The following is a 72,089-nucleotide window of genomic DNA, read 5'->3' as shown; positions in this document are numbered from 1 at the left end:
AATTTTGAACCATCAGCTCTACATCGTTGCATCATTAAAATTACATACTGTCCGTATTCCTTTAAAATTAATGTTGAAAACATGTCAGAATTACACTCACCACATTTCATGCTATGATTAGCATCTTTAACTAATTTTGCAAAAGTGACTGTTTTACTCTCTGGCAATGTCAAATAAATAAACCTTTCATTATCAACAATAGAGCCACATATATTATAACAATTATCACAACTATGTTCCCATTTATAAGAGAGACCAAAAAAAATGTCAATGGGAACTCCTTCTTCTTCCACTACCTGAAGAAAATACATCAAAAATTCATGTGCATCTTGCTGTTCATTTTGAGAAAACTGTGTTCGTCCTGAACATACATCTAAAAGTTTTCTAATGTCAGTAGCACTTTCTATTTGAGTTTTTTCTTTACTCAGCTTTTGAAAAAGGAGACTCAGCTCTGAACAGAATCTTTTACCCTGATTTACTATTATCTGCTCTTGCAAACTTTCCAGATAAAATGCAACATTCAGCACTACATTTGCGTAGCAGTTGACACCAGAGCTATTTTCAAAATGACATCCTACAACCTGTTCTTCATTTTCCTTTTTCTTTTTGCTTGCAATTACATCACTCCTCTTTTTTTTCCTCTTCTCTACATCTTCACTACAGATATTCTCATTTTTTCTTTTACGAGAAACTACACGTTTCTCCAACAGAGGATACTGACCTAAATGAGGAGCATAGCTTCTTCTTAATCTATTATACTCTTTTACACAGTTTGTATCAGCACTAACTTTTGACTCATCAAAGTCTATCATGAATAAACCTGATAATGTTTTGACTCGTGACAAAGCAACATATGCCATACCTTCTTTGAACACAGTTGAACCAATGTTCACAAATGCACAATCTACAGTCAATCCTTGAGACTTGTGAATAGTTACAGCATATGCTAGAGAAAACGGAAACTGCTTCCTACGTACATATAAGTCTTTCACAAGCATAAAACAAACTGTACAACGACAAATATCTTTAACTTCATCTATCTGATCAAATTTTATTTTTAAACATTCAACTCCTTCTTTTTTCTGGTAATTAATAAAACCCACAACTCTTCCCATCGCTCCATTAACTAAACCTTTCTCAACATCCAAATTTCTCCTTAAAAACACTCTACAGTTCATGCAAACATATAGATTTTTTTCTAATCCAGCTGTTTTGGAGATGTTCTTCTCTAGTGAGTCCAATTTATTTTTCAGTTTGCCTGTTACTGTGACAGTAATTCTTCCATCCTCAATTTTGTCCACTGCTTCCAATTTCCTGATCTCTTCCTTTTCCAATTTCAAAAGCTCCTCATTGAATATTGAGCATTCACGTAGAGTTGGCATTAAGCAGATGACACTTTTGTTTTCTGCAATGTTCTTGTATATCTTCTCTGCAACTATTTCTTCCTTTGGAAATAAATTATGTAGCAGCCGACTCTGTAATGCTTTTTTGCCAACTTCTGTCAGTAGTCCAATCCTGATATCTTTCAGAATACTTCCATATTCTTCATCGTTTGCTTGCCTCATATTAGTAGTAAGTTCCTTGTACTCAAAGAAGGACCAAATATTTGTATTTCCGATGCTTCCCAATGACTTCTTCGTGTCTTCATGTGTCACAGTATTAAACACTGGTTGTCCTTTAACTGGAGTAAGTTGCAAAAGATCTCCAAAAACTATGACGTGTTTTCCACCAAATAACATGTCATAGTCTGTCTTCAAAATTTGCTGCATTCTTAAATGCACAAAGGCAAGCATTAGGTTTGATACCATGCTCACCTCATCAATAATGAGAACTTGCATCTTCTTCAATACTCTTGAAACTTCCAAGGATGCTTCTCCAGTTAGCTTGTTGAATTGTATTTTGTTCTCATGCTCCACTGGTAACATTAGCAAACGATGTAAGGTGATTCCTTTTATGTTATATGCTGCTAACCCAGTTGGAGCAGTAACCACACAAGACAAAGTAGAATCCGTTTTTTGCTGTAGGTAGCTTCTGATGACTTTTATTAGGAAACTTTTTCCAGTTCCAGCTTGTCCGCTTACATACATCCTGATTGGATGAAATGATGTGCATGAGCACTCTTTTTTTACATGTAGAAATCCGTGATCAATTTTGTTTTTGATCTCTTCATAAATTTGTTGCTGCTCTTGATTCAGTTGTCTTTCCAAATTTTCTAAGTCTATAAATTCTTCTTGAGCTTGATTCATAGCCGTTTCCACTTCATTCATGGCTATTGATGCTTCATTTTCAATGATTGGTTGTCCTAGGGGATCTTGACTGTGTGTTCCTGAACTTTGGCTGTCCTGAGAACTGTCTCTAGCTATTTCTGCTGCAATTGTAGTTTCCTGTTCAATTTCTTCATTTAACATTTGCAGATAAGTTGTGAATGTATTGCATTGTATGCTGTCTTTGCAAGCATTAAATGAATCTTCATAGCTTTGAAATTCTCCCAGTAGTTCATCCTCTGTACGCCATGGTTTAAACAACTGTAAAAGAGCCAAGTAGTAAAATTCTTTCTTGTCAGTAGTGTCGCAACTCAGCTTCCGGTGATTTATCAAACTTCCTTTTGTTTGCTTCACCAAACATCCTTCTTCACCAACGACTTTATATTTTCCATTATTGATGTCTTCTGCGGCTTTCCTTGAATAAATGTAGTTCTGCAGCACTTCATAGAGACGCATGTTCTCCAGATGTTGACTTCTCTTGGGATAATATGTGTCCAACATGTTTGTTTTCAATATATCTGTACTTTCTGGGTCATTCTCGACCAAATATTCAATTTCTCCTACAGATTTCAGTACCCGATTTCTCATTGCTGCAAGGCCTAAACTTGCCCAAATTATTCTTCTTGACTTCGAGTAGAGACTTGCAGAAAATAACCTATCTGAACATTCGTAGGATCCAATTTCTCGATGCGATAACATCTTCAAACTGAAACTGTACAGCTTCTTACTGACAGTCTTCTCGTGAGAAATCTCTTCCCACATTTCCTTCAATTCTGTTTTTTCTGATTTCGTAATGTAAGACGTTACATATCGTGCAACAGCAATGGAATTGTCAGCTACATACTGTATATCCATGTTAGCGTTCCACATGGATAAAATGACTGGGTTGTAGTCATTTATATTTTTTGATTCTTCTTTTCTTTTAAGGTTGTAGGTATTCTTAGGTGATTTTCTTGTGATAGTATGTCTCACAGCTGACATAAAACTGTTTACTCTTCCATTTGAAAGAACAGGTCTAGGAAATCCAAATCGACATTTAGTGTAGTATTTTTCTTTGCTCTTGTATTTCCGTCGACAGTATTTTCCACACCGATGACTTTGGAAACGTAAAACTTGCTCCTTTAACTTGTTCTCTTCTGTGCTTTTTGGTATAGCACATGTTGCATATTCTTGAATGTAAGATAACACTGCTTCATCAGCATCTGTTCCAAACTTTGGGGCATCCTTGATCCACAACAGCATATGAATATGAGGAGCACCTCTTGCCTGGTACTCTTTTCTCCAAAAGAAATCCACTACTTCTCCAAGGGGTGGATTTTTTTTATTGCAGATGAAGGACATCATAGCCTCAAATCTATGATTGAAATATCTGCAAACATTAACCGGATCCAATGAGCACAGTTCTCCTGCTGTCTTGTATTCGATGTTTTTAATGTTTGAATTGGCCTCTCGTAGAAAATCCAGTAAATCATCCCAAGCGTACTCGGCACAGCTTAGGGTAAGGGACCATGTTGGTGTTCCTAAATTCCGTAACATGCATTTTAGTTCACCATGGCGTCGGTACCAATATTCATTTGTCCCACGCTGACAAGCCATCAGATTGATCAGTTGTGTTTCCAAATGATCATCTCGGTGCTGCACTTTCTCCATAAAATCCTTAGCAGACACATTTTGTAAATGTACTCCACTTTTTAAAATGTGATTTACTGCATAAGACAGTGCAGACAAGTCGCTTTCAAATAAAAGATGGAACAAATAAGGAATACTTTGTCGAAATCTGGGATCTTCAGCATATAGTCTTGTAGTCCGATACTCTGAAGCTGGAATCTGTTCTGGACGTTCATCGTATCGTCCTCCTTTTCCTTTAGGAAACAGCTGAGGAAAACATCGAGCTTCCAAGCTCTCCTCCCATACACTCACAGGAGTTCCTTTTGCTTTCTTCATCTGAAAGAGATCAATATTGTCTCCCATAACTTCTTTCGAATGAAGAGGATGTATGCTAAAATGTTCATAAATTTCTTCTTCCTTTGACTTGTCCACTTTTTCAATTTGTCCAGTTGGTGTTTCTGTGTCTTCTTGAAAATCTTCTTCTTCTTCTTCTTCTATATAAATTGATTCATACCATTTGTTATTTTTTTTCAAATACAAATTTGCTCTTTGTACTTTCCGCACATCTACCAGCTCCTGCCAAATCTTCTTATTCTTTGTAGGTACACCATTAACCAGAATAATTAATGGTTCAGTTTCCAAAGTATCCGCATCAATAGTTTCCATATTTTTTTTCAAATCCAAGGGCAAATACACCACTCTACCTTTTAAACCTCTCAGTAAATCTGAAGGCGGTAATTTACCAGTTTTGGGCTCCATACATACTATGGTCTGGAACGGATGAACACATTGAATGAGTATAGACTCATATGTATTTAATTCAGAAAGTTCAGCAGGAATAGCATCCAATTCTAAATTATTATGTACAGCTCTGGTCGGCATTCTATTTTCCTCTAACTTGTTGTAACAGTATTTACAAATACGCTGATCTTCACCCAATTCAAAACAATTTTCTAGAAATATATATGTGGCAAAATCCTTCCACTTATAATTATCTTCATTTTCACTCTTTCTGTAGAGATCAACATTCCTAGTTTGTTTTCTATAATGAGTTCTGCGGCAACAAATACAAGTAACATTTGGTCTTTCATTAGAGACTATTGCAAATTTTGTTATGTGATCATTAAATGTCTTACTTACAGAAGGTTCTACATTCTCTTCCACTTCTTCCTCATTTACTGTGTCCTTCTCTGCACTGTTTTGTTCAGGAGCAAAGTAACAAAACTGAATTTCATCAACAACCTTCTCTACATCTGATACCGTTCCTCGGAACAGAGCCCTATTCAATTCATTTAACTTTATTGCTGGACTTTTGGCAAAATACAACCGTCTCACAAACTTTCTCATTCCAGTATGATGAACAGCCAGCATCCTAAAATGATGGAAAACACTATTGCACACTTTTCTAGATAGACAAGCCAGAGAATGACCCTGCAAACCAGTATTCTCTCTCACTCTGCATGGATCCAGACTTTGAAGCACCTTAATCTTCTGTTTTACACTTTTTTTACTATATTCTCTTAGAAACTCTCGAAATTTGTCAATAGATTCCTGACGCACAGTGCAAATACTACTACAATTCCAAGTGTACACTGGGGCTTTAGGACGTCTCCCCATTGCCTCATCTGCCATCACTTGTACCTCATCTCTTGGAACCATTATCTCCTTCTCCATTATGCAACCATTTGTTACTTCGTATGAACGACCTCTGGTGTCAACTGCATGCAGCAAACTATTACTTTGAAAATAGCTCTCTTCATTAAAAAAAGGTTCACTACTTGAACTATGCATCCACTTTCCTAAAAACACTTTACAAAAGTTTGTTCTGTTCACTACTCTTTTCCTTTTGCTATGTGATTTCAGTACATTAACCATTTTGTCTAATGTACGCATCCTATTCAAAATTAATATGAATAGTTTCCTTTTTAATTCTAATGCCTTTGCTGCAATGGCTTCAATTTCTTTTTTTCTCTTGTAATATTTTGCCTTTTGCTTATATTTCTTCACATCCTTTATCAAATTGGACATAACTCTTCTCTGAAACATTTTTCTACGTATCTCTTTAAACGCTGTTTTTCTGTTTATGTAAATCTTTTCAGTTGCAGAAGGTATATTTGCATTAACTAAATTCTCAATTTTTTCCTGTTCTCTTCCTTTTGTAACATTCTTTCCAGTACAGACATTTTGTACATTTTTCTTTGTTTTGAATATATTTTTAAGAAATTGTTTTTTCTGCTTACCAGAAGATTTTTTCTTTTTCCCAACATGAGCATCTTCTACTAACTTTGGTCCTCCAGTTGTCTTCAAATATAGTTTTTTTTTTTTAGCGTTTTTTGAACTCTGGATTTTGTAGGCATCTTAAATTTTGTTCACTGCTCTTCAGCAATACCTGAAAAAAACTAAAAAAAAAATCCTTTATTGTATTTAAATATATTACTACATTTCTTTTCACAATAGTCACAAAACGAAATTTCTTTGCCAATTTGAATGCACACAAACTGCTCTTTTTTTTGGGCAAGTGAAAATCACTTTTACAAACTGTCACATTATGAAACCACTTTTCAGATTTTTTAAAAAGCCCATGTCCAGAGTGCTACACTCCAGCAAGGGCAACCAGCCTTAGTGATGCTGAATGTATTTGCATTACAGACTGAAACCTGAAAACCCCACTCGCTTGTAAATACTGTGCATGACTATACATGGCAAGCACATGGGTGTGTGCTAAGACTCTACTTCTTCCCCCAAAAATTCGCTCCCCCTTTCCATCTAATGCAACTGTGAAATCACCAGAGCAATACGCTTTAAATCTCTGCCTATAATTCCTCTCTGCACACAGAGTCATGTTTTCACATTAGTCCCAAAACTAAATTTCTTTGGCAATTTGAAAGCACACTTACTGCTCTTTTTTTTTTCGGGGCAAGTGAAAATCACTTTTTACAAGTGAAAATCACTTTTACAGACTGACACATTATGAAACCACTTTTTTTCTTTTTTTTAAATGCACATGTCCAAACTGTTTTTTCAGACCACCACCATGTGTATTCTCGGTGACTGCCTACACTCCAGCAAGGGCAACCAGCCTTAGTGATGCTGAATGTATTTGCATTACAGACTGAAACCTGAAAACCCCACTCGCTTGTAAATACTGTGCATGACTATACATGGCAAGCACATGGGTGTGTGCTAAGACTCTGCTTCTTCCCCCAAAAATTCGCTCCCCCTTTCCATCTAATGTAACTGTGAAATCACCAGAGCAATACGCAATAAATCTCTGCCTATAATTCCTCTCTGCACACAGAGTCATGTTTTCACATTAGTCCCAAAACTAAATTTCTTTGCCAATTTGAAAGTACACTTACTGCTCTTTTTTTTTTCGGGGCAAGTGAAACTCACTTTTTACAAGTGAAAATCACTTTTACAGACTGACACATTATGAAACCACTTTTTTTGATTTATTTAAATGCACATGTCCAAACTGTTTTTTCAGACCACCACCATGTGTATTCTCGGTGACTGCCTACACTCCAGCAAGGGCAACCAGCCTTAGTGATGCTGAATGTATTTGCATTCCAGACTGAAACCTGAAAACCCCACTCGCTTGTAAATACTGTGCATGACTATACATGGCAAGCACATGGGTGTGTGCTAAGACTCTGCTTCTTCCCCCAAAAATTCGCTCCCCCTTTCCATCTAATGCAACTGTGAAATCACCAGAGCAAGACGCAATAAATCTGTGCCTATAATTCCTCTCTGCACACAGAGTCATGTTTTCACATTAGTCCCAAAACGAAATTTCTTTGCCAATTTGAAAGCACACTTACTGCTCTTTTTTTTTTCGGCGCAAGTGAAAATCACTTTTACAGACTGACACATTATGAAACCACTTTTTTTTTTTTTATTTAAATGCACATGTCCAAACTGTTTTTTCAGACCACCACCATGTGTATTCTCGGTGACTGCCTACACTCCAGCAAGGGCAACCAGCCTTAGTGATGCTGAATGTATTTGCATTACAGACTGAAACCTGAAAACCCCACTCGCTTGTAAATACTGTGCATGACTATACATGGCAAGCACATGGGTGTGTGCTAAGACTCTACTTCTTCCCCCAAAAATTCGCTCCCCCTTTCCATCTAATGCAACTGTGAAATCACCAGAGCAATACGCAATAAATCTCTGCCTATAATTCCTCTCTGCACACAGAGTCATGTTTTCACATTAGTCCCAAAACGAAATTTCTTTGCCAATTTGAAAGCACACTTACTGCTCTTTTTTTTTTCGGGGCAAGTGAAAATCACTTTTTACAAGTGAAAATCACTTTTACAGACTGACACATTATGAAACCACTTTTTTTGATTTATTTAAATGCACATGTCCAAACTGTTTTTTCAGACCACCACCATGTGTATTCTCGGTGACTGCCTACACTCCAGCAAGGGCAACCAGCCTTAGTGATGCTGAATGTATTTGCATTACAGACTGAAACCTGAAAACCCCACTCGCTTGTAAATACTGTGCATGACTATACATGGCAAGCACATGGGTGTGTGCTAAGACTCTGCTTCTTCCCCAAAAAATTCGCTCCCCCTTTCCATCTAATGTAACTGTGAAATCACCAGAGCAATACGCAATAAATCTCTGCCTGTAATTCCTATTTCCACACAGAGTCATGTTTTCACATTAGTCCCAAAACGAAATTTCTTTGCCAATTTGAAAGCACACTTACTGCTCTTTTTTTTTTCGGCGCAAGTGAAAATCACTTTTACAGACTGACACATTATGAAACCACTTTTTTTGATTTATTTAAATGCACATGTCCAAACTGTTTTTTCAGACCACCACCATGTGTATTCTCGGTGACTGCCTACACTCCAGCAAGGGCAACCAGCCTTAGTGATGCTGAATGTATTTGCATTACAGACTGAAACCTGAAAACCCCACTCGCTTGTAAATACTGTGCATGACTATACATGGCAAGCACATGGGTGTGTGCTAAGACTCTACTTCTTCCCCCAAAAATTCGCTCCCCCTTTCCATCTAATGCAACTGTGAAATCACCAGAGCAATACGCTTTAAATCTCTGCCTATAATTCCTCTCTGCACACAGAGTCATGTTTTCACATTAGTCCCAAAACTAAATTTCTTTGGCAATTTGAAAGCACACTTACTGCTCTTTTTTTTTTCGGGGCAAGTGAAAATCACTTTTTACAAGTGAAAATCACTTTTACAGACTGACACATTATGAAACCACTTTTTTTCTTTTTTTTAAATGCACATGTCCAAACTGTTTTTTCAGACCACCACCATGTGTATTCTCGGTGACTGCCTACACTCCAGCAAGGGCAACCAGCCTTAGTGATGCTGAATGTATTTGCATTACAGACTGAAACCTGAAAACCCCACTCGCTTGTAAATACTGTGCATGACTATACATGGCAAGCACATGGGTGTGTGCTAAGACTCTGCTTCTTCCCCAAAAAATTCGCTCCCCCTTTCCATCTAATGCAACTGTGAAATCACCAGAGCAATACGCAATAAATCTCTGCCTATAATTCCTCTCTGCACACAGAGTCATGATTTCACATTAGTCCCAAAACGAAATTTCTTTGCCAATTTGAAAGCACACTTACTGCTCTTTTTTTTTCGGGGCGAGTGAAAATCACTTTTACAGACTGACACATTATGAAACCACCATGTGTAACTACAACAAAAACAATTTCCATTTCTATTATTCATTTCTTAAGTTACCACATACATCCCCTCTCAAACTGTAAACTCACCTTTAAAATTAGTTAGTTGTGAAAGAAATGTGACACTCAAACAGCAGATTATCAGAGCCAGGATCTCTGTTGTGTTCACCTCTCTCCTCTCAGCAGAACCAGATAATGGCAAACTTTCCCTCTATTTTTCCACACATATACTTGTAAGTTTCAAATCTCAGTGCTTCCCCCTTTTTTTCAAATGTAATCACACATTTCTATTGGTTGAAAACCAACCCTTTTCCAAAAGTACCCTTCCCCCAACTTGACTTCTGCCTAGTACCCTTCCCCCAACTTGACTTCTGCCTGCTACCATAGCAACAGCTCATGGAACACTGCTGTGTTGAGTTAGGTCAGAAGTTCGCCAAACAATGTTTCAATTCCACAGAGCAAGAGTGCTTGACTTTTCAAACCTAACAGCAAATCCATAGTACTGTTCTTTGGTTACACATTTTTTTTTACCAATACAAAACATGCTTCTATTAATTTACACATACAGCCTAGTTTTTATTCTAGAATGGTATGAAACAGCCAATCAGTTCTTTTTGTTTTGAAAAAAATATGTATGCCTCCATTTCCAAACTGTCTTTCTTTTCATATTGCCATTCTACTGAAAGACACCTCCTGAGTGCATCCAGTTCTCCTTTGAAGATGTTCACAGTGTGGATTGTAGGGCACAGCTATGTCTTCTGGAGTGAAAAGTTTGCAGAGAAAACAGGTATGGTGAGAGACCTTGCTTTGCCAAATGTAGACATTAAATGGATTGGTCAGAGAGGGTTAAAGTGGCACCAATTGATGCCATTGGTGAAATCCTTCATTCAAATCCAACACCCTGACCTCATAATAGTGCACTGTGGTGGCAATGACCTAGGCACTTTGACTGGGGTAGGTCTGGAAATGCTTATGAAGGACACCTTTGCACAACTGTTTACACTTTTCCCTAAAACTGCCTTTGTGTTTTCCAACATATGCCAAAGGCAAAAATGGAACTGGTCCAATCATTTCTGTCCACAGATTGACAAAGCAAGAAAGCACGTCAACAAATCTGTTTCTGCTTTCCTCCGTGACTATGGTATGGGTGCCATTTACCACAACAACTTGCGTTATGACATGCAAGACATTTATAGAGGAGATGGTGTGCACTTCAATGATGAAGGGAACAGAGTCTTCCTCTTGAACCTTAGACTCTGCATCGGTACTTACTTGTAGGTACCACTAAAAAAATGACTTCATAAACACAACAGCTCTTTTTAGAGCTCCCTAATATCTAAACTCTTAAATCTGCTTTTCATTTATTTATTTTTATTTTTTTTTACCGTACGCTTACCGTAAGCTTACCGTACGCGTACCCCGTGATTTTTTTTAAAATCAATAAATGTTTTTTTTGTACTTTTCTGTCCTTCTTTGACCCCCTTACAAATGTTAGGGGGTCTGTAACTCTCCTCATTGCCCCCTTTCCTTGTTTTCACTCTTTTTTTTCAGAGTGAAATACACAAAATGGCGGCCGCCGCTTCCTGGTTTCGACCGATTCGAATGTTTACTAAGATCTAACAGCCAATCAGAATCGCGCTCGCGCACGCCACCGTACGCGTACCGTAAGCTTACCGTAAGCGTACGGTAAGCGTACCGTAAGCGGGCTCAGATATATATATTGATTTAAAGGCTATTTTCTCAGAATCTACTGAACAGATGTACACCAAACCTACAAAAGGCACTTCCTTGACCTAGGGACTACCTCTCTGCCAAATTTTGAGTAATTCTGTTCAGCCGTTCGGGCTGTAGCTCGTTCTAAAGGTCCTATGGAAAAATGCATGGGAAAAACGCGTTTTGGGACCCCCCTTTTATCTCAGCCCCCGCTTGACGGATCCCCCCGAGACTTTCAGGGTAGGAGCGGAGCGTAGCGCCCCACCTATTTTGAGAAATTCGCAAGGATTCATCGACCGGCGCCAAAGTTATTCAAAATAGAATGTTGCGGATTTCCTATGGAAAAGGGATCCTAACTATAACTACCTACTGGCGACCGCCAGTAGGTAATATATATATATATATATTCACTGAAAAAACCATAGGTTTCACACATGTTATAGTTAGCAGGACATTTCACTCGTGAAAAACCAATGAAATTCCCCCGTAATAGTTAGTGCAGGCAACTATAACTCACGCGACCGCAATCCTCTGCTGATGACGTCAAATATTACATCACTGTATTTAGACACTTATTTACCCATGTCTTCTTCCATTAATTTTTAGCTATACATATATTACAAATATTTTTTTTTCAGAAAGACACATATGTCATCAGTGATGTAATATTTGACGTCATCAGCAGAGGATTGCGGTCGCGTGAGTTATAGTTGCCTGCACTAACTATAACGGGGGAATTTCATTGGTTTTTCACGAGTGAAATGTCCTGCTAACTATAACATGTGTGAAACCTATGGTTTTTTCAGTGAATTTGCAAGGTTTTTTAAATGCTAATTCCTAACTATAACGTGTGTGAAACCTATGGTTTTTTCAGTGAATTTGTACGGTTTTTTAAATGCAAATTTTTTTGGGAGATTTTTGGTAAAAAATAATATCCAACCTATGTATAAAATAATATATGTACTATATCCTGCATTATGGAATGGTTCATTTTCTAAAAATTAATGTTTACATACAGTTGTACATCACAGTTATTATCTTCTACAACTCTTGAAACTTGTATTTTTTTTTTTTATGCATTTTTTGCCGTGCGCGTACGGTAAGCTGACGCTATGCGCTCCGTACGTCATAAGTATGGTGCGCCTACGTGATACGATGCGCGTACGGTAAGCTGACGCTACGCGCTCCGTACGTCATAAGTACGGTGCGCTTACGTGATACGTACGTGACGTACGCGTACACGCATGCGCGTTGCGCGGAACCAACGTCGCGGTTACGCGGGTGCGTGTAATGCGCATGCGCGAGTGCGTCCTACGTGTGCGCTCCGTAAGCGCTCCGTATGCGCATATTTACGTCACGTTTGCGCATGCGTAATTGTTTACGAGCGCGTACCGTAAGCTTACGGAGCGCGCACGGTAGGTCATGTGATCCACAAAGAACACTTTTCATTGGTTGAAACTACTTTCAGTTCCAGAAACTTCCCACACCACACCCATTCCCCTCATTACTGCTTGAGATCCCCTAGGAGAAGGAGCTGAATTGACATTGAGATACAATGGCAGAACAGCAGTCCTCTTCTGAGAGTGAGCCTAGCAGCACCATCATCAGACAGAGAAGGAGGAAACAAAAGGATTCTTTTGTGTGGGAGTATTTTACTTTTCCAGAGGGGCAAAAAAAGGTCAATGCTCCATTGGTCACTTGCAGACTTTGTGACCGTGTTTTATCTAGAGGAGATCCAAGGAAGAAGTATTCCTTTGGAAATCACTCTATGATGAGACACCTTAGGGATAAACATCCCAGGACCTCTACTCGACATACTGAAGAAAACTCTTCAGTAAGTCACCGGAGCCCAACCTCAGAAGCTCAGCCGAGTACATCATCGGCAGCTCAGCTGAGCCCTTCCTCTGAGGTGGGAGCATCACCTTCTTCAGCTCCTCTGGACATTAACCCTCGATTTCGGAGGGTTTCAATGAGGTGTACAACATGTTGTGGTCTTATTGTTTTTAGGGAGACCAGTGTTTCCCTTATTAACAATAAGATAGACCAGCACGTTTGTAGACGTTCATAATATTCCCATTCTTTCTTTCCTCTATCCCTGTATTAACACAACGGCTCTTTTAAGAGCCAACCTTACCTCACAATTTTTTGTATTTTTTTTTAAGCTTTCCTTTTTGAAAAAATTTTTTGCCGTGCGCGTACGGTACGCGTAATTGCGAAATAGCTACGCGAAGTTCGCAGAATTTTTCTCGCGGAATTTTCCCATTTACACCGTGCGCGTACGCTACGCGCATTCCGCGATTTTTCGAAAAAAAATTAAAATTAATTTTTGCCCTTGGGGGTCCTTCTGGGACCCCCTGAGAAAGGCTAGGGGGTCAGGAACTGTCCACCCTGCCCCCTTTTCACGTTCTCCACCTTTGTTTTTCACCCCCTCAGACTGCGAGAGACAAAATGGCGGCCGACACTTCCTGGTTTCGACCGATTCGAATGTTTACTAAGATCTAACAACCAATCAGAATCGCGCTCGTGCACGGCAGCGTGCGCGTACGGTAAGCTTACGGTACGCGCTCGGAGCGCGCCTATAGGTATATATATTGATTTAAATGCTATTTTCTCAGGAAATACTGAACAGATTTACACGAGACCTTCAAAAGGCACATCCCTGACCTGAGGGCTACCTCTCTGCCAAATTTCAAGTAATTCTGTTCAGCCGTTCGGGCTGTAGCTCGGACTAAAGGTCCTATGGAAAAATGCATGGGGAAAACGCGTTTTGGGACCCCCCCTTTTTCTCAGCCCCCGCTTGACGAATCCCCCCGAGACTTTCAGGGAAGGAGCAGAGCGGAGCGTCCCACCTATTTTGAGAATTTCGCGAGGATTCGTCAATTGGCGCCAAAGTTATTCCAAATAGAATGTAGCGGATTTCCTATGGAAACACGGTCCTAACTATAACTATCTACTGGCGACCGCCAGTAGATAATATATACATATATATATATATATATTCAGTTGCTGAATCTCCTCCCATCTGCATTAATGCGGCAATTTGCGGTGGGTTAGAGACCCCCTCACGTGCAATAAACTTCCAATTTTCAATCAAATTCCCCCCATCCATGGGTTAGGAAGACGACGGACTGCAAGCACCAATCGTGTTTAAATCCACCAGTGTGCTCTGTTTCAATACAACATAATTTGGCATGGTTGGTTTCCCACATCCTTTTGCTGTTGACCTCCTGTTTTTGACTGTGTGCTGAATTTGTTTTTGCTGGCTTTAGTACTCTGGACACTTTACCACTGTGGAGTATTGCTAAAGTGCAAATTCTCCCTGTCTAAACTGTTATTTGGTTTTTCCCCGATTGACCTATTTGATATACAAGTAAGTCCCTTGTACAGTGCACCAGGTGTGCCCAGTAAGTCAAATGCTACTATTGTGCCTGGAGCACTGATTGTGCCACCCACTATCAGCAGCCCTGCAATCATGTCTCAGGCCTGCAACTGTAGTGTCTGTGTGTGCAGTTTTAAATTGCCATGTTGACCTGGCAGGTGTGTCAACTTGTCAGGCCCAAACCTTCCTTTTTATTACATATAAGTGCCCCCTAAGGTAGGCCCAAGGTGAAATGTATTTAAAAGGTAAGACATATACAATTGTGTTTTACATGTCCTGGTAGTGAAAAACTGCTAAATTCTTTTTCACTACAGCAAGGCCTATCTCTCCAAATAGTTAAACATGTGGATAGCCTTGAAACATCTTTTAAGTGTAATTTCCCGTTGGTAGCAGATAGAAAACTGGAGTTTAGTGTCTCTGGACTCACAATTTAAAAATACATATTTTAGTAAAAGTGGTCTGTGCCTCTGCCTGTCTATGAATACACGTCTGGGTCAGGGTGAAAGTTGGGCTCTTGTATATTCACACTGGAGAGTCACACAAAGTGAGCTGAGGAGTGCTTTGCATACCCTGATAGCCCATCACCTGGCTGATAGGTCTTCCTGAGCTAGAGTGGTGGAAGAAGTTGACACTGAAACCTGAATAGGGCTGTGCCTATCCCCGCACAAAGAAGTCTCCACCCCATGAAGTGTGTCTGGACCCAAGGCAAGAAAGAGAGGGTCTTGCACACTTCAAAGTCCTCATTTGAAATTTGGCTACGTAAAGGCTGAAATGGGGATACATACTGGACTTCTGACACCATGCATTCAGAACACTTCTGGATTGAGGACATTCTGCCATGAAGAAGAGCTATGTAGCTGTCAGGAGGGACTATCACTGTGCTGTTTGCTTTGTTGTGTTGTGCTGGCTTGCTGCTTCTGTCCTGAGAGTGATAGGACTGGACTCTGCTTTCTACATCCTGCTTTCAAAGTTTATCCAAAGGCATAGGTTGAGCTTGCCTCCTGTTGGAAGTCTCAGGGTCTGGGCTCCTCTGCTTAGAGCCCTGCTCTGCCAAGTGGTGCCAACTCCAGTTCTCGGCCCTTGGAGTGAGTTCTGGTTCTAAAAGATGAAAACCATACATCAACTCCAGGTATCACTTCAGAATCAGTGCACCCCTACAAGAATCGCCACTTAACCTCTGCCTGCACCGAAGCTGTGGTCCCCACTCACTAAGTGCATGACGTATTAACTGCTGTTTCATCTGGCCAAAAGGACAGCGGACTCACCATCAGACCAACAGGCAGAACCAGGCAGCACACGGGACACCGACGCTGTTTGTTCCCCTCGCCGCCACTCTCCATCGTTGGCCGCAGTAGGGGGGAACTACAGCTCCCGCCATCCTCTGCTTCTAACCGGACTTCCTTCCGGCCTCCAGCGCGCCCGGAGGCGCTACTTAAACAGAGGCTCCCTCGGTGGAGCAGGGGGCATTTCATCTGGCCAAAAGGACAGCGGACTCACCATCAGACCAACAGGCAGAACCAGGCAGCACACGGGACACCAACGCTGTTTGTTCCCCTCGCCGCCACTCTCCATCGTTGGCCGCAGTAGGGGGGAACTACAGCTCCCGCCATCCTCTGCTTCTAACCGGACTTCCTTCCGGCCACCAGCGCGCCCGGAGGCGCTACTTAAACAGAGGCTCCCTCGGTGGAGCGGGGGGCATTTCATCTGGCCAAAAGGACAGCGGACTCACCATCAGACCAACAGGCAGAACCAGGCAGCACACGGGACACCGACGCTGTTTGTTCCCCTCGCCGCCACTCTCCATCGTTGGCCGCAGTAGGGGGGAACTACAGCTCCCGCCATCCTCTGCTTCTAACCGGACTTCCTTCCGGCCACCAGCGCGCCCGGAGGTGCTACTTAAACAGAGGCTCCCTCGGTGGAGCGGGGGGCATTTCATCTGGCCAAAAGGACAGCGGACTCACCATCAGACCAACAGGCAGAACCAGGCAGCACACGGGACACCGACGCTGTTTGTTCCCCTCGCCGCCACTCTCCATCGTTGGCCGCAGTAGGGGGGAACTACAGCTCCCGCCATCCTCTGCTTCTAACCGGACTTCCTTCCGGCCACCAGCGCGCCCGGAGGCGCTACTTAAACAGAGGCTCCCTCCGCGTCGCGGGACACACCGGGCTGAGCCCGGGCAGAGGGCGGGCCGTCTGTGGCCGTCCGGGGCCAGAGGAGGCCGGGACGGGCCACCCCCCTTGTCTTCCTTCACTGGTATCTGTTTGCGGAAGAAGCCGACCGTAACCTATGGGGTGCAGGTAGCAAATCGTCTTGGTATTTAAGACACTGAGATTGGGACTGTCTCTGTTGTTAGGTTCGTGTCAGGTACAAGTGGCAACAGGGCTGGTGGGGTGCAAACGGCTACCACTCAACGCGGGACGGGGTGCAGGAGTGGACTGAAGGAGGGTGCTTTATTCTCCCTACCATATCTCTAAGGGCAGGACAAATAGGCGCTAGACATATGGCAGGTAAAACTGGGACACGCTCTAAAAGGGCAAAGTTGACATCGCCATCTGCCTCTCAGGCGCAAAATTCACTCACCCGCTCACCATTTCCTGTTATTACGCAGCCTACAGCAATCGATCTCATGCTTAAAAGAGTATTAGGGGTGGTATCGAGTGAAATCGAGAGCACAGAAAGGCGTCTCTCCACACACTTAGCTCCTGACTCATCTAGAGGTTCCTTTGATGATGACCAGGAGATCATGCTAATTGCATCGCCTACACCACCAGAGATAAGCGAGCAGGATATCCCCTGTGCCCAACCGCCTATTAGCATGACCAGGGAGACCAGAGGCACAATTAAAAGCGCCACCACATTAAAGAAAAAGAAAGGCTGCCTCAGGAAGCAGAAGCCCAAAAAAACGATAGATAGCACCTCTCACCCTATGACTCACCCTTTGATTAGCAAGAACGTTGGGGTTGAGCGAGCAGTACAGACATCCCCCCCCTCAGAGCCTCCAACATGGCTGTCGCAAATTACGTCGGATTTACAGGCCCAATTAGAACTCTTTATTATAAACCAGTTAAAACCATTGATAAGCCGGTTGGATAGGATTATGAGTGAATTAAAAAATAGAGAGAAAAAAGCCGGCATTGGAGGGGATTCTAGGAGCCCGCCCACTACCCCAGCCATCAATGTATCCCCACATAGGGAGACGAATAACTGTACTAAAGGGGTTGTTCACACAACAATTGCGCAGATTTATAAAGACCCGGTCTCGCATTCGCAAGGGCAGAAGGTCACAGATTTTAGTGATAGAGGTATAGATACCACCACTGAATTAGGTGCATATCAACAGGAAAGGCCACCCCAACCGCCCGCGGCCCCCATAACGCGATCAGTACACCACACAGAGAGAGTTGTAGCACCTAACCCCAATCCTGTACTGCCCACAATAAATTTGCCACCGGAGTCATGTCCACTTGTAGTGGTGTTCGCTGGGACCCCGGAATTAAAGCCCGGTCAGAGCGAAACACACCAGGAGTTAAAAAATAAACGTACCCACTGGTTGACCCTAAACAGACCATTAGCACCCAATCTGGATGGGGAAATTTTATTGGTCAGGAGAGTGAACTGGATAGGACACAGAAATAAAAATATAGAAGGCAATTGTATTATCGCCAATTTTAGGGACAGAGGGGTGGTTGAACATATCATCAGATACGGACCATCTGACCGATCGAGTGATATAAAGCCGCTGCCTCTTAGTTACTTTTACCCAAGACAGCAGGAAACCTTTGAAGGGCAGTGGGTAACATGGAGAAGAGGGGAGGGTTTACACTCCCTCCCAAATAGGGCCCCATATGGCACTCGAAGATTGGGAGGAATCAGAGAAGGGGCATATCCAGGTTGGGCAAACAGATTTAACCCATTAAGATCCCTAGATGAAAATGATTGACTAATGCCCCTGTATACCTCGCCAAAACAAGATGCCACTAACATAGATATTGTTCGGAAGTCCCTGGTAGGGGGAGGTTTAGATAATAGAGGGAGGTCATTGGCTACTCCTCTCCTGGCCAAGGAGGCTAGGCAGGCACAACTAGAGGTGTGTAGGCGTAGGAGCTTATCATGTACCCAGGAAGCCCCTAAACACTCGCCGAGGGGATGCCCACACACACCCTCAGGATTAGGAGTTTTAGCCCCAATTCTAACACAACAGGGCAATAATCCTCAGAAGTTACTTCATAGCCCCAAAATTGGGTTACCTAACAACTCTCAAGGGGTGTCTGGGACAGGGCCTGTCAATAGAGTGGAAGAGGGATTGAGAATAATCTCATGGAACATAGCTGGCCTGGCAGGCAAATTTGAGAATGTGGACTGGCAGCAATACATGGCCCACTTCCACATAATTTGCCTGCAAGAAACTTGGGCCATAGAAAATTCCCAATTTCACATTGCAGGATACAAATGTTTTTTTATACCAGCACAAAAAACTTCCTCAGGTCGTGCCAAAGGAGGCCTGGCAATATACGTTGACCTAAAAATAGAAGGCACCTGGTCCAGTGTGGATTGGTTCGCGTGGAATATCCAAACCTTAAGGTTTAGGAATAAAGGGTCCAGGCTAGTGTTGTTCAATGTGTACAACACTGGCCCCTCAGGAAACGACAGCCCCATTGTGGGCGAACTAGATCATAGATTGAGCCAAGAGCTGGCACTCGTTAATGGCGCTGCGACCCCACTGACAATAGTAGTGGGTGATCTGAATTGCCATTTATGCCCCCTATTGTTCCCTATTAACGCTAACTGGTCAAATTGCCCAGTGGAAAAAGGCCCTCATTTTAGCCACTCATCGAAAGGTGTAGAACTAGGAAAGCTCCTCTCTTCTCACGATTTGGAGCATACGATTGACTTAATTCCACTGGGGCAAGATGGTACTCTTCCACCCACCTTTAAAGGCAGAGGGTGCTCTTCCTATATTGACTACATCTTTGTCCCCAGATGCTTAAAGCATCGTATTATCACAGTGGGAATTGAGTGGAGTCCCTTTAGCGACCATAACCCCCTGGTTATGGAGTTTTTCTATATGTCTAAACGAAAGTTGACCCCAGCTGAGGATATTGCCGAGAGAGTAACGGACCAAGGCAGAAGACTCAGGTGGGCGAAATTAGACGGCGAAAGATTTTACCGGTCCTTAATGGACAAAGGTAAATCATGTATTGATAAATGTTTAGACGTTTCAGTCGAGGGGGCCAGTCTAACTCATGCTTTTGACCAATTAACCAAACTGGTGGATGGCTTGTTGCGGACCAAGGTCCCAGTTAAGACCAACTTAAATCTCCCGAAATGGTTTGATGGGGACTGTACACGAGCCCTGAGGGAACTAAAAAAAGCCCTCAGTAGTAAACCCAGGGACCTAGCAAAAGTCCACATGTGCAGACTAAATTATAAGAAGGAACTTAAAAGAAGGAAAGCTGTGCTACAGGGGGAAGCGTGGGCGGCCTTGAGGGAGGCTTCGGAAAAAAGGGATATAACGGAATTCTGGAAAATAATAAATACCCCTTGTTTTCAAGATAAAACTTCACCCTCGGCTGCCACAAACATTCTACCGGAACAGTGGATAGTGCATTTTGAAGGCCTGTATAACCATGGGGAGGTGGTTAGTACAGAGGAGAGGAGGGTGGCCATGCAGGGACAGTCCCTAGAGTTCACTCTGGAAGAAATAGTTCTGGGCATAGAGGGATTAACTAAAAACAAAGCCCCGGGCCCTGACGGGACCCCCCCGGACCTGTGTTTGAGTAATGTGGAATTATGGGCCCCCATTTTAACCAGAGTAATAAATGCTGCTATTGTGGTGGGCTTGCCTAGGTCTTGGTCGTCGGCCATTATAGTACCTATTTTTAAAAAGGGGAACAGAGATAACCCCCAATGTTATCGCCCAATTTCCTTGATAGATGTCTCAGCTAAAATCTTAGGAAGAGTCATTCTGAACCGACTGATTGATTGGGCCGAGGATAATAATATTTTCTCGGATGCACAGTATGGCTTTCGGTCGGGTAGGTCCACTAGTGACCAATGCTTGAACCTGTATCTGTTGGTCGCCAAATATACAAAAACCAGTAAAGAAACCATTTACTTGGGATTTATGGACTTGGCTGCGGCATTTGACCACGTAAACAGGAACAAGCTATTGGCAATGTTGAGTCATTTAGGGGTCGACCCAGGCATAATTTGCACTCTGAGAGAATTGCATAGAGAGACCTCCGCCAGAGTGCGTTATAACATGGAAGGGGGGTTAACTGACTCTTTTAAATGCACCAGTGGAGTTAGGCAGGGTTGCATACTGGCCCCTTTTTTATTTTCCATATATATAAATGGTTTAGAACAGTTTTTAATTAATCTAAAAACAGATTGCCCAAGGGTAGGAACACGTAATATCCCGGTGCTGCTGTATGCAGATGACGCGGTGCTTTTAGCGCGCACCCCCAAAAGCCTGCAGATTTTAATTGACGGGTTTGTTGAATTTATGGGTGCGCTAGACCTGACTGTCAATTTAAAAAAATCTTATGTGATGACAGCAGGTCACAAACCACGGTCCAGCTTTACTTACAGAATCAGGAATCATACGCTAGACAGGGTGCAATCCTTTTCATACCTAGGCGTGCTGTTTGATGAGTCCCTGAAGTTTGCCCCACTGGTACAGGAAAGGTGCGGCAAATTGGCGGCATCAGCTGGGGCAATAGCAGGCTACGGGAGGAGAGTTGGGCGTTGGTCCCCGGAACAATCAATGAACCTGTATGGCTCCATGTGCTGTCCCAAAGTCATGTATGGTTCAGAAGTATGGAGTTTTATAAACCTTGACCCATTGCAAAGGGAAGAAAATAAAATTCTCCGCTCAATTTTAAAAATCCCCAACTGCATACCTGCTTTCATTGCACATAGAGAACTAGGACGACCCTATCTAGAGGACCTGATTAAATTTAGACCAATCCTGGCGTGGCTAAAAATTTGGTGTAATCCGGAAGCTGCTCTAAGCAGACAGATTCTAACAGATTGCCTAGGGAGGGATAAAAGTCTAAATATCCCATGGTTGAATTACGTAAAATCCAGTCTGGATAGTATGGGTCGTAATGATTTATATCTAAACCCGTTAAGGATCACCCCACAGGACAAGCAGACCCTTAAGAGAAATTTTTGGGACCAAAGATCTCTTGTCAGATCTACAGTGGAAGGGGTTAAACCTTCAGTGATCACTTATAGCAGTCTTGAAACCAATGATGGGATTGAACCTTACCTCTGTGTTCTGTATAATGCCCAAGAAAGGTTTTTAATGTCACGTTTTAGGCTCAATTTTTTACCATCCTTATTAGCTGAACCAGCTGGTTTTAGTCACTCAATTGAGCAGAAGGGTGCCTGCGGCTGCGACAATAAGTCTCCGCAGGACACCCTTCATTTTGTACTTCTATGTCCTTGGTATGCAATGCCAAGACGTAGATTTTTAAAGGAAATTTAAAAAAAGTCTAAGTTCACTCATGCTAAAGATGCACTGATTTTTTTACAGAGGGCCAGTGATCCATTAACTTTATGCTCTGTTATTAGTTTTCTGAAATTTGCACTAAGACTCAAGGTAACCAGAGGATAGCTCTACTAATTTTATAGGATTCCCCACTTGTCATCCAGATCATGCTTTTGTGATGTCTGTATAGTGAAAAATGAATTACTCTCTGTTCACAGTCTCAGTCATTGTTCTTGTATAATGATTTAATATTTTCTTAAACTGTATATAAATGTACTCTTTTATGATGGTTTTTAACCACCGAATAAAGAACTATTGATTGATTGATTGAACTGCTGTTTAGAGAGCAAGTTCCGACTTTGCTACAGATCGCGAAGAGTTGCTGCTGTGTAGTCTCTGGCACAGCATCACTGACGTTCATAACACACTGCTCCGACTCCAACACAGTGCCTGTGGTTCGACATCAATGCCATGGAATCGATGCATCATGCTGTGACATCGATGCATCATCAACATTGTGTGGCCTTCAGGAACTGAGGGATCACACCTGCAATCGTCGCATAACCTCCCCTGTGCCTCGAATCGTCACCTGGTGTTAGCGGGTCAATGACCCTTCACAACCTCCAGGAACTGATGCATCACTTACTACAAGCGACACATCACCTCATTTGTGCCACAAATTGTCTTCGATTTTTTAAGCATCGAAGGCACTTTGACCTGGTCAAGAGGAACCATTGATTTCTAAGAACTAGAACTTTATTTAACCTTGAAAATTCATATCTTGAGTTGTGTATGCTGGCTTTTGTCGGTTTGGTCTTGTTTTTAACAGATAAATATTAGCTATTCCTTTTTTGGTGGTTTCACTGTGTTAGTGTGTGTGTGTACAAATAATTCACACATTGCTTCTGGGGATAAACCTGGATGCTCTTTCCAAGCTACCAAGGGGGTGAGCACGGGCTATTCTGAGGGTGTAACTTACTTACCCTGACTAGAGTGAAGGTCCCTACTTGGACATGGTGCAAATCACTGTCAACTAGAGACCCCATTTCTACCAATACATTTCTGCCATATTGAAATGTGTTTCTGACACACATCTAGGGCTTCCCCTCCCATTGTTAAAACAATGCAGTACCCAATATGCATATATTGAACATTTCATTTACAATTGTGAATCCAACCCTAATAAAGAGCAAGTAAATCATAACAATAAGCAAGTAAACAATTTCTATTTGGATTGCATTACATAGTAGGTAGCACGTATTTATGCAGCAAGGAACAAACGTTATATGGTTATATCCCGTTGTGCATTTAAATGGCAGGTAGGACATAACTGCCTATTTAAAATCTGCAGTGAGTGATCATGTTGCGTGAAAAACTAAATAAGGACATCGGGAAACACAGACATGCTGATACCCTCTGTGGGCCACTCTTGTGTATCGAGGAGGGCCACGGCCACTGTGTCCCATCTCATATAATTTGGAAAAGTTTTAACCTTCTCACTTAACTTGCATTGCACAGGTGTGTATGGAATAAAAGTCAGCATAAACTCTGCAAACCTGGAGATACAACCATACTGATCTTGCCGAATCCTCCATGTGGCAATGGGAAACAGGTGCCACCTAACATACAGGGAACCTACCTAAAATACCAATAGGGTGGGATCCTGAAATAAACAATCAAGCCCAAATGACCAATTAAAACGGAATTTCTAACAATTGTAGTGAATCAACAGGACCCTTATATATCCATGTTACCATACATCAAAGAAAAAAGGGTACAGATCACTTATAGTTTGAAAAAGATGTAGGTCACACTCGATGTCTCATAGATATGTCAGTCACTTTTACGTTTCAGAGCCCGGTTCAAACTTTGTTAGGGGAGAGCCTGGAAAGTGCATGACAGACCAGAAAAACAAAGAGAACACCATTAAAAACATTTTAAATCACAGGTAGCTAGACCTATTACTGCTACTGATTTGATGACTAAAAAAACATGGGTGAACTCTATTGAGCAGGTACTATGCATATATGATACCTCAACATCGTATACACAGGAAATTATGCAGAAGGATCTGCCTATAGGTACCACAGTATAAAAGAGGGCATCTTACACAAGGTTCAACCCAGATGGACCGCTAAACTCTTCATCCAGGTTCAACCCTTCGGGTGTGAAGTGCTGTAGCCAATAATGAGTTTAGATTCTAGTCTTCTGAGTTCAAGAACTCTATTTCCCACTCTTTCTCTCACTGGTATTCCGTCTGAAACACAGTATATCAAAAGGCATACATTCTTGTCATGTTCTGCTTTGAAGTGATGGGCAATGGGGTACTACTTGTCTTCATTCACAATAGGCCATACATGTTCCAGTAACCTCTTCTTAGCCTTGTGTATAGTGCTCCCAATATAATATTTATTACATGGGCAGCGCAGGGCATAGATACAGTAGCAGTGTCTTTGTATAACATCTCAATTGCCCGGAGGAACGATGACGGAATATCCAACTTTAAAGCTTTGCCCACAGCCTTTGTCTTGGAACTATATAAAAGGCAGATTTTCAAGCTACAAGACAAGCAGGAATTGAACGTTTTTCAACATGAAACTTTCTATCATAAAGCAATCACATTTGAACAAGTGACACACCCATGTTTGAAGCTCATCTGATTCACTGGGATAAGAATTGAGCGATCCGCCCATGACTGTAAATCCTTCAATAAGAGTGATGCAAAAAAGTTTGCTTCTATATTTATCAAGGTGATTAGCCTATAGTTCACTGGGTTTCCTGTATGACCGGCCTTTAGAATTGGCTGCAATACATCTCCAAGGATGCAAAACCTCTCCAAGAATAAGGTATATAATTCTGAAGAAGGCAGTGATTGTAATATAAAGTCTAAACTTTTGCCCATACTGTTACATCTTGCTTCAAAAGAGCCGTTTGGGCCTAAAGGTGACAGAAATGCTGGCTTCCATAGTTCAGATGGCATCTCCCATGCAGGCTTGCCCAGATTGTCAGATTTGTTTATTGTGAAGTGCCTTTTCTAAATATTTTAACTAAATATTTTAATTGTTAATTTACATTTTGATAACAAGGATAATCAAGACATTTGTGAATCTACAACTGGATTACAGGCCTTAAGTTTGGAACAGTTAGTCCATACCCCTACACATATTAGGGGCCATACACTAGATAATATTTTCGCTAATAGTGCTCAGGTGGAAGCTATGCCACCTGTGCCTGTAGTATGGTCTGATCATTCGATTCTTTCTTTTAAGATCAAGAATCCTAGGAAGGTCTCTGGCCAACTGAAGCAGCTTTCAGAGTCTAAATTGACCCGGAAATGGTCCCTACTAACCCCTGACTCTTTCATGGCCAAACTTTCTTTGAGCACGCTGGAACTGGAGGCCTCCATCCAGATAGCTGACAAATAAGTTTTTTCTTGGTTTAAAGAGGCAGTAGACTCCTTAACACCTCCGAAACTCTGTTACAGTTGCTGCTCAAATCTCTCAGCGGAATGGTTTTCAGAGGAATTACCTAATATCAACAAGAGAGAGAGGGAAAATTATTTAAGGAACACTCTAGGTCCCCCAGTGAAAGGTAATGAAAACAACAAAAGAGTGTGCCTTCTTACGAGAAGAGCAAGCATGAAGAATCTTACTAGAGTCTTTAAAGCACTCACTCACCAACCGGGTTGGTGACATGCTTCATCATTGGGCCCCACCAGGAGAGGCCGAGTGCCTCCCCGGTGTGCTTCAACTCCAGAATTACTGCGGCGCAGGATTTGATTGGGTGACAAGTGAAACTGAAAGCGTGGTGATTTAAAAATGTGTAGATTGTGTCTAAAAAACAATTTATTAGATGGCCAATCAGACACACTAAAAACAGGGTGTGGGGTGGAAAGACTGGATACATTGTTCAGCTATATCCCATTGTGTGGGGTCGACATGTTTCTGCCTAGATGGTGCTATTTACCAGGCATTCTTCAGGACCAAAGATCTGAACCTCGGCGGTATGGGCGCGCTAAGGCCCACCCTAACCAGAGGACGTGAAATGTGAAAAAATGTGAAAAAAATGCAATCTAAAATTGTCAGTGATTGCTCTATTTAGAGAAACCTGATTGCACATGAGGTGTAACAAATTATCACACCATGGGTCTCGGGAGGGGGATGGTGGCAAATATGGCACACCGGCGTCGTTGCCAGGCACCCGCTCGGTACCTGCTACTTCCCTTGTGCACCAGACCCCGTAGATGCCATATTTGCTACCCCCCCCCCCCGAGACCCATGGTGTGATAATTTGTTGCACCTCAAGTGCAATCAGGTTTCTCTAAATAGAGCAACCACTGACAATTTCAGATTGCATTTTTTTCACAATTTTTCACATTTCACGTCCTCTGGTTAGGGTGGGCCTTAGCACGCCCATGCCGCCGAGGTTCAGATCTTTGGTCCTGAAGAATGCCTGGTAAATAGCACCATCTAGGCAGAAACATGTCGACCCCACACAATGGGATATAGATGAACAATATATCCAGTCTTTCCATCCCACACCCTGTTTTTAGTGTGTCTGATTGGCCATCTAATAAATTGTTTTTTGGACACAAACTAGACAATTTTAAATTACCACACTTTCACTTTCACTTGTCACCCGATCAAATCCTGCTCCACAGTAATTCGGGTGTTGAAGCACACCGGGGAGGCACTCGGCCTCTCCTGGAGGGGCCCAATGATGAAGCATGTCACCAAACAGGTTGGTGAGTGAGGGTTTTTTAAAGAATCTAGTAAGATTCTTCATGGTTGTTCTTCTCGTAAGAAGGTTGTTTTCATTTCAGAGGAATTAGCAATGCTTGAAAAAGAATGTAACCGTCTTGAACGTTGTTGAAGGTTGAATTATCTGCTAGAGAATAAATCCAAATATCTAGCAGCGCTAAAACACTAACACAAACAAATCACGAGAACACAGAGGAATTTCTATACCCATAGAATCAAATCTGCCAAGAACGCCCTAAAAATATATTTCGTATTGTTAAAGAACTTACTTCCATGGAGCGAGTTACAGCAGTGTTGCCAGCATCTACGGAGTACTGTAATAAAGTAGCTATCTTCTTTTTGGAAAAAATGGAGAAGATATATGCTACTTTCCAGGAAACTAGTAGGAATTATACTTTTGCTTCCCCAAAGAGTGAAACGTCTCATGAGGGAAGCTTTACTTTCCGACTACCACTCGAAAGAGATATACTTCAACTTATGTCAGTAGTAAATTTGGGCTCCCCCATGGATTTTAGCCCTCTAAATATGGTATTTCACGGGAAGGAAGCTATTGCACCGGTGCTTACAAACTTGCTGGACTCATCTTTCAGCTCGCGGCAGGTTCCTAACAATTGGAAACATGAGATGGTGGTTCCGTTATTGAAGTAACTATCCTAAGATCCTGCGCATCCAGAAAATCTGAGACCAGTATCAGATTTACCTTTCTTCGCTAAAATTGCAGAGAAATTTCTCAACTCCCAACTTACTAAGTTTATGGAAGAAAACCAGGTACTTCATGAAACCCAATCTCGTTACAGGGCTTTATATAGCACTGAATCTGCTTTACTCCTGGCCTCTAAGTACCTAAAAATAGCAGCAGATGAAGGTAGGATGACAGCACTGATCCAGTTGGATTTAAGTGCAGCTTTTGATATGGCATCCCACGGCCTTCTTTTGGAACGGTTGTGGGATACCGGTATCAGAGTCAGCACATGGGAATGGATCAAACATTTCCTACAAGACAGATCCTTTCAAGTTCTGCAATGCCCCTTTAAATTGGAGATCTGTCCTCTGTTACAAGGGTGCCACAGGGTTCTGCCCTTAGCCCAACGTTATTTAATGTGAATATGTGCTCACTAGCGGACATAGTACTAAAACAAGGGGTGAAGCAGGTGTCATATGCTGAAGGATGTAGAGGCTGCGCCTAAATTCAAAGCCTGCTTAGTTGATTTGGCTAACTGGATGAATTTCAGCTGCCTCCAATTAAATGCAGGCAAAACTGATATCATGGTAATTGGTAAACAGCCGTCCATCTGGTCGCATAGCTAGTGTCCGGACAAATTAGGACCGACTCTGGTTCGCAAACCGAAGATTAAGAATTTCGGAGTATGGTTTGACAATACCCTATCTATTACAGAACAGATATCAGGTTTGGACGGTACTTGCTTTGGCCTTTTAAGGATGCTACGGAAAATCTTAGATCTTCTACCTCTAGATGCTAAAATGACCATTATGCAGGCTCTGATTACATCTCGATTGGATTACTGCAACATTCAATACCTAGGGGTCACTAAAAGCAATATGAGAATGCTGCAGAAAGTCCAGAATGCTGCTGCCCGGATGTTATTGAACACCCCAAGGCGAACCCCGGTGGGAGCAGCCCTGAGGGAACTACATTGGCTAACGGTGCAGTACAGAGTAATTGTTAAAGCTCTGTGTTTTTGCCATAGGATTCTGAATGAGAAAGGACCTAGCTATCTTCTGCCCTTACTCACCCCTTACAGACCTACCCGGAACCTTAGGTCTGCGGGCACTGCTAAACTGACAGTGCCTAAAATCAAAAATGCACGTTTAGGAGGCAGATCCTTTCGTTTTTTTAGCAACTAAAGCCTGCCATTGGAGGTGAGGATGCAGCCCTCAGAAGTGCTGTTCCGTGGAAAACTTAAAACATGGTTATTTCAGTCACCTTAGGGGGATTGGTGCTAATTTTGCTGTTTTTGGATGGGGCTCCTTTTTCACAGACTGGGATGTCCTAGCACAGTGACGCTCCATTGGGGTAACCAAGCGCTTTAGAAGCTTTTAATCTAATCTAATCTAATAATTTTAATTAGTTGCAAAAATTTAACTCTGAGCAGCTGTTTCAATAAGCTCGCTGGCCGGTACACCTCAGCCAGGCCGTTAAGATCCTCCTCCTCTGACCTTGCCCACATGCGCAAAGTACGCTTGGCCCATATGGGGAGCAGATCTTTTGGTTATCTAGGCGCCCAAGTGTGGAACTAACTACCTGCCCCCCTGAGAGCTACAACTGATCTAACAGCTTTCAAGAAACATCTCAAAACCTGGCTTTTTAAGAACTAGTCGTGCCTCAGGATCCTGTCATATATGTTACTCTAGCACCGGGACACTCTTGTTTAAGTAGCTGTGAGTTTTACAAGTTCCTTTCATTCATTCATTCTTTCATTTAAAACACTGACATGCAGATGAGATTGCAGCATCTTCTCTCTTCCACACACTCTTTCTGTCTCTGTCTCTTCCATAAATCAGTCCTTTTCTGTCTGCTTTTTAGGTCTCGCCTGCGTTGCAGCGCATGCCCTGCTCGCTTGCGAGATCTATAGTTGTTAGTTTTCTGTCGGGTTTCTTTGGAAGTGGGGTTGGTAACCGCCCTGTCTTTCTTAGGCCCTGCCCACTCACCTAGTATTTCAGCTCATGTGTGCTGCGTCTCTTCACGTTGTGTCCTTGCCTCACACTCGAGCCCCTCTTCTCTGAGAGGCTTGCGTTGTGTCGGTTTTATTTTGGTTTCGTTCAATGCAGTTTGGTTCTGCAAACGTCACTTCGGGTTTCAATCTTTCCCATAATTTAATCAATTTGTGACGGGGAGGCTTGTTTATGTTGACCCGAGTCTCGTGTACGGTTGCCACGGTAATAGCTGTAAACCTCAGACTCCGACTCAAAAATAGAGGACCAGTTTGTCCCCCGGTTCCGAGCGACACTTGGCAAGATAGCTCCCCGCAACAATAGGCTTTTGCACAGCAGAGGTCCACATTTCCAGGCAATAACCCGATGTGCAGCTGGAAGAGACTTCTTCTTCAACAGACTCGCTATGGATGAATCCACATTACAGATACAGTACTCCGACTACTCCCACTGCAGAGATAGCCACAGTCAGTGACCCCAGACAAATAGACCAACCACACAAATACTACACCCCACATATAGAGACCCCCTACAACAACAGGGCTGTTTTACTAAAAGAGGCACCCCCACACCCAGACAGCCAGCAATAAGAAAATCCTCCACCTTCTCTATTAATCACCCACTAGGGGAGCAAAAGATCAACCGACGGCCACTGCCCCCTTCTTCCGAACAGCAAGACACTTACTTATCCAAGACACACAGTAGGGACCACCGAAACACCCACTTGTACTTCACAACAAGAGATTCACCACCAAAATAGTGCAGAGGACGCTAACCCTCACCCTTCCCAGCAGACCCCAAAGCAACAGACCTACCCCATGCATAGCAGCACCAACTACACCTTTCTAAATCACAAGTGACTCACCGTCGAGATAGTGCAGTAGCCATCACACTGAACTCTCCTTACCCAAAGTGGCATTTTTTGGGATTACAGCCCTTGGCTACCAAGAGCCTTTTCAAGCCAGAAGACTGGCCTCGACAACCGGTGAGGGTTGGCTACTGACTAGGGCCATTAATGTGGAGCTGTGTGCAAGTGGTGGTGCTCTATGTAGGTGAGTGCACCCTAAATGTGCATTCAGGGGTCACGTGTAAGGTTCTCCGGTGCTCTGGGTGCTTTATGAGTCTGAAGGGAGTCATGGGTCATTGTGTGCTGTGCCTGCCTGCCCACGAGAGTGGCACTTTAGAGAAGAGGGGGAAACAAGTGTGGTGTTCCATTGTGTGGCGGTATATCAAAAGGGAGTAATGCCTCTCATGGATGTTAAGTCTATGCAGAGGTAGTTCTTAGATAGAGGCACTTGAATTATGCGACAGGAGAAGAACAAATTATGCAGCAGGGTTGACTAAATTATATAGCGTAATGCAGGACATGTTGTATTGTATTGTGTGTTGTGACATTACTACTGCATTATTTTGTCTATTTTCACATTAACACTGTCTGGGAAAAGGTTCCACCTTGTTAGTAACAGTTTAACACTGAAATACAGCAATAAGGAACTGAAAGGTAACGAGTCTACTTTTGCTAAAGGCCTGCCACTACACTGCAATACACTTTGCTGCATTTTTTATAATTTTTGATCCGTATGAGCTAAACCAAAAAAAAATCTTCAAATGATGCTGCAGTTGATAGATTATGTGGCAAATGCAGCAAATCCATAATCAGGCGAAAAACACCACAGGCGCAAAATCATAATTCCAGTGGTCCTGCTCATAGATATCGAGAAACCAATGAGGGTGGGTGAGAGTTTCAGGGTATGAAATGTGGCAACTGAAATCCAATTGACAGTTTAACCACTGGGACAGCCCCCATAGCTCCTCTCACATTTGGCTCAGTTCATAAAAGTATTTGCTCATCTGCACCAAATGCTCAAATACCATTATTTACTTGTGCACATTCAAGTCAACAATAAAAACAAGCATTTGCAATGCAATAGGTCTCGCATTTACACAAGTTTGAGCTATTGGCATTGTAAATAACAATGTCTTTTTTTATGTTTTGGTTTATAAATAGGGCTCCCGGTTTTATGGTATTTATTTTTTTGCCATTTCCGTCTGTATTTATCCATATTTATTTTTCGGGCATTTTTTCTGTATTTATCCACATTTACTTTTGCCACAAGCAAAAGACGACGCTACAGCTAGTATTTTTCCACATTTATTTAAATTGACAATGCACACATGCGCTCAGTTGTTATTGGTCAACATTATACATTCACCTGAAAACTTTGCCATTTGCAAAATGTCCCAAATATGCTTAAAAGTGCTATCACAAGCCATTTGTCTCAGAGCCTTGCAGTTTCTGTCATCGGCAGAGTGCCACATCCTTTCCCCCACTGAACATCATACTGCCCCACAGAGAGAAACTCACACTGACTTCAACTGCAACCCTATTGTGCCCCACTAGCGCTAAAAGCTGTCCCTGGCCATCACTATGAGGATTGATGTTTTGTGTGTGCAGAAGAGAACAAGCATTTGCAATGCAATAGGTCTCGCAGTTACGCTAGTTTAAGCTATTGGCATTGTAAATGACAATGCCTTTTATTTATCTGTTTTAAAAACCAAAACATAAATAAAGGGCATTGTCATTTACAATGCCAATAGCTCAAACTCAAGTAAATGCGAGACCTATTGCATTGCAAATGCTTGTTTTTTTAAGTGAGTGCTTGAAGTAGGAGGACAGAAAAACAGACGCAACAAAGAACAAGCATTTGCAATGCAATAGGTCTCGCATTTACGCGAGTTTGAGCTATTGACATTGCAAATAATAATGTCTTTTATTTTTGTTTTCGTTTTTAAAACATAAATAAAAGGCATTATCATTTACAATGCCTTGGGTAAATGCGAGACTTATTGCATTCAAAATGCTTGTTTATTACTCCTTTGTCTGCCCATAGCATGTTCCAGGGAGACTTGCAAGCTTCTTGTAACACTACTTGAATAGAATAGAAAATGTGGTGCGTCTTGGCTGTTCCAAGTCTGTTGCTAAAGATTTGCCATGCCCTGTGACGTAAGAAGAGGCACCTTATAAGACAGCATTGTGCCCTATGTCCGAAATGATTAATGCCACCCTGGAAAATTAACAAAGAGTCCATTTAAACTGCTTCCATGCTGCTGCAGGGGCTCCTAATGCAACAGCAGCGAGACCCCCCCAAGGATGTTGTGATGTATTAATGTGTAGAAAAGTAAGCTTTAAAAAAGATGCACAATTGGCGCTTCTGTGTAAATCCTGTGTTGCTTTTTACCCCAAGCAATATACACGAGTTTGTGAAGCCTGAATTTTAGTAGGCGAGGGGGGAGGCAGGGTGTGTAAAGATTTGCAGATAGTGTCATGAGGTTTGGTTTTACAACGGAAGTGAAGGCCTGGTGACCTGGGGTGGAAAGTGGGGATGAATTGAATGGGAGGCGGTTGCATTGAGTTGGGGCGAGTGCAGGGTGGTAGCCACGCTCAGTAGGATTTGGAGGAATGTATGGGGTGGGGGGATTGTTTGTAGTGTTGAGAAAGGGGGAGCCATGGTTTGAATGGAAGGCTGAATGTACTAGTATTTTCCCGTTTTTTATATATAAATACAGATAAAGGAAAACTTGTTTTCCGTCTGTATTTATATGTAAAAATCCGTAAAAACGGAAAACCGGGAGCCCTATTTATAAAACATAAATAAAAAGCATTGCGAGAACTATTGCATTGCAAATGCTTGTTTATTTCTGTCGGTGGACCAATCTCTCTAAGTATCTGCCGCTGTCTCCCTCTCATTTTCTATCTCATATCATGAACTCCTACTAATGAACCCCATAAACCCTTTTTAGATCTCGCCTTGGCAGCGCATGCGCATGCGCTGTCTCAGCGAGACATAAAGTAATCAGTATATTGGCTTAAACTTCGTGTAATCTGTTTTTCCGCTTGCTATTGGCTTACTTGTGGTACTGTTCTCGTTATCTCTCTTTCTGTTGGCTGTTGGTCATTTGCTAACTTCCGTGTAGTCCCGATTCAGCGGCGCCCAACTACAGTTTAAGTCCGCTCTGTTTGCACTTCTTTTAATTGAAGTGCAGTGTGCCATCTGTTTTTCACGTTGTTCCTGCCTTCTCTTCTACCCCCCTCCCGTTGTCCGCACCTTCTCTACCCCGCAGCCTCTTGTTGTTTTTGCCTTTTCTACCATGCCCCCATCCCGTTGTCCGCGCCTTCTCTACCCCGTCTCCCTCCCGTTGTCCTTGCCTTCTCATTGGCAACTCCTCTTTCACTATCTTGCGCACATTTATAGTTATGTAGAAAGTATTCACATTTTGCGGTGAAAATAACTGATCCCTAACCCGCTTTCTTGAAAGGATATTGCATTATTAAGAGGGGTCGAGCTGCACTAGCAAAGCCTCGGCTCACAGATACTTAGCCTGGTGTCATTATACTGGAGTCGTCCACTCTGGCAAGCGGCACCCTCGAACAGCAGGAAACTAACTTGGCGCCTACAGAGAAAGCGTTGTTTGTGTGAGCCACATTTGTTCACATCCTGTTGGACTGCTACCAGCCCTCTCCTCACTTACAGCCAGCTGAGGGCCTTATAATGTTCTTAGTCATCTTGTAATGTCCATCCATGTCCTCAGGATCGCGTAATACAGCTGTTGTGTTCCACCAGCAAGCATGCAGTGTACTGTGTGTCAGCGTGTGTTTATGGTGAAGAACAGCCCTGCATATCCCACATGTATCACGCTGTTACTGCCTTCTCTACCCCCCTCCCGTTGTCCGCGCCTTCTCTACCCCCCCTCCCATTGTCTTCGCCTTCTCTAGCCCCGCCCCCTCCCGTTGCTCGCGCCTTCTCTACCCTGTCCCCCTCTCGTTGTCCGTGCCTTCACATTGGCAACTCATCTTCGACTATCTTGCGCGCGTTTATAGTTATGTAGAAAGTATTCACATTTTGCGATGAAAATAACTGATCCCAAACCCGCTTTCTAGAAAGGATAATGCATTATTAATAAGGGACGAGCTGCACTAGCAAAGCCTCGGCTCACAGATACTTAGCCTGGTATCATTATACTGGAGTCGTCCAATCTGGCAAGCGGCACCCTCGAGCAGCGGGAAACTAACTTGGCGCCTACAGAGAAAGCGTTGTTTGTGTGAGCCACATTTGTTCACATCCTGTTGGACTGCCACTAGCCCTCTCCTCGCTCACAGTGTGCACCTCAGCCAGCTGAGGGCCTTATAATGTTCTTAGTCATCTTCTAATGTCCATCCATGTCCTCAGGATCGCATAATACAGCTGTTGTGTTCCACCAGCAAGCATGCAGTGTGCTGTATGTCAGCGTGTGCTTATGACGAAGAACAGCCCTGTATATCCCACACGTATCCCCCTTGCTATTTACGTGCAGCATATTGCCCGTTGATGTCTCTCTCTTCCACTAATTATTCTGCCCTCTCCTGGTCTCTCTGTCTCTCTCTCGCCTTCTCCCTTTCTCGTCTTCAGACTTTTTCTTTTTCTCTCCCTCCCTCTTTCACACATTCAAACAGACACTCTCTCTGCATCTCATTCTTTTCTCTCAGCATATCTCTATTCCTTCCCTGTCTCTTTAGCTCTCCATTTATTTCTCACACCCTCTTTCATAGCTACGTTTATTTTGTATTGCACCAAAATAGGGGCATATTATCAACGGTCAGTGATAATTATCGCTGGCCGTGCTTAGCGATAATTTTATTATCGCAAGCTATCTCTGGAATTTATCGCCCTGGTAGCTCGTTATTAACAACGTGTTTCTTCAGGGCGATAAAAATTCCAGAGATAGCGAGGTTATCGCCCTTTTGCATGGAACATCGCTGGTTTTCTAGCGATGTTCCCTGCAAAACGGCAATAACCTTGCTGATACGACCCACAGGGTCGTATCAGCATAATCCACCCCAATGTTGGGGATAGGTAAGTCTGCATTTTGGCAGACGTTAGTTTTTGGAGAAAACAGCTGTTTTCTCCAAAAACTAAGGTGTGCTAAAATGCTGGGGCAACCTTGTAAATATCGTGATGTAAACATCAGCGATATTTGCAAGGTTGTCCATCCGGGGTACACCCAGTGACGTCCACTTTGCATCTCATTAGAGATGCAAAGGGAGGCATTGGGAAAAAGGGTGCTAACATGCGATTATGCATGTTAGCACCCTCTTGTAAATAGGGTGATAGTTTTATCTCCGCTTCTTTGGCATTTTAAGCCAAAAAAGCGGAGATAAAGCCCTTGTAAATATGCCCCATATTTCGTTATCTGCCTTTTCAGGTCGCAATATCTATAATAAATATAAACACCACAATGTTTGTAAACGACGCTATGCCATGAACGCTAAAAAAAGGGCAAGTGATGGTCCATTGCTGAATAAGTAATGCATGCAGGCACCAGCGGGCAGTGTAAATTCATGGCGATTGTCACAGCTAACGTCTGTGATAAGTGAACCTTGGACTTGCACCATGGAAAAGATAAACAGGTGGCAGCACTTAAATAGCCCGGGGCAACTCCGGGCACTGTTCATACCAAGAGGGCAAACAAAGAGCTGGCGACCAAGCACAGCCTGTGGTGATCAGCAGGCCGTGGGACACTGGTTAATCTCACCTGCTGTCAGTAGGTACGTGTGCACGATGGCTCAGTGGACTAATGCATCGGTTTCAGACACATTAGACCTAATGGTCAAAGGTTCGAATCCCGGTGGGCCCCTTTACCCTTCCGAAGTCGATACACGAGTGCCCTGTATTTGTGTAATAATTATCAAGTGCTACACAGGCGCCGCAACGTGTGAAAGCGTGCTTTACAGGTGTTATGCCAGACATCTGTACATGCTGTAGAACAGCCCATTCATCTTTGTTCTCGGTCTGCCGGTACTGCTGCAGCCCTATCTGTATTTAAACTTGCCGACACATGAAGTTGTAGGGAACACAGTCATGTGGGGCCTGGGGCATAGGCATGTGCCTAATATGTCAATCTGGGCCACGCACAACCATAAGTGTGCTAGGGGGTATCAAACACTGTGTACCCATGCCAGTCAAACGTCAATGCCAAGAAGTCTTTGATTTGCTCCAGAGACAGCTCTCCCCCACCAGATACACACACGTGTCTACCAGCACAGGGACTCCCTCTTTTCTGAAAGAGGCAGCCCCTGCCAAAGGTCGTGGCCACAGCTTCAAAGTGCTTGCACCTGATGTCAGAGATGTCAATTTTGTTTATCGCACACCGCTGAGCTGGCTAACTTGTAATAAAACAGCTTCACGGCTGTGTCACTGGTGGTGTAAAGCAGATGAGGAATAGTTCGGGAACATAAAATATCAGTTAAAAATGTCAGGGTGAGTGGAGATCAGGCAGGTTATTGGGTATACTCCCGGTAATAATAATACAGGGAAATGTTGTCAAAGCTGTATAACCATCTTTATAAAAGCATTCATGATTATGGCGTTTGGCAGCATCATCTGGACTAGAGCAGGTATTTACAGCGGTGTGAAATGGCCCCATTGAGGTAGTACCCACTAAATGAATCACGCATGGTTGTTTTTTTTGTATGTATTGTGTCGGGTTTGTATCTGTTTGGTTAAATGCCTTTCAATGTGCTTGGCCTTATCTTCGTCTTTATTTCTGAGTGTCAGGTGTATTCAGGTATGTCAAGAAGTTATATAAACAAAACGACTGATATGACAACTTAAAAGTTGCAGGATTGAACAAAGTTAAAACAAAAATGGGTGTTTTGCACCCTTGTTGCAAAGCCACCTCTAACAGTACAGGGCAGGCATGCTACTGTCCAGTACCTCCCTGTTTTGATAACCACCAACAGAAAGACAGAGTATGTTTTTTAATGTTCAAATGTTTCTTCAGGAAGCTGAAGACCACGCACTGTCCTCGTCGACCACTTTGAATGTCAGGGTTGCATAATTGTGTCCAGGGTTTTGAAACTTTGCCTTGAATTGTGCACTGAAAGTGCCCAATGAACTCCTTTGTTTAGAAGTGATGTAGGAGTGAATGTGTCTTTACAACCTGTGTGCAGACATAGCAGCAACACCGGAAGCGCTTGCATTAAATGCTACATAGCCAAATTTGACAGACCACATCCTGAAACAGTAAAATTGTATCGAGGTGCTTAATAAAGCCTCAGTGTATTGACACCGCCATCAAAAACCCATAAGTCTGCCACCAGATAAGAGGTGCCTCATTTGTCAATGCCCAGACACCAATGCCAGAGAGATGCACATTTTACCAGATACATCACCTCCACCCTGGTCAGGCAGGCACCTCGGGACCAGCCTAGCAATGATACCCATGGGCATCAGTGGGCAGAAGTGAGCAGTGTTAGAAGGGGCGGGGACTGCCTTTCCCACAATGAGGGGGCTGGTCATAGCACAAGCGGCTGTGTGGTAAGAAATGATGAGCCTAGCTGCGACACTAAGAGAGGACAGGGAACAGAACAGCACTGATACTGCTGAGTAGCAGTGAAGGAGAGGGCTGGGCATTGCACTGAGTGATAGTTTTTGAGTACATTATATAAACACGAGTTGGTAGATCCGTCTTGTCTCTTTGCCAAGCACACGTCTGAACCAACATGACCATTCTGAACAGCAGGAACAGACACATCTTGACACATATATCCCGACTCAGCTTACCTGGAGATATTGCTTATCGAGCACATAACAATGACAGACTATCAGACATATTATTTTATTGTTGTGGTAAGTTTTAGCAGCCTTTCACTACAAGGGTGCACGCAAGAAATCCACAATTACATTTTTAAAAGGCTTTTTTTCAAGCCATGTTTAGTGCAGGACAGGGCTTTTAGTGCTTAGCACCAGCAGTTGTAAAAAGCAGGTGCTGAGACGGGTCCCTATCAGGCCCTTTACTGCCTTTGATGTAACTCCAAAGAGACTCGTTATAGTTATTTTATAGTCTCATCATTCTCAGAACTGGCAGTAACTGTGCCTCTTTTACTGCCAGCCTTGCTTCTCGTAAGCAAGGACTATAAGTACAAAGTGCGTGTTTAAACACCGCTTGCAGGTTTTCAAAACACATAAATAAAAGGCATTGTTATTTATCCCAAATGCGAGATCTATTGCATTGCAGATGCTTGTTCTTGTTCCAACTCTTCAATTGAGCCTCCAAATATCACGATGATTTAACGTGTCATGCTTTGTCTTTGAACCAAGAACGCACTTCCTTAAACAGGAGCGCTACTGCAACTACGAGTTTAGGGGCATATTATCAAGCCAGGCGATAAAATTATCGCTGCTTCAGCGGCAGAAAACTGCCACTAAAGCGGCGATAATGGGCTTGATAATATGCCCTACGGAATTCCAATTGAAGCCCATGTTAGATGTGAAGGACATTTAACATGGGCTTCAATTGGAATTCCATAGAGCATATTATCAAGCCCATTATCGCCGTTTTAGCGGCAGTTTTCTGCCGCTGAAGCGGCGATAATTTTATCGCCTCGCTTGATAATATGCCCCCCAATTGGCAAAGATTTCCTTATGGGTGTAACTGAAAGATTTATGGGCACTGGAAGTGAAAGGAATTGGGACTTGTCAACGGTATTGCATTTTGCTTGTCTCACTGCATTCCAGGTGTTAATGAGTATGCTCATTTACCTCTGTGTTCTTGAAAGCTTTGTTTGCTGTGAAAAGTTGTTTAGTTTCTTCTGTTCACCGAATGGCTGCCTCTACTATTTGCAAAAATCTGTATTGCAAAATGTTTATAATCTTGAAATCTGCACATCCGTTTTTATGCATACGATTTCCGTAGACTTGTGACTTTTTAGTGTTTCAAAATAAATGATTCCCTTGACAGATGTTGTTTTTCCTTGATGAGTACGCCTGTATATTTTCAAAATTGTGGGTTGTACACTTGAGTATGCCTGGCAGAAATGAGCGTTTGCCTTTTTATTTTCTTTCTCCAATGGGGAATATTCTTCCTATTTTAACCTGTGCAGTAAACCTTTCCCCTTGTAACTCCCTCAAATATATACCATTTCTTTCCACATCCTAGAAAAGCACAAGCTCTTTCCTATTTGATTAGTAGGTTTATGTACATTTCAAGATTGGGAAACAACTTCCAAAAAGTTCATAAATACTCCTAATGCTGTTATTGTTCACTGCTCCTTACCTGTCCAATCCCGTAATGCCCATTTCGCATCTCACCCACAAGCCATACGTATAAATGCCCTTGGATCCTGATGCTATGAACTGGAATTTATGAATAGAGATCAGCATAGCAAATCTATGCTCAACAGGTCCGGTAAACATTGTTGGATGAAACCTACTGAGAGTATCCTGTTGCTTAAAAAAATAATTGATTCATGTTTTTACAATGAAGAATGCTGCCAGAGGCTAGTTCGGTTCTGTGGCAGACATTTTCTTTATGGAAGGTACCTCTGAATTTAGGCACTTGCCTGATGTTGGTTGAGTGGGTGTGTGTGAGCGGTGGCGTGAAAGGCGGATCGATTCTGTTTTTTGTGTGTTTTTATAGCAACAGGGAAAAAAATTGAACTTCCTTTGTTGTACCCGTAACCTCATTGAAAGACCATGATGTTAGGCCGTTTCCCTGTCACTAGGAAAGAGGACCTAGTAATATCAAAGAGAGATTAAAGGTGTTCTCCACCAACCGGAACTCTGTCTGTGATGGAATGATGGCTTCCCAAGCCTCCTTGTCTGTTTGGGCTAGCTTGGACAAGCGAATAAGCTCTAACTGAACTAGGGTAGTGTGTAAATTGAGACTAGAGAAAGTATTACACAGATGTAATAAAGATAGAATGTCCGGCCATAAAACAGCACTTCAATGGCACATTAAATAGGAACCTAACTGTGAATCTCTGAAATCAATAAAGCAACACAATATTCCACAATAAATACAGATGCTCACTGGGTCACAGCGTTACACACAGTATGAACAATTTGATTTACAAATGCGGTTCTGTTAGCAAGAAAATTAGGAACCTGGATGATGACGCTCATCCCTCCAAACCAGCTAATCTTAAAATGTTGTTTGCACTAGATAGGAATATTAAAACAGACGCACAGAATAAACACTATAATCTTTTGGGGGGGCAAGATTCTATCACAGTCAATCAAGTGTCTCAGTGCTTGCAGTTACCTCTGCTTTTCAAGGTTAAGGGGTCTTCCAAGTGTGGCTCAAAGACAACTCATTTGGCATCCACGTCAGAGTGAAACAAGCCTAAGCTCATTCCATGATGGATGGAGGATATTATATACTAGAAAAGATTCATTCTCCAGTGCCACAAAGGTAAGCAAAGCAATCATTGGCACAAAAGAGTCATCTCTCGGCTCACCTCCACTTTTGCAGGCAGTTCTTGGGCAGTCCCACCTTCGGTCTCTGGGGAAATGCAGAGTGGGCAACCTAGCGCTGTGCGTCCATATATCTGAACTCCTAGAGCTAACTTGGGGCTTTTACACTAGCAAGGTCAGCAGCAGAACGAGCCAGTACAGATTCAGTATAGCATTGTGCTTGGTCCTAGCCTTGTGAAAAGAGGCACCATGCAGCTTGATGTTCAGGAAGTTCTGAAGCAAGGCCCACCAGATCTTCCATGTGGCACAATTAGGCTCCAACCTATGTCCACCCTCAATGGCAGTAGGGCAGCAACCTACTGCTGATTAGTGCTAGTAATGGTAAAAATTAGGCAATCCAGTCAGTTGTGTTGGGTCAAAGTTGCAAGTAACAGAGGAGGAAGTGGGTAGAGCAGCCATACTGGAAGCTGGCGGGAAAATTACACCGGGCATTTACAAGGTTCAATGGTCTACTCTAGAGCAACACCTTATACATTGCTATCAGGTCAGGTCACAGTCACAGTCTGGGCCATTGAGCTCTCCTAAAGTGAGAAAGGGAGGTGTTTCTAGTACCTTGCACTCAAGATAGCAAGTCCACATCTGAACGTGGTTCTTATTTAAAGTGGTCTAACTCTCTGGCACACATGAGTGAGCAGTCAAGGCTTAACTCAGGAGAGGTGTGTGTTGTTAAAATGCTACCCAGTTTTCACAGTTGCAATGCAGTGTAATTGTCCAGCAAAGGATGTGTGTTACACAACACTTTAAATGCTAGCTCATATATATGTAAATATATTTACAGCATAAACAGTAGTCAGAAAATGAATAGCACACAATACACAAATGTAATATGGTAATCACACAACAAACAAGACAATTCAAAATCAGTATCAAGGGTGCCTGCAAAGAGTGGGGTCAGTGTCTCAGAAAGAGCAAGTATGGCTTACAGACCTCAGAGTATCAAGATGGAGACAGAGGCTACAGGTCCAAGAGTACATGGGGCTCACAAGAGGCCACAAGGGTCAACTAGCGAACAGTGTGGTACGCTGCTACAATTAAATCACAAGAGCAACAACAGGTTGGTGCTGTGAGGCACCACTAACTGCTCGGCAGGCATGTAAGAAACTGGCTCTATATATACTGCACCAAAGTACCACCCCCCCGCCCCAAACGAAAGATGATGAGACTAACCTTGCCCTAGAGAGTCTTCATTGTCTAAGTGGAAGAACCTGGAAAATCCATCTGCATTAGCATGGGCAGTCCCAGGTCTGTGTTCCACTTCAAAGTCTATTCCCTGTAGGGAGATGTACCACCTCAACAGTTTAGTATTTTCTCCTTTCATTTGCATTAGCCATCTGAGAGGTCTGTGGTCAGTTTGAACTAGGAAGTGAGTACCAAACAAGTATGGCCTCAACTTCTTCAGGGACCAAACCACAGTAAAGGCTTCCCTCTCAATGGCACTCCAACACTGCTCCCTGGGGAGACGTCTTCTGCTTATAAAAGCAACAGGTTGGTCTTGGCCTTCATCATTGGTCTGGGATAGGACCACTCCTATCCCTAGCTCAGAGGCATCAGTCTGCACTATGAACTGCTTGGCATAATCTGGAGCTTTTAGAATTCATGCTGAGCACATTGCTTCTTTCAGGGTGTCAAAAGCCTTTTGGCAACTAACTGTCCAGTTAACCTTCTTGGGCATTTTCTTGGAGGTGAGTTCTCTGAGGGGAGTCACAATGGACCCATATCCCTTCACAAACCTCCTGTAGTACCCAGTCAAGCCAAGCAATGCCCTGACTTGGGTCTGGGTTGTTGGAGCTGCCCAGTCCAGGATGGCCTGGATCTTGGGCTGTAAGGGCTGTACCTGGCCTCCACCAACAAGGTGGCCCAAGTACACCACAGTGCCCTGCCCTCTCTGGCATTTGGATGCCTTGATAGTTAGCCCTGCAGTTTGCAGGGCTTTTAAAACCTTCCCAAGGTGGATCAGATGATTCTGGCAGGTTGAACTAAAGGCAGCAATATCATCAAGATAAGCTGCACTAAAAGACTCCAACCCAGCAAGGACTTGATTCACCAATCTCTGGAAGGTGGCAGGGGCATTCTTTAAACCAAAGGGCATAACAGTGAACTGATAGTGCCCATCAGGTGTGGAGAATGCTGTTTTCTCTTTTGCTCCTGTGGCCATGCCAATCTGCCAGTACCCTGCAGTTAAGTCAAAGGTACTTAGAAATGTGGCTGCCCCTAATTTGTCTATCAACTTGTCTGCTCTTGGGATAGGGTGAGCATCTGTCTTGGTGACATAGTTGAGTCCTCTATAGTCCACACAGAACTTAATTTCTCTCTTTCCACCCTGTGGATGAGATTTGGGGACCAGAACCACTGGGCTGGCCCAGGGGCTCTCAAAGGGTTCAATAACCCCTAACTCCAGCATCTTGCTGACTTCAGCTTTGATGCTTTCCTTGATTTGGTCTGACTGTCGATAGATCTTGTTTTTGACAGGTGCACTGTCACCAGTGTCCACATCATGGGACCACCAGTTTGTCAGATCAGAGGTCAGGGAAAAGAGCTTAGCATACTGTTGCAAGACTTGCTTGCAGTTAGTCTGCTGTTGGGCAGAGAGGGTGTCTGAAAAGACAACTCCATCTACTGACCCATCTTTTGGGATATAGGAGAGGAGACCAGGCAGAGGTTCACTCTCTGATTCCTGTTCCTCATCAGTCATCATCAGCATGGTGATGTCAGCCCAGTCATTGTAGAGCTTGATTCTTTGCAAGCTGTAGAGGGACGATGACGTCTCACGCTGGTTTCCCAATACTTGGTGATCGCTACGGCGGGGCACTACTCCTTCAATCAATTGGCAGGATTCACAAAGTTTAAAATAATCGCCATAGAATAGACGACTCTTGAAATGAATGGATGGTGTCGGCTGACACCTCCACAAGTATAACACAAGGAAGCCAATCATTACACTTCTTTGCTACCAGGCTGTCTGCTCCTCTTCTGTCCTGACGAAGACCCGCTATAGATGCCTACAAATATACACTACATCTTAAGGTCGAAACGTCGACGTTCTTAGTTCAACTTGTCCACGCAATTCCACAACTAGAATAAGGAAATACTATATCCTGCTGTGGTTTATGTACTCAATTTGGGACACTTGTACATAATTTCCATCCTTTTCTTGTGTAAAAATGTGTTATATACGTTATCTTTTGTACAGCACCTTGTCACTTAACAAAATAAATCACTAATAGCCTCACAGTCCTCGTACCTTACTGTTTTTGGACAGCCGAATATTACAATTTGTTTGATTAATCTAGAGAGTAAAAAGGATTTCATCCGCTGAACTTTTTCTCTTTCTGCTTATTATTAATGATGTGTGTTTGTGTGTTTACCTTCAACAAGTGATTAATGCAATATCTGTGAAATGTATTAAGTGCAATAGAAACTCAGGTTACGTGACTCCCGACAGAACCATTGTTAGGTCTCGCAAGGCAGCGCGCATGTGCTGTCTCTCCGAGACTTCAAGTAATTTGTATCAGGGGTGAAACTCCGGGAAATTTCTCCTGCCACTTGCCATTCGTAAAATCTGGCATTGCTTTTCTTAGCAGTCTTATTATGCGCTGTAGATCCGATGCGTCACTTCCATTAATTCTGGAAGCAGCACCGCCCAACTACAGTTTTCGTGCACTGGCATGGTTGATGTGTTGCTGAGGAGAACTCTTTTATACTATTGTTGCAGCCCAGCATGCTAATTGTTATGCGCTGTTTTGGTGAGAAGCCGCTGGGTCCCTCCACTACACTGACCTGATCCAAGAGTGCCATGACTCCGGCTGGAGCCGCTGATTTTCAGCTTTCAGTGATTTAGCCCCATGCGCTGGGATGCTCGGGCGAATTTGCATACTGCCAGACAGAGCTGCGTTCGGCTGGGCTAAAGCTACAGTAAGTGGCAGCTGGAGGTTTATGCATACACTTAGCAGTAGGCTCAGCGTTACCCATTCAGAACTGTCTTTAAAGCTTAACAATGATTACGTGTTCAGGCGACAGTGTATTTACATGATGGGGAAATGTACGTAACTGCTCCCTTGTGATGCTGGGCTGTGGCTTGGTATTCATTTAAAAATCAACATTTTGTTGGAGAAACCGTGACCAGCACCTTCTGGGTTGGGCATCATCAAAAGTAGCAACTTTTGCCGTGCCCTCTCCCATGCGCTTTCTTTCCCCAGTGATGTTTTCTGCGCATTTGCTGCTCCAGTCCCCCAGCACATTGCGCGCACTGCCAGCACCGCTAATTTCCCCGTAATCCAGACTTGTGCTTTCTGTGTGTGGGGCAATATTCCTCCCCAGGCTTGCAGTGCACGAGCAGCTGCCACCCCTCCTCCACTGCTCTCCCACTAGGCACTCATTTCTTTCCCACAGCTTTAGAGATAACTCGCAGCTACCTCACACCTCCCCCTCCCTGGCGACAGCAACCTTTTTTAGGTCTCGCCTGAGCTAACGCATGCGCTGCTCGGAGAGACATTTTCCATACGGGTTTCCAAAGCGCAATCAGACCTCGCTGGCCTAACACTTGCGTTCACGCGAGCATGCACGCACGCAGCCGCCAATCACTGTTGCACGTGCACCCCTCGTGTTCTTACCACGCAGCGCGTGCTGTCCTCGCGTACGTGTCATCGCGATCACTTTCGCCTTTGATCGCCTTCGCGATTGCTTTCACGGCCGCACGCCCGTTACTTTTACGGCTGCGCGGCCAATGCATGTTTTATTTTTTTACTGACACTGAAGACTTCCAGAGGGCCATTTAGGCTATGGCCGGCAGGTCTGCCAGGCCTAATTAAAGATCCCCTCCTGCCTCGTTGGGCTCTATAGAGCCTTTTGTGTAGCTGCTAGTGAAGCTTTTAGTGTACCCGCTAGCAAAGCTATTGCATCCAAATCAGAACTTTGCAGAGAGTGGACCTTCTGAAAACCCGATCTGTCGCCCTGTGGCAGTCAGCCTGTTTATCAAAATTTTCTGGCAAGGGAGTCATGGTGGATCTAGTGCCAGAAATCTGGTGCAGCGCTCTTCTCTAAATACAGCGCACAAGATGGGAGTTCGGCGGTCAGCGCATGTGCCAAACTCCAAATGACACCACGAGCCATTTATATGGCGATACCCAAACAATGGCTACTTTGAGAGAGTAAAATGGGTGGTTACCCACTCTGTCCATGTAAGGATACAGTGCAAGCGCTGTTCTGTTTTAGGCACTTCCAGCAGGTGCCATGATTATTGAGTTGTAAGCACTTCCTCTTACCCGGATATGGTGCATGTTAATGTTGATTTTCGTTTTTTACCTGCCTCTGTTAAATTTGAGAATATCTAAGCACTCCAAGGCTGTATTTTCAACTAGTTGTATATTTCGAAATTGTAGTTTACAAACTACTTTTCAAATGGGATGCTTTTGTCTGTGTGAAGAAGCATGTCAAAATTTTATTATCTTCTAGTGCATTCTTCCATTTACAGGTTTCTTACTAGATTTCCTTTGACTTTGTAATTCGGAGATAGTACCATATGGCAGTGGTAAATAGGCCACATTTTCCTGGTAAACGTTTGAAGGAGGTTACGTTTCCACTATCAAGAATAGCAGAGATGTGTTAAATAAGTTATTGTATTTATGTTTGCTAGCTTCCCTCAACCTTGACCAAGTCCTGAAGTCAATGATTAAGGGTTTAAGTGGACTTTTGATACACACTTTTCCTTGGCCTAGGCTTGTGTCCTTTCCTCTTAAATAGAGGCAGGGTTCCACATATTCTTAAGAAGCAGCCTTGATCCCACTGGCAATACATGTTTTCATCCAATATTGTATCTCTGTTGACAAGTGGGTTTTTTGGAATGAAACTCTGTCTCACAGTCTGTCCGTGAACATGCCTGAGATGTTCTCCTCTACATCCAGCTGCCCCGGTTCTCAGCAGACTCTTCGCCCGTACATCCCTCCCCCAGATAAGGAGTGATATTTTTCTTCTCCTTTGTGCCTGGATGTCATCTTCTTTCTCCTTCAGTTGTAATGCATGCAAGTTGTGTTACTTCTCTGCTGACCCTGCTTTGGCAGCATGCAGCAAATTACTGAAATTGGCGGACGTCCTTTCATTATTAGGTCTCGCCTGATCCAGCGCTTGCGCTGGTCTGGCGAGACTTTAAGTAAGGGCTTCAAAAAATGCTACCGCCGGCCACAGCTTGCAGTGCATGTGCGCGGGCGCGCGCTTGAACAAAGGCGCCATATAGCATGATTACTGCTGCGCCCGCACCACTCGCGCACATGCACTGAAAGCTGTGGCCGGCGGTAGCATTTTTCCCCAGCGATCACTTTCACTTTGGCCCCACGGTTAACTTCCTTATTTCAAAATGAGATGTTGCAATCCTGGTCAACAGGAACTGGATTATGGCTGCTAGTGCCTGCCTCAAACCATTGCGTAATCCTTCCTTAACTAAAGATTTTCATCCTAGAAAGGCTTGCTTCCTACTGTAAAATTCCATTCTTCTAGTAACTAGTTTCATGTTGCAACCACTTAGTGTTCAAGCCAAGTAACAGTATTTCGTACTCCCCTTGGTGGTATTAAGTGGACTGACCTCCTAAAGATAAAGGGCTAAGCAGACCCGCCTGGATTCAAGCAGGTGCCTTCCAAGTGACGAGTAGCCTCGAAGCAGGTACATCAACCATCCCGCTTCCTGCTAGAGAGTGAGCCTGCTGTACCCCGATATGCATCTATTACAGTGTAACGGTGTGCCTTTTAATGCCACTTACACGTTGCTTGTCAGCGATTGCGCAATTTTTAACACTACGTGTGTAAGCAAAATGTGGCATTTTGAGGCAGGTGAATTTGACATTCCAGTCAGCGTTCTTGATCCAGAACCTTTCCATTTTCTATCAATGTTCGATCGAGCTATTTAGCAGACAAAGGCATTTTGTTCTGAAGAACCTTCTAGTGACTCGATAATTTGCATATTGTTATCTCTTTATGAGTAATTTCCTTTCTTTGTGCTAGATTGGTACAAAATAATATGGTTGATTTGTTGCATTTTCGGATCCGTCGTATCATTTAATCATTCAAGGTACAATGAAGTTGATCTAGAATTTAGAGATTAAAGTTCTCTCCTCATGTTAATTATTCCTTGAATTCACCAATATTTATCTTTCTTACCACTAGCTAACTAACCTGTGTGAGGTTCAAAGGTGAGTGGCTTGCATCCCAGGCAGTTCATTGCGTTATTTTTATTATTTTTTGATAGGTGGATTAGCATTTTAGGTGCCCAAGAATGAACTGACTTCTGGAGTTTTCCAGGATATTATGAATTTCCAGAAAGTCAAGCAAGTCGGAATTTCAACGAATGCTGGAGGGGGGAGGAGGAGACACTGTTTTAAAAATATGGCCAGATTAACCTGTTCATTGCACTCAGAAGCTTTTCTGCCTTGCAGCATTGCGGCTCAAAGGCATAGATTTATTTCAGTACGTTACCACCTTTTGTGCATATGATGTTTAGCCAACTATATAACCAAAGTATGGTAGTTCTAATATATTGTAAACTTACTTCAGAATAGATACATTAAAGGCTTAAAATGTTTGGTGCGCTGGTGTTGTACCACTCTGTCCGCCCATCCCTTGGACACCATTTTAAGTGGTACCATGCAACGCATGTACCTAGATCTGTGGATTACTGGATGCTCGTGATCCCTGGGTTCAGCGATATTCATTAGGAGGTCAGGTTTTGTTACTGCCGGAAAGAATCTAATCAAAAGTTCAGACATCTCTCAAGGTTGTTCTCACAAATGTGGTAGGCTGGCCTCGTCCTTACGTGTATACTGCGTGATTATTTCTCCAGGCTAAAGATACCCTTTGCACATACAAAACCACACACACAACCACACATACAGCCACACACACACACACAACCACACACAACCTCCCACACACAACCACACACACAACCACAGACACACACACAACCACGCACAACCACCACACAACCACACACACAACCACAAGCACACACACAACCACACACACAACCACAACCACACACACAACTGCATACACACATCCACATACACACACAACCATGCAACCACACACACACACAACCACACACACACAACCACACACACAACCACACACACACACAACCATGCACACACACACACACAATCATACACACACACACAACCACACCCACACACAACCACACACACAACCACACACACACACCCACAACCACACACACAACCACACACACAACCACCCACACACAACCATACACAACCACACACAACCCGCCCACACACACAACCACACACCTACACACACACACAACCACACACATAAACACACACACTCAACCACACACACACTACCACACACACACACACACTCAACCACACACACTCAACCACACACTCAACCACACACACACACAACCACACACACACACAGCCACACACACAACCACACACACACAACCACACACACACACAACCACAACCACACCCACACACAACCACACCCACAACCACACATACAACCACACACACAACCACACCCAACCACACCCACAACCACACACAACCACACACACACACAACCCCAACCACACACAACCACAACCACACACACAAAGGGAGGAGACAACTGCTGCAGGACCTTCGGCTTGATCAGGACAGCAGAACCACCAGAAAAGGAACCCCTCGGCAAGACCTGGGCAGCAAGAAGTTGTCACTAGAGACATCGTGATCCTATGAACAATAGTGTCATCAATGATCTAATCCAAACTGTAAACTGTGACAAATAAACATCCCTATATATTGCAGTACCACAAAAACAGCAACAAGCATTGGCATAGCCAATAGGTCTCGCCTTTGAGACCTTATAAGTGTTTTGCCATTTAACAGTTGTTGTTGCACCAAGGATATTGTGCTGCATAACTAAATACTTATAAGGTCCCAAAAGTGAGACCTATTGGCTATGCCAATGCTTGTTTAACTTCTCTTTCCCGCCCCCTCCGCTCTTTCCTTTATTTCCATGTATTATTTTAATTCATTCCAGATGCTTATGTTGGTTTGCCCTGGATATGCCTTCTGCACAGTACTCCACTGAGCAATGATAGAGGTTAGTGCTTTAATACTTATTTTACTTGTTTATTTTAGCCCATCGATGCGCCCTTCCACACAAACACAGCATTTCCCTGTTTGCCGAGAGGTCGCTGCATTCTGCATCGCTTTGGTATCCTGCTCTATTTTGAATAATAACTTCCGCTACATTCTCAGGAAATTTTGGATTGAGAAACACGGTCGGAGAGCTTGCCTTTGTTTCTCCCGTGTGAATGCCTTGCACCGTGATGCCAGTATGTTTATGATTTTGGCCCATCACTGGCCGTTTTGATTCCCCTTCTGCTTCATTATAAGCCCTCCACCCACCATCCGAGCACACACAGCCCCTGCAGCAGTGGGTTTTTATTTGATTTATTTTAGCCCTTTGATGCGCCCTTCCACATAAGCGCAGCATTTCCCTATTTGCAGAGCGTCCCCTAAACATGCTGCGTCACTTTGGTATTCTGCTCTATTTTGAATAACAGTTTCCACTACGTGCGCTCAAGGAATTCTTTATTTACAAATAGGGTAAATTTGTAGGGCAATTTGTAGGTTCTTCTTAGCATCGCCAGTGACTGGCATTGGCGTTTAAAGGATTGTGTTTTCCTCCGCGTGTCTTGGCTCGAGATAAACCATGCCCACTACAGCGTGAAATATTTTGAAAGGTGCACAATTTCTTCAAAACATCAGTTGCATACCTCAGCTTAATTTCCCCCTCCCTCTTGTGTGTGTAAAATGTCTTTCCAGTTGATTTAAACTTCCGGTCTGTGGGCCCTTGTCTGCGCTTAAGAGATTTTTGTGCTCCTTTTAATAAAACAGTCATGATATTTCCAAGCTTTAATTCAAAAGTAAGCCTGAAATATTATTTGCTTCTCGTTATTAGTTACATAGGGGCATATTATCAAGAAACGGCATTAAAATTATCGCCGCTTTAGCGGCAGAAAACTGCCGCTAAAGCGGCGATAATGGGCTTGATAATATGCCTTTGAGAATTCCAATAGAAGCCCATGTTCTGGTGTCAACATGGACTTCTATTGGAATTCTCTACGGCATATTATCAAGCCCATTATCGCTGCTTTAGCGGCAGTTTTCTGCCACTAAAGCGGAGATAATTTTAACGCCATGCTTGGTAATATGCCCCTCAGATCTCATAATTTAACTCCAGGAATGCAAAAGGCACTGATGGGAAAGGTTCACACTAAAGATAAGTAAAGCAGAGCAAACCATATAACCCCTGACCTCCATCTTACATTTTTCTGTCTTCTCATATTCATGGCTGCATAACTCAAGACTCTTTCAGTGTTGTTAGTGATGAGCCATAATAAAGCTGTGCAATTATTTAAAAAGTGCTTGCATTGGTCTTCAGCTCCTAATGAGTTACTAGGTGTTAGTTCAAACATTCAAGGAAGAAACTTACAAAGTCCCTTTTAGTGCAGCCATTAAAATTACCTGTCATCAATCTTGGAATGGACAAGTGGCAGGAAACTGGGCAAATGTGGATATCTATTATACGCAGAAATCAAGAAACACAAATAGTTGGTCAAATTTTAAACAAAACACCTGTCTGGAAAGCTTTAAAAGCAGTATGCCGAAACTGTCCACATTCCTATAATGGATCACATGGTGCACAGTGGAACATTAAGAGGGCAGGCAATTAGATCTGACACCCTTAGTCTGGTATTTCCCAAAATGTTGTGCCTTCATACTGTCAGTTTTGGTGAATTTGGTTTTTATTGGCTTTAGGACTGTGCACACTTTACCAATGCTAACCTCTACTAAAGGCTTATGCTCTTTCCTTCAAACATGGTAACATTGCCTTACACCGAATTAGCAAATTGAATTACTTGGAAGTCTTTAGAAAACTGGTACCACCTTTACCCATGCCCTGCAGTACTCATTGTACCACCCACAAAAGTAGCTATCACCGAGGCCTGCTGCTGCAGTCTTTATTGCAGTTTTAAACTGCCATTTCAACCTGACAAACTAAACCTTTTGCCAGCCCTAAACCTATCCTTTTTAATGCATGTTAGTCACCCTAATGCATGCCCTATAGTCACATAAGGCAGGTTGCATAGTATTTAACAAGCATTTTCAATGCAATAGGTCTTGCATTTGCGAGAGTGTGAACTATTGCTATTGTAAATGACAATACCTTTTATTTGTGTTTTCAAAACCTGCAAGTGGTGCGTAAACACACACTTTGTACTTGTAGTCGTTGCTTATGAGAAGCAAAGTTGGCCTTTTTGACTGTTAGCCTTGCTTCTCGAAAGCAAGGACTATAAGTACAAAGTGCGTTTTCAAAACATATAAAAAAAGCATTATCATTTACAAGGCCAAAATCTCAAACTCTCGAAAATGCAAGACCTATTGCATTGCAAATGCTTGTTTTTGTTTTGCAATCATACCCAGGTTCTGAGGGTTACTCGGTTACCTCATTATCTTTCATGGATTGTAGAGCTTGAGGCGGCTCACATGGATAACCCTTTTGGGTGTCCTGCTGGTGCCCAGGTCAACTAAGTAGGTGACCTCACTCTTTTTCTCTAGGATAGAGTAAGGACCACTCCATCTATCTTGGAGTGCCCTTGGTGCCACTGACTCCAAAACCCACACCTGTTGCCCAGGTTGAAATTCAACCAGTGCAGCTTTTTGGTCATACCAGTGTTTCTGAAGCTACTGGCTGGCCTCAAGATTCTTGGATGCCTTTTCCATGTACTCAGCCTTTCTGGACCTTAGGCCAAGCACATAGTCCACAATATCTTGTTTGGGTTCTTGGAGAGGCCTCTCCCAACCCTCTTTCACAAGACAGAGTGGTCCCCTCACAGGATGACCAAACAGAAGTTCAAAGGGGGAAAATCCGACTCCCTTCTGTGGCACTTCTCTGTAAGCGAAAAGCAGGCATGGCAAAAGGACATCCCATCTACTCTTGAGCTTTTCAGGGAGTCCCATTATCATGCCTTTCAATGTCTTGTTGAATCTCTCAACAAGGCCATTGGTTTGTGGGTGATATGGGGCAGTAAACTTGTACTGCACTCCACACTCCTTCCACATATGTTTTAGGTAAGCAGACATGAAGTTAGAACCCCTGTCTGAAACCACCTCCTTATGAAACCCTACCCTAGTGAAGACACCAATGAGGGCCTTGGCTATTGCAAGAGCTGTAGTAGTCCTAAGTGGAATTGCTTCAGGGTACCTAGTAGCATGATCCACTACCACTAGAATGAATGTGTTCCCTGAGGCTGTGGGAGGTTCAAGTGGACCCACTATGTCCACATCTCACCTTTCAAAGGGAACCCCCACCACAGGCAGTGGTATAAGGGGGGCCTTTGGGTGGCCACCTGTCTCGCCACTGGCTTGACAGGTGACACAGGAGCTGACAAACTCCTTCACCTTTTGGTGCATCTGGGGCCAGTAAAAGTGCTGACTAGCCTTTCCCAAGTCTTGGTTTGGCCCAGATGTCCAGCTGGGGGGATGTCATGAGCTAAAGTAAGGAGGAACTCCCTGTACTTCTGTGGCACTACCACTATCCTGGTGGCTCCAGGATTGGGGTTTCTTACCTCAGTGTACAGTAACCCCTCTTCCCAATAGACTCTGGGGGTACCACTGACATCTCCCTTTGCTTCTGAAACAGCTTGCTGACTCAGGCTTTCAAGAGTGGGACAGTCTTGCTGCCCCTGGCACAGCTCTTCCCTAGAGGGTCACCCTGGGCCCAAGAGTTCAACCTGGCAAGGGTCAAGCTCCATGGGCTCAGTTCCCTCTGGGGTGTACAAGTCCTCTCCCTGAGGAGAGGGGTCCTGATCTTGTTGCTGAACAGAAGCAGGTTCCCCAGTCTTCTTACCTTTTCTCTTGGTGGGTTGGACCATTTTTTCAGGCTCCACCACTTTGTCACCCTGCCTTTTGCACTGTGCTCTTGTTTTTACACACACCAATTCAGGGACATCCAGCATTGCTGCATTGGTTTTTAGTTCAACCTCAGCCCAGGCTGAGTTTTCCAGGTCATTGCCAAGCAGACATGCAGCTGGTAGCTTTGGAGAGACCACTACCTGTTTCAGGCCAGTAACCCCCCCCCGTCTAATGTCACCATAGCCATAGCATGATTAGTGGTAACACTGTCAGCATTGGTGACTGGGTAAGTACGCCCAATCAAATATTGCTCAGGGGAAAGCAGTGTGTTTCTCACCATAGTGACACTTGCACCTGTATTCCTCAGAGCCTCTATACTAGTTCCATTAATCCAAGGGTACTGTAAGTAGTTCTTTAAGTTGGGTGGCCACACAGCTACAGTGGCAAACTCAATTTCCCCCTCTGAAACTAGAACTGCTTCAGTGTGCATCCTGATTTGCTCTGGGCACACTGTTGATCCCATCTGTAGACTTGCTACTCCAGACGTAGCTGTACTTGTTGAACTAGGGGCCTTGTTGTGAGGGCAAGACGTGTCTACAGTTAAGTGTCCCAACTCCTTACAGTTGTTACACCAGGCCTTTGAAGATAGGGAGTAGTTTGGGACCCACCCCCCTGTGCAGGTTTTTGGGGCCCTTTGGAAGACTCAGACTTTTTATCTTGGGGATTCTCACTACCTTTCCCCTGGGAAGGTTTTGTAACCACTTTCTTCTGGTCACCCCCAGTAGTTGTCCTTGTCCCCCTAGTCTTGACCCAGTGCTCTGCCTTCTTTCCCAATTCTTGGGGAGAAATTAGACCTAGGTCTACCAAATGCTGATGTAACATTTCATTAGTGCAATTACTTAATATATGTTCCTTCATAAACAAACTGTAAAGTCCAGTAAAGTCATGCACATTGTGTCCAGTTAACCAACCATCCGGTGTCTTTACTGAGTAGTATACAAAATCAAGCCAGGACTGGTTCTGGGTTTTGTGAGACCCCTGAATCTAATTCTGTACTCCTCAGTGGTGAGTCCAAATCCCTCAATCAGAGTTCTCTTCATGAGGTCATAGGACCCTGCATCTGGCCCAGAGAGGGTCGGAAGCCTGTCTCTGCAGTTCCCAGAGAACAATTCCCACAGGAGTGCCCCCCAGAGAGGTTTGTTCACCTTTCTCATGTCACAAGCCCTCTCATAGGCTGTGAACCATTTGGTGATGTGATCCCCCTCCTCAAATTTAGGGACAATTCCTTTGGGGATTTTAGGATCATAAGATTGCTCTTTGTCCTTATTTTTTGGATTGCTGCCACCATTGATGGGTGCTAAACCCATCTCCTCTCTTTCTTTCTCTAGAGCCAGGAGTCTGGACTCTAGATCCAATCTTTTGGCCAGCCTTGCTAAAAGGCTGTCATCCTCATTGAGGCTGCCCTCAATGTTCTCACTGGAACCTGTACCAACTGTGTGGCCTCTAGGTCCCCGGGGATTGATTCTTGGAGTTAAGGGTATGGAGACCCTTTCCTCCCTAGGGATTATTGGGGGTGGGTTACCAGCCCTGTCCTCCTCATCCCTTTCCTCATCTGACTGTTCATCGCCATTTTCAGATGGCTGGGCCTGTGCATACTCAGTCAGGAGCTCCTGGAGCCCTTGTTTGGTTGGATGCTCGCCCATTGGTATATTTTTTATTTTACATAAGGACCTTAACTCCTTGAAAGACAGGTGAAGGTAAGGGGTGAGGTCGAGCTCCTCAACCATGTCCTGTATGTTATCTTGGTTATCTTCACTAATAGCTGGGTTCTGTTTTTGAGACATTCTAACAAAAAGTTCTAACCCCTCTACCCTAGACTATAGTGACTTTTCATTTTCTAAAATTCTAAAGAGACTTAAGCAAGGCCCTAACCAGACTTAGCAGTTTGGAAAAAAATGCCAATTTGAAAAATCAAAATTCTAAAGTCAATTTAAGAGTTCTGTCGTGTGATCAGGTGGTAACCAAGTAGTCCAACAAATGCAAGTTGTGTATCCCACCGCTGATCCACCAATGTAAGAAACTGGCTCTATATATACTGCACCAAAGTGAGGTACAGTGGGGCAGGTTTACAACAAAGTAACGCAGCACGGTGCAGCAAGTCATTTTGCTGCGCCATGCTGCGTTAGTTTGGAAAGCACAGAGATGCGACATATTTACAAGAATATGTTGCATCTCTGTGTGTCCCCTGCGCTGGTGCATAAACTGCAGCCATGCGCTGGCGCAGGCACCCTTGCACCATGGTGCAAGGATGCCTGCGTTGTGGGGAGATTTTTTTTGTGCAGGAAGGGAAACCTTCCTGCACAAAAATAATCACAAGAGGCTTTTTCCTCTTTCAATGCGTGCTGTAGAATGCAGCAAGCATTGAAAGAGGAAAAAACGAGGAGAAATGAAAACATTTCTCCTCGTTGTGCCTCGCTACACCACCTATAGGGTGGCATAGCATTCACAAGCATCTCCAGATTTACGATTTCTCGTAAATCTGGAGATGTGTCTTGTTCCATGGGTGTTGCGTGGGCACACCCACAGCAACACCCATGACACACCCCTTCCACGCACAGTGCTGCGTGTGAAGGGGCCTTATTTACGAGGAGAGGAAAAGTCACGCAGGGTGGCTTTTCCTCTCCTTGTAAATATGGAGGAGCCCCCTGCGCCACCAGTACGTCACGAAAAGTGACGTAGTGGTGGCGCAGGGGGCTTGTCAATCTGCCCCAGTGTGTATAGAGTCCAAAGGTCTCCAGAGGTTTGGCAGAGGTTAAAGTTAGATAGAACCTTACTCTCTAAAGTGGTAGCTTGGTCAAGCAGTAAGGCAGTATCAGAGGACAGAATTAAGCATTTGATGTACACACTCAGTCAGCAAATGAATTCACACACTCAAGAACTGAACTCTAGACCAATTGTTTTTGTATAAAAAGTATACTGTTGTTTTATTTCTAGAACCAAGCAAGCCTTGTACAGGTAAGCATGTAAATACGTTTCAGCTACAAGATGCTGTTGTTGAATACTTTCAAAATACAGTAGGACTTTGTACCAATTCGAGTTTACAGGGGTTGCAATGTAATGCACAAACTTAGTAGACTCAGTACATAGGAATCAATAGGCTTTTTCAGTAAAATGCAATTAAATTCCTTTTCGGATTACTTTTACTAACACAGTGCTGGATCCTAGATTCAGCACCAGGGCATTTCCTGAAAACAGTTGAGTAAATGCGTTTTAGTTAGTTGTACGATTTTTAAAGAATATTCTTGTATTTCAAAAGTGGACACTCAGAAACTTTTTCACATAGAATCACCAATGTCATCCTACGGGAGGAAATTCACTTAGCAGGTAAGTTACTTTAACAATACTTTTCTTACTCAGTGCTGGATACCTAGATTCAGCACTGGGACATTTCCTAAAAACAGTTGAGAAAATGCGTTTTGGTTATTTTTGGTGATTTTTAAGGAATATTCTTAGTTTTCAAAAGTAGACACAAAAACTTTTTGGGAGAAAAAGTGTCAATGTTATTCTATGAGGAAAAACAGGTTATCGGTTTCGATGTTAGTAATCGGTCTTTTGAGTTAGGGTTCTGGGGTTAAACTCAGTGGTCCCCCAGTGTCAGTGATGCACTGTTGTTGCACCCCCAGTGGCACTAGGGCGGCCGGGTGCAGAGTGTTGAGGCCCAATGTTATCCTATAGAGGATAGGGGGGCTCTGGTTGGTGGCTGCTGGCAAGCAGGCCACAGGGTTGTGGGGGCAAAGCTCCCAGGTTTAAGCTCAGGGCAAGTTGGGGACCAAGTTAGCACCAAAGGGGCAACCTCAGCGGCACAAGGGCGGCCTGGTGTAGGGTGCTGTTTTGAGGTCGGGTGCCCTGTTGATTTCAATGGAGATTCTCCGGGACAAAGAAACACTGCAGGCTTGGGGACGAGGTTCTTCCAGGAGGGACCACCACTTCTAGGGGTAAGTTGGGATGTTGAGGGTTGGTTAGGCAGCGCTGGGTTTGGCACACAAGGCCGTGGGGTGTCGGATTTTCTTACCCGCTCTGGTCGCAGTAGGGGAGGTCCTCTGGATTGAGGCTGCAGGTGTCGTCTGGAGGCCTGAGGCAGGTCAGGGCTCGCCAGATCTCGGGTCAGGATTGCCGGGGGGACCTCCTCATGTTATTTTTCCACTCGAGCTCGGACCGGGTTCGGCGGGTGCAGAGTGGGCTAGATTCGCGGTTCCTGGCTGGCACCAGAAGCTGCAGTTCAAACACCTCCGGTGTTCACGGGAGAAACAGCTTGGAAAGTGAAGGCAGGCAGGTCCTCCGGGGTTTTTGAGGTTGCTGTCCACTGGACACGCTGGGGTTTTGCAGGAGCAGGTTCGAAGGGAGACAGGCCTGTAGGGCTGGGGCCAAGTCAGTGGGAGTCATCCTCTTGTTAGCTCTGCACGGCTTCTCGTCCTTTTTCTTCTCTTCTTTTTCTCTTGGTTGCTGGATCTGAGGAAGGAAGGTTCATGGTGCTCCTAAATACTAAATTTAGGGGCGTTACAGGTAGGTAAAGGGCAGGGACCAATGGGTCCCTTCCCTGGGGTGGGTACACCCCCTATTCTGCCACTCTCCAGTGGGAGGGAGGAAGGAGCCTGTCCCTGGTTGGCTGGGTCCCCCCATCCTCAAGATGGCGGGGACTCGAGGTTGTGCTTCACCTCGCCTCCCCCACCTTTGGGGTGGAGTTGGCAGAGGTGGGCACACCGCTCTTCCTCACTTGTTTTTCCCGCCTGTTCTCCCTCCCAAAGTGGGGGGTAGAACCAGTGGGGACTAGTTGCTGAATGGAGCAAATGGTCTGGAGAGGCTCACAAAGGCGGAATGCCTTTGAAGCTTCTCCTTCATGAACCTTGCCCATCCTGGAGGAGGAGGCTTAGCACCTCATCCCAGGATGTGCATTGTTTCAGGCCACCGAGAGCAGCATGCTCTCGACCCAGGGGTCCAGAAACATGTCTGGTGGTGGCAGCCTGCGCAGCCACTCAGTCAGGCACTAGAAGTTGGTCGAGTTTCAGGGGGCATCTCTAAGATGCCCTCTGTCTTGCATTTTACATTAAATCCCACACTGGTATCAGTGTGGGTTTAACGTGCTGAGAAGTTTGATACCAAACTTCCCAGTCTTCAGTGTAGTCATTACGGTGCTGTGGAGTTCGTAATGACAAACTCCCAACCCCATCTACTCTTAAAGGCAGCACTGCACTTACAGTGCCCAGGAATGGACTTGGGCACTGTAGGGGTACAGGGCGCATGCGCCAGTACCCGCACCACTGGCATAGGGCACCCAACTAGAGGGGTGACTGATGTATCCCAGGGCAGTGGTATGTGGGCATGGCACACAGGGATGTGTGCCATGTCGATTCTTCACTTTTTTCTGCACCAAGGCACTCAGTCTGCAAAGGCAGTGTGTGAGTGTCAGGGTACAGGGCCTCTAAGGGTGGCACAATAAGTGCTGCAGCCCTTAGAGGCCTTCCCTGGTCACAGTGCCCTGGGTACCTGTGGTACCATTTACCAAGGGCTGACATGTGGCCAGAGATGCCAATTGGGGATAGGCTTCAATGCAGTTTTAGGGAAGCAACACAGGCCCTGGGCACCTGATTTGCAGGAGCCCAGGGCACACTCAGTCAAAGCACATCAGCAATTCAGCAAAAAATGGGGGCATGCCATGCAAGAAAGAGGGCACTTGTGAGGGGTTACAGAGGCACAGCAGGAGTTCGTAAGACTCTGTTGTCATCAAGGTTGCCTGGGGGTTCCTGTAAATAGCCACAGTACCAGCAGAGCTGGCAAGCAAAGCTTTACAAAACCTTCAGGCTTTGTCATAGCCAGGATGAGGTGGCCAGCGCTCTGGCTCCACTATCTGGAAAACAACTTCAACAGCAAAGTCTAAAAAGGTCAAAGTCAAAATGATGTTCATGGCGCTGTAGGTCATCTTCAGTATATGTTCACAGAGATGAGCAGCTGGGCAGCTTCCCGCTGGCAATCAGTATTCAGTGTGTCTCATAATTTCAGATTTCTAGTCTGCTCCTTAGAGAGGAGTTTAAGATAGGTCAGATTATGCATTAACTAATCAAAGAAGAACTTGGTAAAGGGATTTTAAGGTGGGGTTATCCTACATTCTCACACTGAAGTAAATGTAAATAGAGGTCAAAAGCATCCCTAATGGCAGGAGCATCAGTAACTGAACTCACTTGTTCAAGCGTTCACACATGGTTCTCCAAGTGATGACTGTGCAATGTTCATGAGCTTCACTTCCAAAAAATAGAGTATCAACATGAAGGGAAACCTGTGTACCCCAAGTCTCCGAACTTCAATTTAAATGGGAAGGTTGGATGACAACTCGCTTGGATCCCCTAGGCACCCCAAAACGGTTACAGACAGTTTTAAAGTACGAGTAAAGGTGGGGTCATGCATTGTTGAAACGAGAAGGGGGCCAGATCAATGGATATTCTCCCCATTTTCAGGGCACACCAAAGGGTTCCTGAGAAGACCAGAGATTTTGGTTTGAGGCATTCCCTGGGATTAGAGGAACAGCAAGCAACAAAGAAAGAAATAGATGGGATGGCACAGCTGATGTTCTTGTTCGGGACCTTCCTCCCTGCGATTAACTTCAGAGAGGCTATGAAAAAAGAAAGCAGGAAGGAACCAGAAGCAAAGGGGATGGGCTGTCTCTGTTGCCAGCAGCCTTTCTCCATCTCACTTTCACCTATACAAACAGGAGTTTACCATCATCTAAAGGAAACCGTAGCAGCAGGTGTACTGAATGGGTCCACAATTACTCTTCAGTGTGGTCTTTGCAAACATTATTAAAAATACAATCTATGCAGAACTAGCAAACACCTATTTAGAAAAATAAGTTCGATTGCTGAAATTATTTTGTGTGTCTAGGCCAATAGGCATCACCTGTTGTGCAGTGGAGAGACCAGTTTACGGCCCCCCTTGTCCTAGAGTGCACCTAAAGAATCCATAGAGATAGAAATACTGCAAATTAGGTTGTTACCTGGACTAGGTGTCTCTAAAACTAAGTCAACAATGCACAATGTAAAAATTATATGGGAACCTCACGGACAAGAGAAAATAGCACGGGTGGCTTTTCGATCTAGTCAAATGGTATATTTTATCCATACACATGGTGAGCAAAATATATTGAAGAAAGATGAAATACCCCATTTGGCTCTCATTGCAGAATTTTGGATGTCTAATATCATTACAGGAATATAAGGAAATGGTAATGGTAAATGAGCTGATAAAAGGCAACAAAAATGAAAGGAAGTTGCAGGTACACAGGAGCACTGATGATCCATTGGGCTGCATCAGAAGAATACTTAAAGAAAGGATGGGTTAATCCAAGGGAAGTCTCGAATGAGACAAAACCTAGCTATTGGACCATAAACGCCTTTGCTGGATGCTCTAGTTTAAAAAAAATAAAAACGTTACTCCCCAGTTAAAACAGAAGGTTGATCCAAAGCACTGCTTACACTGCAGATCAGTTTCAATGTGTTCTGCATTCCTAAGGTCCTGAGCACATGTCTGTAGCGTCCCCCCCAGCCAGGGTACTCATAAATGAAGACTTCACACACAGATCTTGGTATTACACATCTTTATTCATCTGTGTGTAACTGTGAACTCAGCATTCTCAAAATGAGCTCTCTTCACCACACCCGAACACCTACGTCACGGTTCTGCGGAGTCCATCAGGAGCCAAAAGGGTCCGTCATCGCTAACTTACAAGACGCTTCATCTTCCCCCTTGTTAAATTAAAAAATATTTTATATATATATATATTCACTGAAAAACCTTAGGTTTCAGGGGCGTTATAGTTAGCTGGACTTTTCACTCATACAAAACCATTGAAATTCCCCCGTTATAGTTAGTTCAGCTAACTATAACTCGCGCGCCCGCAATGCACTGCTGATGACGTCACATATTACATCACTCATGACATGATCAGTGACATCACTGATGATATCACTGATGACATCTCAAATGACATCACTGGTGACATCACTGATGACATCATCCAGTGAATGTGTGTTTTTCTGAAAATTACATATGTTTTATATATGTATATCTCAAGGTCGATGGAAGAATAAATGGGTATATAAGTGTCTAAATGGATGATTTGTTTTTTAAAAATTAATTGTATAACTGACTGATTAAGTGTATCTTAGTGAATACATGGCTTAGTGAGTAATGTTTAAATATGTAAATATCTGTATCAGTCTCTCACTTTGTGTATAAGTGGCTGCATGGGTTGGTGAGTAGCTACATGAGTGTCTATATAGGTTATTAGTTGGTTTTTTGAGTATCAGTATGAGTGTCTGAGTGTCTGTATGGTTCGGTGGGGGGTATTACGTAGTGCATAGGTGCATGAATGAGTGACTCACTGTTTGTATGTGTTGAAGACAGCATGTGTGCAGGACTGTATGGGTGGATGAATGTGTGCATGGGTGTGTTAGTGAGTGAATGACTGTCTGCAAACCCTGATGCCTGCCCTGTAGGGTCAGTTTGCTGCACCTCTCCATGTCCCTCCTGTCCTCTGTTATCCGAGTCCATGTCCCTACCCCAATTCCTCCTGCCTACCATGATCCAATGTACCAAACTTGCGAACATTTTGAACTTGGTAAGAGGGAGATTTTGAAAAAAAACTGGGGTATTGAATTTCCCCTTTGAGTTACATTGAAAAAGAGGAGATTGTAGACAGGAGAGAGATCAAATAAAGCCCATTTGAGCTTAAAAACATTGGACCTTTTCCTGGCTGAAACGGGTCTGTTGGCATGTATGGTTGTACTACCACTGCCTCTTCCTTCTGCCCACAATGGTGTATGATATTGCCACAGCCTCTCTTGCCAGTCCTGTATTGTTGGTTTGTTGCCCCTGCCCCCCTTTCCACTGCCCTCCATAGTCTGTTGTGCTGCCACTGCCCTTCCTGCCTGCCCAGTGTGGTCAAATTGTTGCATCTGCACTCTCCTACCTGCCTTCAATTTTCACAGTCCGTGCCCCTGGCCTCTGCCTCTCAACAGTATCCCAATGAACAACTAGATTGCTAACATTCTATATTTATTACAAAAGTGTGAAACGCCTGACGTCATCTTGATGTAATCAAAACTGTAATACCTAGAGTATTTCCTTTAGAAATTACATATATGAGAGGGTCTTATTTGCATCAAAATTATGGTTAGTGCTCTAAAAAACTAAAATGAGGACATATTTTCTGAGTTTTCATATAGCGACAAAGAACTTTTACATTATTCGTATTCTTTATGTTTTTTTATCCAGTTGACCACTTGATTAAATGTTGCACCTAGGGGAGAGGATGTGGTGTTACTTCCAGAGCTGCAGACTTTGCAACTGGGGAACCAGGTTGGAATTTCTGCTTCAGCTCAACAATCTGTGATTCTGGTCAAATCACTTAATCTCCCCATGTCTACAACCAAAATGAATTTGGTCTTGTGTGATGTAACCAATGCTCATGTAAAGCACTCCAATACCTGACAAGTCTGCACTATATAAAACTGCAAATACTCAAAAAATAAGTGTTTTGCACACTTCTGTCATTGGGCTACATGTGGGCTACATCTGGGTGATATTTGAGCTGCATTTGGGCTCTTTTGTCTCTGGTGGCCATCTTGGGAGATTTATTTGTTATGAAGTTTCCTAATTTCCTCATTTACTGCAGTCTCCTCAGTAGGAAATGCTTTCAGTTTTTTACTTTGATTTCATCAAGAAAGTATTCAGATATGTCACACATTTGCCATAAATTCTGAATGTTAGCACTCTAGTTGCTCATTAGATCACTGTAGTAAAGCTACTGCTCACCACGGAAGTCTGCTGCTGGTATTAAAAGTGCATGTTTCAGTCTGCATATCAGAAGTTTTTAATGAAATAGAAGAGGATTTGAGAAGTCACTCAAAATGTGCCCTAATTTTTCTTTCTTCACCACTAATCATAATTTCTATGGCAAAATGAACCCCCTCATTGTGTTCCTTGTTAAATTAAATGTTTTAAGTGTTACCAGTTTTTTCCAATCAAGATGGCTTCAGGTGTGCCATACTTTTGTCATAAGTAAGACAGTAAGCGCTCTAGTTGTTCTTAAGAACACTCTGGGACATTCTGTCATTGGGCTATACTTGGGCTACATCTGGGTGATATTTGGGCTACATTTGGGCTCTTTTGTCTCTGGTGGCCATCTTGGGAGATTTATTTGTTATGAAGTTTCCTAATTTCCTCATTTACTGCAGTCTCCTCAGTGGGAATACTTTCAGTTTTTTATTTTGGTTCAATCAAGAAGGCATTCAGATGTGTCACACATTTGCCATACATTCTGAATGTTAGCACTCTAGTTGCTCATTAGATCACTGTAGTAAAACTACTGCTCAGCAGGGAAGTCTGCTGCTGGTATTCAAAGTGCATGTTTCAGTCTGCATGTCAGAATTTTTTATGGAATAGAAGAGGATTTGAGAAGTCAAAATGTGCCCTAATTTTTCTTTCTGCAGAACTAATCATAATTTCTATGGCAAAATGAACCCCCTCATTTTGTTCCTTTGTAAATTAAATGTTTTAAGTGTTACCACTTTATTCCGATCAAGATGGCTTCAGGTGTGCCATACTTTTGTCATAAGTAAGACTGTTAGCACTCTAGTTGTTCGTTAGAACACTCTGGGACATTCTGCCATTGGGCTCTACTTGGGATACATCTGGGTGATATTTGGGCTACATTTGGGCTCTTTTGTCTCTGGTGGCCATCTTGGGAGATTTATTTGTTATGAAGTTTCCTAATTTCCTGCAGTCTCCTCAGTAGGAAATACTTTCATTTTCTTACTTTGGTTCCATCAAGAAGGCATTCAGATGTGTCACACATTTGCTATAAATTCTGAATGTTAGCACTCTAGTTGCTCATTAGATCACTGTAGTAAAGCTACTGCTCACCAGGGAAGTCTGCTGCTGGTATTCAAAGTGCATGTTTCAGTCTGCATGTCAGAATTTTTTTATGAAATAGAAGAGGATTTGAGAAGTCAAAATGTGCCCTAATTTTTCTTTCTACAGCACTAATCATAATTTCTATGGCGAAATGAACCCCCTCATTTTGTTCCTTTGTAAATTAAATGTTTTAAGTGTTACCACTTTATTCCAATCAAGATGGCTTCAGGTGTGCCATACTTTTGTCATAAGTAAGACTGTTAGCGCTCTAGTTGTTCGTTAGAACACTCTGGGACATTCTGTCATTGGGCTATACTTGGGCTACATCTGGGTGAAATTTGGGCTCTTTTGTCTCTGGTGGCCATTTTGGGAGACTTATTTGTTATGATGTTTCCTAATTTCCTCATTTACTACAGTCTCCTCAGTAGGAAATACTTTCAGTTTTTTACTTTGATTCCATCAAGAAGGCATTCAGATGTGTCACACATTTGCCATAAATTCAGAATGTTAGCACTCGTGTTGCTTATTAGATCACTGTAGTAAAGCTACTGCTCACCAGGGAAGTCTGCTGCTGGTATTGAAAGTGCATGTTTCAGTCTGCATGTCAGAATTGTTTTTATGAAAAAGAAGAGGATTTGAGAAATCACTCAAAAGTGCCCTAATTTTTCTTTCTGCAGCACTAATCATACTTTCTATGGCAAAATGAACCCCCTCATTTTTTTCCTTTTTAAATTAAATGTTTTAAGAGTTACCACTTTATTCCAATCAAGATGGCTTCAGGTGTGCCATACTTTTGTCATAAGTAAGACTGTTAGCGCTCTAGTTGTTCTTTAGAACACTTTGGGAAGCTGCAGTAGAACACAAAGGAATCAACTGACAGTCTCTGCCCTTGTTGGATGTACATGTTTAGCTGTGAATGTCAGACTTCATTCTCACATGACTGAGAAAGATAATGTGAATTTACAGAAAATATGCTCTCAGTTTAGCTTATAGATCACCTTCCAAACCTCTGTGGGAAAAGCATGAGAAAATAGTTTTCTCTCAAACATGATTCATGATATCACAGCAGAAGGCTTTTTCACATGGTAAAATCACCTTAGAACACACCACAATTCCTAAAATGAGTATGGTACCATCAACAAATGATTTATAATGTAACTAAAGTCTTAAAACCTTCTATTAACTGCAATGCTTTTTAATGAGGTGCTATCATGTATATTGGTCCCAAGATGGCTGCCAACACTTCTTGGATGAAGTGCTGACAGCCAATCAGATCTCACAATAAGATGTGTGGTTAGGCTCCGCCCAGATATATACGTGATTTTACTTTTGATTTTCTCAGGAACTACTGAACGGATTTACACCATATATGCAAAAGGCACATGCCTGACCTGAGGACTACCTCTTTGCCAAATTTCAAGTAATTCTGTTCAGCCGTTCGGGCTGTACCTTCGACTAAAGGTCCTATGGGAAAATGCATGGGGAAAACGCGTTTTGGGACCCCCCTTTTTTCTCGGCCCCTGCTTGACGAATCACCCCGAGACTTTCAGGGTAGGAGCTGAGCGAAGCGCCCCATTAGTTTTGAAAATTTCCCGAAGATAAATCAACCGGCGCCAAAGTTATTCAAAATTGAATTTTCAGATTTCCTATGGGAACTCGGTCCTAACTATAACTATCTACTGGCGACCGCCAGTAGATAATATATATATATATATATATATATATATATATTGTTAGACCTGTCAGCCCTTTGGGTGGTCCCTCCTCATCATTATTTATTTTGTCCCACTTTTGCCTCAAACCCTGTTAGTATTTTTCCTTTTTAGGAACCACCAGACTTTTTAGTATTGATGCAGATTCAGGGAGCCATTTTATCTACCCCTGGAACTTCTGTCTGAGGGCCTGAAACACAAAATGGTGGCCACCCGTTGTCACCTGTGACATCACTGGAACCTACCAGCACCTTCCAGAACCCTGTGACAGTGTGAGGCAGGTTTAGAATGTTGGGAAGGCATCTCCAGGTTGGCAGTTGGAGTTGGCAGTTGGCACCTGACTGGTGAAGAGAGAGGAGCACAGAACTGAAGGAGGAAGGAGTGAGGCAACAGGGGTGGAAACTTGTGCCTGGAGTGGGGTCCAGAAACCCACCCTTGATACTAGTCCCTGCTGACTGAGCCCAGCCTGGAGCCCTGTGTGGGAGAAAGCAAGAAAAAACATCTTAAGGACCTGGACAGCCGGAACAGGCCTTAAAAGTAAAGAACAGCAAGTTCCTGACCTGGTTACTGGTAACTTCCTGAAGTCCGACGTCGAGAAGCCTGGAGACCTGGAGCCCGAGGTGGAGAAGCGGCGCTGACTGGAAAGCAGACGTCGTACCCGGAGCCGCCAGAGGTCGAGAGAGGGCGCCGACGGAGGTCGTGGAGACACCAGAGGTCGAGGAGGAAGTCACCTGAGGTCGAGTGTGCGGCATCGACGGGGGAGTGAAGTCCGCCCTCCGGAGTCGCCGGAGACCGAGGTGAAGCGTGCCGGAGGTCGGGAGTGGAGATCGCACTCCGGAGTCGCCGGAACCTGAAGAGAATCGTGCCGGAGGTCGGGAGTGGAGGTCGCACTCCGGAGTCGCCGGAACCTGAGGAAAGGAGCACCGGAGGTCGGGAGTGGAGATCGCACTCCGGAGCCGCCGGAAGTCGACATCGAACCAAGACCGCCCGACGTCATCGAACCGAGGCCGCCGACATCGAACCGGAACCGCCTCCCGGCGTCGACAAGAACTGTCATTGAGCCGAGGCCGCCGACATCGAACCGGAACCGCCTCACGGCGTCGACACGACTCCAGCGGCGTCGGAACTTCATAAAAAGGGCAGTAAGTGGAATAGAGGGCGCCTAAGGCCCTGTGAAGCCCTAAGAGACCATCCTAGAGGCTAGAGAGGTGCTGGAACCAGCTTGATAGTGCCAGGGGTGAGCTGAGACTAATACAAAGGGGTTGTGTAGTGTGGGAGAGCCAGATCTCTAGATTCCCCCTTGATCTACCTCAGTTTAGGCCTCAGCCTTGTCCAAGCCAAGTAGTACCCCCCTCAGGTCATCCAAAACTCTACAAGCTGGGATTGGGCCAAATCATCCCATAGTACCTCAGGAATGTGAACTGATTTTCAAGTGTCACTGTTGGCTTTTATTATTTATTGAGAGCACTGTATTTATTGTATTCATCCTATTTATTGCCTCACAGTATTTATTGCTTCACAGTATTTATTGTTTCACAGTATTTATTGTCGCACAGTATTTATTGTCTCGCAGTATTTATTGCCTCGTAATATTTAATTGCCTTTTATGTAATGCACTTATATTTATGCCTTGATTATTTATGATCGACCTTATTTATTGAATCGTTGAAGTATTATTTATTTGACTTACCCTTCCACAGGAAAAGCCTTGTGTACTGTGATTGTATTATTATTTATTTAATCAGCAACTAAGAAAAAAGAAGATAAAGAGATATATTTTCAGTATAATTTTTAAGGTGTAGTGTCGTTTTTGGAACGGATGCACGCATGGTTATTGTGTGGGTATGACGTATGCTTAGCACGGTGCCTGATCCCTGACCACTCGAGCCAAGCTACCACAGTGTATGTCTGGGAGAACACCACCACCCTTCCGGTGTGGGAGTGTTTTTCTAACATATATATATATATATATATATATATATATATATATATATATATATATATATATATCAAAGAAACTTCCCAAATGTGCAGTCGCGCACAACGATAGGAACGGACAACTTCAATCGCCAGTGCTTGAAAATAGTATTTATTAGAAATAAATTACGTGCCTAGTCCATGACGCGTTTCGAGCCACTCGGCCCTTGCTCACATATATATATATTCACTGAAAAAACCATAGGTTTCAGGCACGTTATAGTTAGGAATTGGCATTTAAAAACCTTAGAAATTCACTGAAAAAACCATAGGTTTCAGGGGCGTTATAGTTAGCTGGACTTTTCACTCGTACAAAACCATTGAAATTCCCCCGTTATAGTTAGTTCAGCTAACTATAACTCGCGCGCCCGCAATGCACTGCTGATGACGTCACATATTACATCACTCATGACATGGTCAGTGACATCACTGATGACATCACTGATGACATCTCAAATGACATCACTGATGACATCACTGATGACATCATCCAGTGAATGTGTGTTTTTCTGAAAATTACATATGTTTTATATATGCATATCTCAAGGTCGATGGAAGAATAAATGGGTATATAAGTGTCTAAATGGATGATTTGTTTTTGAAAAATTGATTGTATAACTGACTGATTAAGTGTATCTTAGTGAATACATGGCTTAGTGAGTAATGTTTAAATATGTAAATATCTGTATCAGTCTCTCACTTTGTGTATAAGTGGCTGCATGGGTTGGTGAGTAGCTACATGAGTGTCCATATAGGTTATGAGTGTCTGAGTGTCTGCATGGTTCGTGGGGGGTATTACGTAGTGCATAGGTGCAGGAATGAATGACTCACTGTTTGTATGTGTTGAAGACAGCATGTGTGCAGGACTGTGTGGGTGGATGAGTGTGTGCATGGGTGTGTTAGTGAGTGAATGACTGTCCTAATAGTGTCTTTATGAGTAACTACATATGTTTTAAATTAGTATATGTGACTATTGGTGTATATAAGTGAGTATATGTGAGAGTGAGAGATTGAAAGAGTTCCTGTATGAATAAGTATGTGTTTCTATAAGTGATTGTTTAAAAGACTAAGTATGTGTAAGTTTCTGTAGAAGTAAGTGTGGTGGTGTGTGTGTATAACTGTATGTGCAAGTAAATGGATGTTTGATTTTTATTAGCATGAGTGACTATGTGTGTGAGTAACTCTATGGATGAGTGACGTTGTGTAACAGGATGTATAGGTGTATGAGTACATATGATGAGTGACTACATGTTTGAGTGACTGTATAGGATTGTTGGTGAATGAGTGGATGTGTATGCGGATCTCAGAATTACTGAATAGGTTGTTGTAACTGGTATTGGTATGTCCATTGTTTTGAAAGTTTTAGTTTCTATTTTTGAATGTGTGTATCAAAGGTTATATTAGGGGGAGAGGAGGTCTGCCACTCTATCACAAGGATGATGTCATCAGTGATGTCATCAGTGATGTCATTTGAGATGTCATCAGTGATGTCATGAGTGATGTCACTGACCATGTCATGAGTGATGTAATATGTGACGTCATCAGCAGTGCATTGCGGGCGCGCGATTTATAGTTAGCTGAACTAACTATAACGGGGGAATTTCAATGGTTTTGTACGAGTGAAAAGTCCAGCTAACTATAACGCCCCTGAAACCTATGGTTTTTTCAGTGAATTTCTAAGGTTTTTTAAATGCAAATTCCTAACTATAACGTGCCTGAAACCTATGTTTTTTTCAGTGAATTTCAAAAGTTTTTTAAATACTAATTTCTAACTATGCCTACAGAGATAGGACATGTGAAGAAAGTAGAAAAAATGCACAGAAAGAAAAAAAAGAAATGCAGAAAGAAGCAACAGAAGTCCTCAAAGACGAAGGAAAGTGCAGGAAGAAGGATAACGTGCAGAAAGAACAAACAGAAGAGCAGAAAGAAGCCTTGTTGCAAAATCCTCCTGTACCCTCAACTTTTTCAGACGGATACTGGTGGTAACTGAGTCTGACTAACCAGTCCTAGAGCCAGTGCTATGTTAAAAGACACTCAGAATACAGTGAAAACACCTACATACACTAGGGAACACTATGCGTTGGTGTCCCACTGTGATTAGCATGACCTCCTCTGTAAGCCCCTAGTATATAATAGGGCAGGGGATTAAAACTACCTCTTAAAACGCGCCACAGGGCGTGTTTGCACACGTCACCTCAGGCCCCGGCCCCTCACTTCCCCACTGTGTAAACACGCCCTGTGGCCGTTTTTTAAGTTGGGAGATTAAGTCCCCTTGAATCCAGAGGGTCCGTAGTGGCAAAATAGCCCACTAGGTACGTCCAGTAAGCGCCATTGCAGAGAGGTGTAACAAGGGGCACGGCCTGAACCACCTCTCTGCAACGCAGAGCAGTGGCGCTTACTGGAAGCACCTGGTGGGCTAGTTGGCCCCTAGGGTCCCTCAGGATTGAAGGGGAAATATTTCCCCAACTTAAAACGCGCCACAGGGCTTGTTTGCACACGTTAACTCAGGCCCCGTCCCCTCCCTTCACCACTGTGTAAACACGCCCTGTGGGTGTTTTTAGTTGGGAGATTCAGTTCATTTGAATCCTGAGGGTCCCTAGGGTCCAACTAGCCCACTAGGTACCTCCAGTAAGCGCCACAGAGCTGCGTTGCAGAGAGGTGTAAAAAGTGGGACGGCCTGGACCACCTCTCTGCAACGCAGCTCAGTGGCGCTTACTGGAAGCACCTGGTGGGCTAGTTAGCCCCCAGGGGCCCTCAAGATTGAAGGGAAATTATTTCCCCAACTTAAAACGCGCCATAGGGCATGTTTGCACACGTCACCTCAGGCCCCGTCCCCTCCCTACACCACTGTGTAAACCTGCCCTGTGGCCGTTCTAAGTTGAGAGATTAAGTCCCCTTGAATCCTAAGGGTCCCTAGGATCAAACTAGCCCACTAGGTATCTCCAGTAAGCGCCACAGAGATGCGTTGCATAGAGGTGTAAAAACGGGGCGTGGCCTCAGAACACCTGTCTGCAATGCAGCTCCCTGGCGCATACTGGAGATACCTGTTGGGCTAGTTGGCCCTCAGGGACCCTCAGTATTGAAGGGGAATTAATTCCCCAACTTACAACTGGCCAGGGGGGCGCGTTTGCAGAGTGCTGCAAGGAGGGGGCGTGGCCTCTGGCGCGATGCCGGTCTTTTATTTATTTAATTTTTTTAAGAAGGAGGGCTGTGTGGCCCCCCTTCTTTTTCTAATGTATTGGCCTTGGGGACCCATCCCGCAGGCCCTGCACCCTAATTTTTGTTTTTGAAAAAAAGTTAATTTGGCCCTCCCAAGGCCTTAATCGGCCCCGGGGACCCCAACCCCCGGGTCATGGCCTTTTTTTTTTTTAAATTGTTTAGGAGGGGGGCTGCGTTGCCCCCCTCCTCAGGCCACTTATGGCCCCGGGGACCCCATCCCCAGGGGCCGGCCTTTGTTTTTTATTCTTTTAAAAAAATATATATTTATAGAAACACCTAGGACATGCTGGACAAACCGTATGTACCTATCACCATGACGATTTGCGTGATATTCATTAAAAGGCGACTATGCATACAATGAATCCACGTGGAATGTATTTACACCGCTAGTGAAGCTCTGACGTGTCTGACGCCCT

Source organism: Triturus cristatus, chromosome 1_1 (assembly GCF_964204655.1).
Source record: "Triturus cristatus chromosome 1_1, aTriCri1.1, whole genome shotgun sequence".
Taxonomy (NCBI): domain Eukaryota; kingdom Metazoa; phylum Chordata; class Amphibia; order Caudata; family Salamandridae; genus Triturus; species Triturus cristatus.
Note: the sequence above shows the minus strand (reverse complement) of the source record.